Source organism: Colletes gigas, unplaced genomic scaffold (assembly GCF_013123115.1).
Source record: "Colletes gigas isolate AHSC1104 unplaced genomic scaffold, ASM1312311v1 Colletes_gigas_Sc00008, whole genome shotgun sequence".
In the NCBI taxonomy this organism is placed as follows: Eukaryota; Metazoa; Arthropoda; class Insecta; order Hymenoptera; family Colletidae; genus Colletes; species Colletes gigas.
The window spans coordinates 5,053,365-5,106,531 of NW_025106637.1; the positions used below are offsets into that span (position 1 = coordinate 5,053,365).

The following is a 53,167-nucleotide window of genomic DNA, read 5'->3' on the forward strand; positions in this document are numbered from 1 at the left end:
CTGTAAACTTTTACCAAAACAAAACCCGAGGTTCAGAAAATGTAAACAAACCGGGCATCGTTGCCACGAGCTACTCGCTTGGAATCTTCCCATGTTCATCCGAGTCACCGATTCAAGTGACTGGACTGTCTTCCATGTTCGTCGGTTCCAATGAGCATAGAAGAATAACAGACGTCTAAGGAACAGCGTCGATAGAAGCCAGGGAAAGGTTCATAAATGCAAAGGAAGTGAGGCCTCTCCGTCGGAGAGACAGTTAATCATCAAGTTGGTACCAAACATGGTCTTGGAACCAGGAGGCGGTCTGTCCTATCCACTGCCTCCTGGTAGCGGTTCCACTGGTTCCGGTGGTTCTCTCCTGACGCCGGCCAGGCTGTTCCAGAGGGCGCCACCTGTGTTTCCGTTTCATCTAACAGGATGGCCACCGCATCATCCTGTCCTCGGACAGGACCAAAGTCAGGTTCAGCAGACTATGCAGGCTCAGCATCAGGTGGTCGCAGCCACTGTCAGGTTACTCAGTCATTATCATCCTCATCATCCACATCCGGCACTGGGGAACCACCCCCTGGTGCCAGCGATAACTAACCACCATCCGGCCGCCCATCATCTTCATCATGGTGTCGATCATGCCGATGAGGATGACGAGAGGAAAGGTAAGAGTCTTTTCAGGTTACTTAACCGTTAAGTCTCCGATGACTTTGATAATCAGGGCAGCTGCACGAGTCGCCATATCGCTGAGTGACACTCGCATTTGCGCACTTGTCTTTTAGTTTAATTGGAAACCGAATACGCGTTGACACCTGGACTGGAAATTGAAGGTTGTCGGTTCGTCGTCGAAGAATGGCTTAATGTGTTCTAGATCAGTTGATTTTTATATGGGCTCCAGTTCGAAGTATAGTACCTGTGTTTGTTTTTTAAAAGTACAGTGTTGGAGACGATGTGGATCGTTCGCGGTCTATAAGTTGCGCAAGAGATACAGCAATTTTGTCCGTTATGGTTGTAACTCCTTTCATGGATTGAGCGTAGAAACGATTTCGAAGCGAATCTACAATTGTAATTAAAGTATGAGGTAAAACACTGTTTTGTTATGCAATAGATTAGGTGTAATTGAAGTTTTCGACGTCTGTGTTTACTCACGATCGTACGGGCAGAGAGATATCTCATAGTTTAGGAGAAATATAATAACTTTTCAGAGTAAGGGACGTAATGTTGTTTATGGAAAATTTCACACTCCGAAATACAATAAATATTTACAGAAATTAAGAACTTATTTTTTGATCAGAACGAGAGGCAGTTTCATATTTGTTGTCGCGTTTCTTCCTCCGTTATTTTGCATACTTATCGGTTCACAGCCTGCAATTTTAAGGCACGAACGACATCGAACGTGCTGGTTAATTGCTACTTTGTTCCTTACTTTACAATGCGAATTACATTGTGTGTTATTCGTACAACAATTTGTGTTAACGAGATTAGATTTTTACTTTCGAGCATTGTTGTCGAAAACCGAAAGCGTTTCTGTAAGAAACTACAATCGGTGACGTTTGTTTTTTCAAAAATTATGTGATAAATAATATTCAAGGCCCTTCTTATCTAACGAGGAACTTGGAAATTCCTTCGCGATATTCTGGAGTAGAAATGTTATTTATTTACACCGACGCACAAAATTGTTGTCTTTTCCTGCGTGCTCCTTTAACAATTTTTACAGAAACCTTTGTGGAATCTTTGATAGTCAATGAGAAATACGTAGTTTCACATAATATAATACTCCGTTTGCAAAGTGAGCGATATAATGAAATGTTAATTTGTATTTTTATGCAATCGTACATTTGGAAAACGACAGCAAATAACTAGAATATTCGTAATAACTTAATACCAAGAAGGAGCTCACTCTGACACGATTTACTTATAATTTTAATGGATATTTGCGAAAGGTATTTCCCGATTTATCGGTGAATTACTCCACCGTGATCCATTCGGTCATTCTAACATAAAAATGTCCGAATCGAGATACGGAGTTACAGATCGTTGCGCGATATTCTGTAGCGGTCTTTCTTGTTCGCGCAGCCTCTCGTTCGAATGTATGTATTTTCAAGATACGACCGGAAAATGGTCTACAGGGAGTGCCGTAACACGGTCAATCATAAGATCGTTCTTGACGAGCCCCTGGGATCGCTTACAGGGTTAGCCCCAATCCGTAACGCCCTTTTTCCACCCTTCCTTCGAGCTGACGGACTGAAATCACGTTTCGTGTACGAGATCGAGGGTGGAAATCTGTTTTTTACGTGATCCCATTCATGTCCCTAACGCTTGTTTATGCCTTGAAGGGAGTGCCACTTAACTCCCACAACTTTTTCCTGTTGTTTCGTGAAAGCACGCGGCGATCTTGACCAGTTTCTGCTTGCTCAGGCTTGGGCTCGATTCTTTGTTCTGTCGTTGCTACAAACGATTTCATTATTCGCAAACAGAATCGTAGAAAATGTAATTTAATTCGAGTGTCGATTATATAAAATGAATGCTTATGCAACGACAGACAATGGTTTCTGTCATCATCGATAGCTCTGGTATTCCTTGCGTTAAAAGAATGTCACAAGTATTTTCCCCATTTGTCAGTAATTCTTTGTGTCTAAACACTGCTCGTTGCAGAGGCAAACATTCAAATGCAGCATGCAATATTTTAAAGAAAGCAGTCGCAGTTAAACGATACCCACGATTGTTTCGCTTTCGTTACACGCACCCTTTTAAAATACTCTTCTAATTTCTCTAATGGGACTACTAGCATAACCAACCACATATAACGCGCACTGTAAGCGCGCAACTTAACTAATGAGTTCCACGAGTATTTAACGTAACAGTGTTTAAAATAAACGTGTCACGTCTGACAGATGTGAGAGATCTACCTTGCTAAGTGTCTGCATTTTTTGTTGCTATTCTATGCAGATGACACCTTTAACCAGTTCGATTCTCGTTAAATTCATTGACGGGCGATTAAAGTCACTGTGAGCTTGTCTTTTGGATCCATTTTTCGTTCAAATAAATCCATTCGTAACAAATTGAGTCTCTGAACCCTGGAACATCAACGTGCACCACGCCCAATATATATATTATACATATTATAATTATTTTTTAGTTTGATATTTCTTTCTATTTATGAGTTGCTTCTTTATTTAATTCATCCCAAGTTTAGTACATCTATTAATTGCCAAAAGACTCTCAGCTTATGTCAAGGAATATATAAATGCCTCAACTGCTAGGTGACTTATCAATCAATTCATTAGTTAACAGTGTAATCGCTGCAAAGAGATCTCTAGAAACGCTTAATCATCTGATTGAAACTGAGGCTGTTGACCAACTTCAGTATGGCGACAGAAACGTTCCACCTCGATAGTCTGACATTCAGTATAGGAGCAATTGTTAACGAGCCCACCGGAGCTAATAGACGAGAAAGTGACTGACAAGTATTCATGATTATCAACGGACTCCCGTCGACATTTAATTAGACGCGGGCGTAATTGAAGTTTGTTCATCGATGATCGTGCTCGGTCTTATTATTACGGCACAGTTTTATCGTTCCAGTCAATACCTTTTATCGACGAGTCACGTGAGATTCGCGTAAACGAATTGCTCGACCTTACACGAGCAATTAACTCCGAGGAATTTTTCACAGAGAGTAGTTATTTTAAACTATTCGTCAACCGCGATTAAAGATTATATTAATGGTAACGAGAGTTTATAGAGTTCGAAGGATCCTTATGGTTGATGCGAGTTTGCGTAATTGTTACGGAAATCGTGGAAGAAGATCGTTTCGGAAAAGTTTGATATTGTCATCGACGTCAAAATTTAAATATTTATACGTGAAAGTATTTCTGATTTTTTTTATCGTGAATTTAAACTAGTAATTTATTCAGTTAGATATATTTTTGCAATTCGAAGTATATTCGAAAGTCCTTTCGCCTCTGTATCGTTTCCCTATTTGTGTTTTCGCTTCAGAGACTCGAAAATTGTTGTTTTGATAATTACAGGAATTTTCCTTCTATAATCTTACACTTTGATTGCACTTTTACATTTGTGGGCGTGTTACGTGTATCCGACTTTGATGTTTTAATTTTTATCCGTGGCCATCTTCTCGCCTCACATTTATTTACGAGTATTTCGTCCGTGAATTTTAAAATTCCATACAATTCGAAACTACCTGGTTTCCAGCTCAAATACGATAATGAAGAATAATGAGTGGCTATAATTCATTATTAATTCGACGATTTTGTGTTAGGTTGTGAAACAGCCTTGTTCTCTGAACCTCGCCTTTTCACCTTGCTTGGATATACTTCCTCTATGGAAAACAACTTTGTTTTATTTGCTGAAAAACATAAAAATAAAAATAGTCTTTATTAAAGAAGTAATAATAATTTTTATAAAAATTTAATAATGCGAAAGTGGCAATTTCTTGGTACTCTGTAACATGGAAGCTAATTCTATAGACGCATATTTTATTTAGATCGTATTATCGTCGTTATTAAAAAACGTGATACAGTACGTGTCGAAAATGACGCAAATTGTTTCCAGCTTCCCTGTTTACTTATTCTCGCGACAAGCCTCCGTGCGTAACGTGTATCCGGTGTAATTTTAATTAAGCTCAGCTCATTAAACTCAGTCGTTAATTAAACCGAGCCACTTCTAGACAGTACACAGTTATAACGCGTTTATAAATTAATACATTGTCTCGATGTTTCGACAGCGCTTGTGCCTCGTTATTACCGAAAGATGGATCCTTGAAACCGAGACGAAAGATAAAAATTCGTTCGTTATAACGATCGTCGTTTATTACATTCATCAAAAATAGTGCTACGAAGCATTACGATCGACGCGATGACCAATGAAGCGATCACGAGCGTTTATTTCAATCGGCCAACGGAATCCAATAATTTTCTCTTTATTATCGATACCCTGAGCAGTGGCTAATTACAGCAAATACGTTATAGGAAATTAACGCGCAGAGGAACGACGAAGCATTTGTCAGTGACAGGGGCTAATTAATATTCAGCCCGGGAATGGAACTCAGATAAAACGGCGTGGAAGCGTTCGCTATCGAAAAGCAAAGTAAGGCAGGAAACGAGAGGAGAAATAGTCTGTCCAGAGCAGCCTCGTGCATTTATTTAGCCATGAAACGACTCCGAATAAGACACCATAAAATTGATACGTAATATTAAATCATTCGTCATTCTGAACCTTTCGTCTTTCTTTACATTGATTGACATTTTGTACTTATTTCGTGAAACTTTTACTAGCTACTGTTTTGGGTCCTTCAGACTTTTATATTTTTAAAACTGCAAAGCGTGTTTTGTCTACTAAGTCGATTTATTTATTGACTGTCTTATGACAATCGTTTTCGACCTTCTTTGATCATCGTCAGTTATGAGAAAATATCAGACGTAATATTTTCTTAAATTTACTTTCAATTGAAAACGTTAATTATCGGTATCTAAATTTATATTTCGTTTAAAAGTGTAATATCTTCGCGTATGTTACGCCGGAGCTAAAATACACGGAGTAATTGTTGTGTTTCTGTTAACGATGACACCCCATGCACTCGGAAACGCTAAACTGTCCCGAGTTACCCCGGAAAGCTAAAGTTGCGTCGTTATCGTCACTAAAGTCGCATATACATTGCGTGAAACTCGAGTTTAACACGTTGTACGCAGTCTCGTTTCAGTTTTAATCGAAAGAGTTGTACTTCTCCGCGTAACTCAGAAATTCTTCGGTTTGGCATCCTCTAATTTCAAGTTTTATCGATAGAAATAAATTTCTCGATTCATCGTAAAACCTGTAATTCGCCTGGTTCCATTAATTATAGCTATTAAAGAGGATTTTATTGCAATAGTCGGGGTTTAGCCATTAAAAACAAAATACGAACGTCCCTGGTGAGATCCAAATAGTCGATTTTACAGGATAAATTCGGTTGTGATCTATTTGACGACGTTTACTATCCTACTTTGAACTACCGAAAACTAAAAACGTTCGTAGTTAGAGAAAGTTAGTCAAACTAGACGCATCTTCGGCACCAGAAGACTCGAGACTTGAAATTGGTTTAGGAACGCTCCTGTTTTATTTGGCAAAGATTCAAGATGGTAAACTAGAGTTAGAGAAATTTAGTAGAGTTGGGGCACACTTGACACGTCTGTGTCAAACTGATATATCTAGGTTTAAGAAGGTGAGATACTGTCAAAGTTCAGTCAGTGACAATTCACAACGATTGGTTAGTGTTAAAGAACTTGAATAGTACTAGAAACAATTTTAAGGAAAGCTAAAGACACTTTAAACTTCATTTTGAGCTGTTAGAGTCTAAACGATGCAAGCTAGAATTTTAGAAATTTAATCTAAGGGACAGCTAGAGACTAAAGCTAGACAACATTAGGTAAAATCTGTTAAATACTGCTAACGACATCATCTATCGCAACAGTTTTTCATCGGGTAGATCAGTAGCGACTTCTTCTCACAGAAATCCTTGAACGAGTGTAAATGAAATCTATTTTGCATAATTATATAATCGGTTGACAATTGCCCGGGGAAAAAGTGCATTATGCGTGCACGTTTTGCACGATATCGGAACTTTTTCAACGTCTTTCTATCGTTAGAGCGGCGGACAGAAATCGTTGATCTTTTGCCGTCGGTGCACGCCTATCGGGCGTTCCTGAGCTGCCTTCTAAATCGGTGTGATCCGTCTTGATCGTGCGATTCGAGAGTTCATTCGCGGAAAACTACACGCTGCAGTCGTCTCGGTGCAGATTGCGAAGAAACGCGTGAATGATGACCGGTTCGCGACAAGGAAGCGGCACGCTGAGAGTTGGACAGATAAGAGAGCCTTCAGCGATGAAAGGAGAAGCGTGCGTGGCACGCGGGTGGATTCCGTACGTTCATTTGGAATGTAGTTCACGTTGATTTCTGTCCGAGTCTAGATTCCTCATCGCTGATAGACGAGTAGGCCACTTCCTCTTGCAATTTGTTGCGGAATTCGCGGAATACCAGTGATTTTACTATACCTTAATGCTTATCTTGTATCTCTAGGACTCTGCTCTTGGATGCTTCGATTCGTTTTCGTCGTATTTGGAACACTGTTCCTCAAAAAATCAAACACAGTTTGCATTTGATTTACAATGTTACAAAGTTTTAATACAGAAAGTCCTGATTAAATTTTGGGGCAAGAAGAGCTTGAAGTTGTGTCATAAGTTCCTCGAAGTTGAATCCGTTTGAAAAAATATAGAACATATATACATGTAAGGTTTTTAGATTCGAGGGTCCTCGCTAACCTAAATAGCAGTGGAAGGTCGTTAATTTATAATTTTTTGTTCAATCGATTCATCTTATCCGTTACTGTCAGCTCGCTCGACAAATCGGTGGGTTTTTATCAACCCGTTTAATACCTATTCGTTCGGTCTAATCGGAAAATAATGACAGGATGCCGCGATAACGTGGCCGCTTCTCAAAGAAGCTGAAATCATTCGGTCGCTTCAAAAACTCGTCTCAGAGTATCGGGAACCACGAAGGGACACACTGAAGATTTTTCTTCCTCAACTTGACGATTTTTAAATTAAATTTAGGAAGTTTCAACACGGGTAATTCTAACATAAATCTACCATATCACTGGAATTAAGGAAGATCAACTATTTTCAAGTTTGTTTTTAACTTCATTTTCAAATCAATGTTAAAAGACACAGTTAGTAATACTTTGAGTCATCTTGAATTTGAAGTTCTGTGTTTAAGCCAAGTATGGCTTAAATAAACTCTCGAATCTATGAACGAGCAGGCTAGGAGTGTATTCTGCAGAACCTATCGATTTATTAGAAAATCGTTCGTTCGATGCTTGCCTATTTGGTTGAAATGGGACGATGCATAGTCATGCAGAAATCGCATGTCGCGTACCACATCTAATAGAATTTCTTCCAACGATTCCATCAATTGTTTATTCAAGGTATTGACACAAGATTGATCTGTTAATCCTCCATTCAATAAAACACTGAGTTGTGTATCTAGACAGGATAAATAATAGTGGTAAAAAATTGTTAAGCAAATCCTTGGAATAAAATTGAAAATGTAATGGAACATTACTTCTTAATGACATTACAAGTAAAGGACCATCATGTATTAGTTCTATTTTAATAAAGAATAATTATTTTCTTTCCTCCAAATAATCTGTTTTAGTATCCCTTTTGTCAACACTGTTTCTATCGTCTGGGTTGTTATTGACCCAGGGTCGGCCACCCATGTCGCTGTCAATCGTTCGTCCGTCCGAGGGTTAGTAGTATTCAAAAGATAATAACAGTCTGTCAATGATAGCCAGTTTCCTGGCCGGACTCTGTACACACTGTGTACGTTTCCATGATCGAAGGAACGCGCCGCGTAGCCAACCTTTTAGCTTAGTTCCCGCGATTCCGGAGAGAGTCTCGAACGGAAAAGCGTCGATTCCAGGCAGGCGATGGTGCTCGTAAGGTGGTATCGAGGTAGAAAACGCCGGGAAGAAGCTAGAAACGGTCGGGTTCCGTGAGGGGGCGAGACGGTTCGAAGGGGTCATAGTCGTGTAGAAAAGGGACAAACAAACCGGCACGGCTCCGGGTAATAACTTAATTTAAACTAAACTACAGTTTAATAATTCTCGGCCAGGTCGGCTGTAGAAGATGCAGCGGGCAACCAGCAATTTCAGAGCCGTCGTTAACTGCCGGTCGTTAGTCCCTTTTCAAAACTTCTTTCTTTCTCCTGCCTCCCCCCCACCCTCTGCCTTTCGCCGTCCCTTTCGCCCTTTACTCGCTCACTCCCGTTCGGCCGGTATCGCCACGGTGTTACTACTACTAACGCTAACGCTGCCGCTCGGTCACGAGCTAATTTTCGAGCGCGGTTTGCGTGCCGCGCCGTGAATCTCGCCACGGGCCCCCAGAAACGCTAGCACCGAGACCGACAAATTGAATCGTCCTCGGCCTTCGCTCGCTCGGATTCCTCCTTCGATCGCTGGGTTGCGTTTCCAGGTTGTTCCACGCTCAAGAAGAGGCGATCAGTCATAAACAATTTTGTTCTTTCCGCGTTATTCCCTGTTCCGCTTACCCAGGCGAACGCGAGATCACATATTTAATACGTTCTAATTAGAGTAGATGGTCCAATAACTGCCAAATTAACCTTGCATAACTTCATTTAATCACCATAAATACTGTTCAACCCCTTGCTCGTCATCGAGTCTTACATATTTTTACATTCACGAGGTGTTCCTAAAACATATCTATTCTTTCTCGTGGCCATATTCCTATAATAGCCGGTGTTTAAATTAATTGGTCGTATTGATCAGATTTCTATAATCGTGAAACTTGCTGTATAGCTTTGCATATACATTTGTTCTCGGTCGTTAGTACAGTTTAATTTGCGTGTTTGTTTCGTGTTTTTGTTATTCGATTATCGGAGAAGATAATTCTATTGTAATTAGCGTCAATCGCTGCACTTTATCCTTTGTCGTGGCTGGTTTTTAAATACTTCCTCGACGCGTTTAAAAAACTTGGAAAGAAGACGTTTCATAATTCACGACGTTATTCTTTATAAGAATAATTTCTTACCACGGTGTAAATGTCAATTTTATGTTATAGTACTTTGAGTCTTCGAGCTGAATTTAATTGTTTGAAGAGGAATCTGGTCTCGAAACCTGAATATTAATTTGACAAAATAGGCACTGTGTTTCACGATAAGATAAAGATTGAATCGATTAACGATATCAGTATGTTACGAAATATCTTATCACACATCCTAAACCCAATGTCAGCCATATTAACGCTGTGATTCTAATTGAAACGTTCCTTCTAAAATTCAGGGGGAATTCAAATACACTTTATATTTATTTGATGACAATGACTGATACTTTACATTCTTTAGTGAACTATTACTGAACACGATTACTCGCGAAAAATAACTAATTTTATTTGATGTCTCGATCGAAACAAATTCAAAATATTAATCATCCAAGCGTCGAAGCATTCGTTTATCGCGAAACGTCGAACAAAAACTAGGCAAAAAAGACATTAATTAAATAGTTTGAATTATGGACGCTGGGGGGGTAGCAGTTAGGGTAGAAACGAGAGGCAGGGGAACAGTGGGAAAGATACGGCTGACAGACTATAAATACGTCGTGTTTATACGCTCCGCTAATTGTCTTTGACGATAAGGATCTCTCTTTTATTACTTTCCGAGTCGCTTGTCTGCGACTTTAGCTCTCATCCCCCTTCTCGCCGACTCCTGTCCGCGGATTAATGTCTCGTGAAACGATCTTTCCGGCGAGGAAATCTTCTTGGCCCACATTCGTGCCCGCAAGAAACGTCGTTTTCCGCGTAAACGGCGTCTTCGCGAAGAATCGCAAAAAAAGGCAAATTGTCGGCAGCGCGTCGAATCGGTTTCGAAGAAGAACTCGCGATCGACGCCGATATTCGGACAGCCTCCGACCATTGGATCGATTTGGTTCGTTGCATCGATTGCACATTGTTCTTAACGAAACCGGGCAATGATCGCGACGAAACGTGTGATTCCACCGCTCCTTGATTATTGCAGAAACGGGAAGAGATCAATTTTCTCGGGGAAATTGAAGGTTGCTTGTCGCCGCGCGAGGCAGCAATGATCGCTGAATTTCGATTCGTTTTGCCGAAGATTGCCGGACCGATCGAGAAAACGATTTTTGACACGGTACGTTGTAACGTTTTTTGCCAAATAGTATTCAGGTTTTGAGCCTGCAAGGATCAACAGCACGTACAAACATTTTCATCCCTTTAGAAACGTTGAATTGAGTTGAAATCAGCTCAAGTAGTAAGTTAATTGAAAGAAGAAATGATCTTTAGGTGGTTATAACTTTGATTCAATGATCGAGGGAACTGGTCGGTCATTCAGCGAGGTACTACAGTACTCAGATTTTCATTTTGTATTAGTTGGATGATCTCGATTGAATTTTGGGCGAACGATTGTTAATTATGTCTTCTGCACATATTCAGCGAAAAAGGGAACACGTGTTAGCTGTTCTCGTACGTTCGAGACGGAAACGAGAAAACGAATACTTACTTGCCAGTGCTGAGAAAGCCGGAAGAGTAATTATTTATGAATTCTTAGTCGCTAGCAGACTCGCTAAACGGCTGCGAATCTTATGCAGTTTATCATGGCATTCACGAGGTGTCCTGCGGCTGTAAGATCTCAACAGGAAGTCTATTTGTCATAGACCATATTCCATTTGTGTCTTAAGTACTTGTACGAAACTGTCTGTTAATCTTTGAATGATCGTCCAGAATATTACTACTTTAATTGTTTGCCGATATTACGTTCCGCGATGAATATTTTACGTTGAAAACGGGAATGATGAATTTATATCTAACAACATTCTAGAAACGAGTTACCTCCTAACATAACAATATTCTAGCGTATAATCCAGTAATTTTATATTGTTACATATTAGGCGTGGGTGTGGGGAGTAATAAATATTGCTTACGATTTAATAAAAATAACGACGGGTTTCTGGTGTTTTTGAGAAATGTTCTGACAGTTTTAAACGAAGATAAACTTTCTTACGAAACGTCATTACGTCATTTATGATTAATTTCACGGCTCGATTGTTATGCCACGAACGTTTTCATGAACTAGAATTACATCTCCATTAATATAGCCGTAGAAAAAATTTGTACGATCATTTATTTTGCACGCAACGTTGATAACGATATCAGGAACAATAAAAATGCGTTCGAATCGCTTCTGGACTCGTTTCGTGTACGAGCAATTCCTTTCTGATGTGTTACGGGAAAGTCCACGGTTGCTCGAAAGAAGCCTTTAAAGGCTGAAACGTTTCTTGATCGTAATTGTGGTATGACGTTTAAATTGCAGTACAGTGGCAAAATCGTAGTACAGCAGCATGATTGCGGTGCGCTCGCATGCAACTTAATAGCACGAAATTTATGACGGATCTCCTAGCTGTGCTCTACCTTGCTCAACTGCCCCGACTAGGACGTGAATTATTGCCACGACATTTCACGTTTACAATAAATTGAATTAAAGAATTTCGCGACAGAGATTTTTCGACTTCCTTAATCGATAGTACGTGTGAAAACGAATTTTCCATTGGTAGACGTTCAACATTTCGTAATGTAACGTGTGATGAATCAAATGATAATAATCCGTCTTATATAAATAGTGAAATTGGATAAAAGTGTTATGTATGTAGTATGGGAGAAAATAAACAGAACAATTTTTAAACAAGAGATCGAGATTATAAAAGACATTAGTTCCTCCAAGAAACTATTATGTAATTGTATAGAAATTGCTTTAATTCCTTTGACACTCTTTTCTTCTCCCAGCATTGAAGTCTCCTGCGTGCAATCCTATTACATACGTTTAGTATACAATGGATATAATAACTGGTGTATACAGACTTAATCCGTTCAGAAGATCACTAATATGCAACTTATTTTCTGTTTCTTTTTTTAATTAGATCTGTCAAATGGTAAATAAGATAAATACAAACTTGCTGCCTTACATCCCTTCATTGAATTTTCGAATTTCGTTCGACAATGATTCGCAGGTTTCTCAGCGAGTGAAATCGGTTTCTGGGTTCGTCGATATTTATTGCCTCGAATTCAGTGTTCGATGGGAGCCCGTGGCCGCGAGCAGCGAGAAAATGAAGGAACGATCGCGAGAAAATCGCCCGGAGACTCCGATGGCCGGTTCTCGCCGCTTCGGAAATTTTCAGACTCGCACGATTCTGCTCGTAATTTTCGCGTAATTGTGTTGGCTGCATGCGATCTAATAGCGGCGCGTTTATCACGGGTCTCAGCTCTCGGCGCGCGGTACATACCGAACGGATGTGAATCACCCAATCGTTTATCAACCCGCGTCTAAATCGCGCGGCGAGCAAGCGCAACGCTCCAACCCTCGTCGCTCGTATGCGCAATTTGTTATTAAATTCTGATTTCCCGGGATTTATCGTGTCGGTCGGGTCTCGGTTCAGCTGGACGATTCCGCGCTATCGACGCGTCGTCGTCGGGAGAAACAATGTTTTCGAGCTAATTAAATTAAAATGCTCGTGACGATTAGATTGAACGGAGCGCGCGCAGGAGCGAACGTCACGTGAGAATGCGAGAAACGCGTTGCCTTGTCTTATCTTATCTTGTTTTATATTATTTTTATATGAAAAAAAGCGAGTACTCATCCCGTACCTGACACGACCACCGCAGCTTAACTTCGACGAAAAAAATTTTTTCAATTCGTCCTAAAAAAATTATTTTGGTGAATAGACATATCCCCAAAATCCTACGCACTTCCGAGAAAAAAATTCCTTACCGAAAATATAATGTCTGACCAGTAACATTCTACTGACACTTTTCGTCGAAAAAATAGTTTTTCAAATTGTTCTAAAAAAATTATTTTCGGTTGCAGGGGTCAATTACAATCATTTTTGTTCAATAGACACACCCTCGAAATCCTACACACTTTCGAGAAAAAAATTCATATAAAGTTTTTATGAAACGTCGTACAAGTTACAAATTTAAAATTGTTCGGTCCTGATTAAAATGGTCGGTGTTACTCGAAATTTTTAAATCGATCCTCTTCGTTTTCTCCTCACGACTCATTAATCCGCCATTAATTTTCCGTTTGTCATAGATTGTCTAATACATTGCAACGAGCCCCTGAAAACGTTAATTTCTCGAACCAACTGACCCGTAAGAAGGCGAATTTATTGGGTTGTTTGAATTAATCGGAGCCGAGAGCCCAGCCTCGTTCGTGCAACATATTTTATCGGTCATTACGAGTTCCGTCGACCAATGAAATATAATCTGCCAAGAGTTATGCTCTTTGAGTTCCTCGTTGATTTTTCGCCTACATATTTGCTGTTCGCTACTCAGGATTGCACAGAATGTACGGTTTTGCGAACAGAAATTGAAACAATATTTCGCGGTGACGCAAGCAGTAATTATTGAATAATTTTGTAGGATAATCTATTTTCGAAAAAACTTATTTAATATTTTGGACCCTGCCTTCTTTACGTTATAGTAGCAATGAATTTAAGGAAGAAACATTTGTCCAATATTTAAATCTTACGGAGATATTGTTAGAAAGTCTGTAGATTGAAAATTAGGTTCATATTTCAATGCAAAACTTGTAATAAATTCTAAAGTAGCTAATTGAAAGCTGGCGTCTCGTTCCCTGGGCACAACTCCACGGAATATTAAGAAACGATCTCACGAGAGATACTCATTATCTAATAAATAAATCGTTCTTTTGTAAATCCAGCGTGAATAAAATTTATGGATTATAGTATTTGATTAACTAGAATACAGACAACTATCAGATTAAAATTATTTCTGTACGAAAACTCTTCCCTCTATGTGCTGTGTGTATTCTATAGACTTTAAATTACCAATATATAAAAAAAAGTTTAACTTTGTAATCAACGAAAGAACAACTGCCTCCTTAAAAACGATTAAAAATAAAAAATGAACTGTTCTCACAATCAAAGAATCCACTAATTTAATTTGCAACGTATCTATCGAGAATTGAGAACAGAGAAATATCGATTCATGAATTTTACAAAAGTGAATATCGTTATAGCTGAATAAATCGGCTTTGAAAGTTTCACAATTTCCGAGTTTTCCCATTTCCAACAGCCTGCCGATACGGGGCGGGTGAGAATGATTTGCAAACTTTCGAATTGATTACAGACGAGTGACGATCGTTCGCCAAACGATCTTTACGTTTGGTAAAGACGATAAAGAGATTCGACTGCGATCGACACTTTAAAACAATCGACTCCGACGAGCTCGCGGAGATTGCACGCGAAGACGGTGATACGATATTGCCGGGGAAATGACACGCTATGGGGTAACAACCCGTGGTTAGTAATTAGAGTGGTGAGAGAGTGGTGGGAGCTGACGCGGGTCTGCGGCACGCAAATTCTCATTTTTCTGCAAAGGCTTTCGCGAACAAGCATAAGTAGGGATTCCGTGATAAGCCTGCCCGTCGAATTATTAATCTCGGTAAGGGTAATGATAGAATGCTTTCACACGTAATAAACCTGACGACTGCATCGTCGAGCAGGTATTTTGCATCATCGATGACCAATTATAAAATGAGCTATTTTATTTATCCACGACGACGAGGCTTGCAGAGTCGTAATTTGTGTTTTATAAAGATATTTTACCGATTTATAGTGCGACAATTTTAGTCGATTCATTATGTAAAGCTCCTAGAGTTGTTTCATTAACCGATGACACAGAGACCGGTGAATTACTTTATTGGTAAATAACGCGAAAATTTATGGTAAGTTCTGTACGTTGAATAATCATTTACATTTGAAGTTACGATGCAGTGTTCGCTTTTATACTTTCTGGATGTTATAATTCCGCAACATATCATTACCCAGCGTAGAAACCCTAGCTTAAAACTAAATTTGCAAGCAAATTATATCCTTCTACTATATTTTCCTTTTTGTTCTCGGTGGTATTCTTTAGAAATCTTGGTTACATTGTACTCGTATTACGAACACCTCGTAAAAACAGTTTTACTAATTAAAACATTCTCGAATTAATTTCAGATAATTCAGAAATATCCTTGGGGCGACCATTTATGTTTCCATGATCATCGTACCGTATAGAAATTATTTTGCTAATTAATATACGCAAGAATTAATTTCGCATTATAAAATGACATCTTTATTGTTCCTATTTCCATTTCGACGAAATTACTCTCTACAATTATTGTTGGAATATTTGCTTTTCCAATATAATCTAGAAAGTGGTTACTTGTTAAAATTTATCAAAGTTGCTTTTCAATTTCTTAATGATCTTTTCGTTCTCTTTTCATCGATGATGTTCGAAATTTAGTTAAAACTGATTAGTGTGATGTATAGGGTTGTTCGATAAGCTGGTACCCTTTATGTTTCACACATCATCGTTGAGTCTATTTTCATTAAGTAAATGACATTATTTGACAGAAATGATTAATTGAATAAATGTTGAGAAGAGGTTGTGAACTGTGAAAGCAAATATTCAATTGATTAAATTTTATTTACTCTTTTGAAAAGATATTCTTTCAATACTAAAATATGTCACGATCTTGTTTATCAACCCAATATATAAAATGTTCTATGTTGAATCTCTCTCCTTTTACTCTACTTTCACATTTGCTTTCACGAAAACGATCACCGAAATTTAAAAAGTCAGTGTCTTAATTAAGGAAAATTCTGACCAGTTTCTCGTAATTAATAATTCTTAACAATGAAAGTCTCTTAGCATTCTGTCAAAAGTGTCATATATTCGAAATTTTATTCGATACCATAATTCAACGCTTTCTCTTCTCAATGTTTTCCATAAAACTGTACATCAACCATTTATTACAATTTATGGATATTATTAGGTACATTTCGTCCATATTTGGTACATATTAAATAACGAAACAGAATAACCATCAGCTGTTTGTTATCCAGAAGTCACATTTTACGTATCTGTAACATTATTCAAGCGAGTATGCAGATAAAAGTTACATAAACAATTGCTCGACGAAGCGAACGAGTACTCGAACCGCGCGTCTTTGATTGTAACAATCACATTGCTAATTAAAACGCTCCGCAATTAACTCGACGCGGCTCGAAAACAGCGTTCTCTCTGATTGATACCCACAAACGCGTCTCCCATTATCAGACTTTTTCTCTCTCGTTTTCGTTGGTATTACCAGCTTGTAATTATCACCGCGTATGAAACAGATCTGATTACGCGGCGAAACATGTGAACGCTGAATCGTCGCAGTTCCGTGCGATAAATCTGCACTGAACGAATCGCTCGATTCGCGACGGACTTCTCGTTCTCGTTCGAAAGGGGAAAAAGAAGAAAAATCGGCGGACAGAGAATACAGAGTGCTAAGGAGAACGAAGCGCGCCCCCGGTGCCGCGGCGGGGTACGATTTCAATATTAGCGAAAGATCGAGATCTCGATCCTGATAAAGTTAACATGCGCATCGAGCCACTTATCGTGATCTCGAGCGGACGGCGCTGCGGTTTAATTTGTTTACATGGCCGTCACTATCATTATGCGAAACACAACGTTACTCTATCCGTCGCTTATTAAGAATTCATCGGGATATAATTTCGCGGCTTCCTCGTTAGGGATTATCGAACTCTTCGTATCGATCTAGACCGGCGGAAAAAGAGTTTTCGATGTAACTCAACTTTCGATCTTTCGGCAACAGGTTCACGAAGAATTCTTAATAGCATTTACGGAGTCTTTAACAGTGACGATTTCTTGTTCGTTCTCTTTATAGAACACTGAGATAAAGCAAAAATCCAGTCGAGAATTTTTTACAATTTTTTCAAGAAATTACAAATGGGCCATTTCGACCACTTAGATAGTTCTAGTATTAGAATTGAGTATTATGTGCTTTATAAAACTATATTTGTGCTACATTTTTATTTCAAAAATTCGGTAACTCTAACAACTCTAGCTTGATTAATTTTTTCCACGATCCATTTTACAATGCAGTTTGAGAGGAAGACTTTACGATAACTCCCTCAAAGGTGACATACGATTATTTTCTTGAATGAAAAGCATGCCCCTGGCACTCGAAAAGCTCAAGGTACCCAAATGTTTACACAGTGCAATCATCAGAATTAAATTCAACTAAATAGAAAAAAAAAGTAAGATACTTCATGACCCTCTGGGAAGCTTCCATTTCATTAATTCTGTCAATAAAAATATAAATTTAACAATACAACAGGAGAGTAATACACACTAAACATTCACGGTATAAACACAGGACATCCACACAGTACACACGAGGTACAAGTCCGACCGTGCAACCTCCACGTGGTGTACCTTGGTTCATGCGAATGCCGGCGGCACACTTTTCATTCAAGCTGCGATAAAACGGCGGAAAAAAATCGTAAGTAAGTTTTAAGGGGTCATTATAAAGGGGAGGCCTCTCTCCCTCTGCAACCACATTGTAAAATAAATTGCAAAAAAATTGTATATCGTTAGCTCTATATTTATGAAGTCGTTTCTAATTCGACAACCAATGTTCCTTTCTTGAAGTCACTTTTTAACAGTTCGAGAGCTACTCTGTGCCTCGATACAAAGTTTATCCCAGTGTCTTAACTTTCTATGTATAAATTACGCGCGTTTCGCAACGAAGGTTTGCCGAGAAATCCAAGAGGCACCGGTCTAAGGGAAGGATAGCGAGGTCCTCGATTAAACGCGCCCTCCGCCGTGACTATATAATTTTTCAGCTGCGTTAGCCTCGTTTTCAGCGAGCAAAACAATGCCCCCGACGTGACTTCCTCAATTTACGCAACATCGATACGAACGAGCCGCGGTCGTGTATCGATTATGGCCCCATAATCGTCGGACAATTATTGCGCAACAATCCCACCGCAAATTTCCATACTCTTAGAAATTGCGACGAGTAGTTTCAATTAAACGGACGATTTATTCCACGGTACGGGGACCCAGCACACGAATCGCTTATCGATACGCACGTAATTACGCGTTGATGCCCCGAACAGCGTCGGTGGGCCATAATTTACAAAAATTGAGGAACCAGGAGATCGACGAGCCGCGGCTGCCGTCGTTCCGGGCGAAAAAAAACCGACGTAGATCGCCGGCTCGCAATAAATCAATAACCGAGAAGCGTACGGCTCGTTGAAATTTCGGGAACGGTTACGGCGTCGGTTAATTAAAATATTTTTGCTCGATTCGCGACGCTTTGCCGGCAAACTGTAACGGTTCCCCGTCAATTAAATTGCACGGCTGCGATCGTAGATCACCGCCCCGATACGGGAAACGCCAGCTTGGCCGAGTGATCTTCGAGTGTCCGGGGGCCCGGAAGCTTCCGGCGCGACGCGAAAGAATTACCGCCTCGATCCTCGTGGCGATTTTCTCGCGTCTCGCGAGCGACGAATACCGTTGTGGAAATTGCTTTCGAAACGGTACTAGGTGTAAATTGCAGTGCTGGCTCGATATTAAAATACCCTAACGGGTTTTGTCATAGTAGACCACTTTATTTTAGTTCAAGGTTTCGCGTTACGGTATTTTAATCGCGTAAGCGTTGTTGCAACCAAGAAATCGTGGAATGCTTGATCATTTTTTTAATTTATATAGTAATATGTTGCATTCGCTGAGTTTACGAATAATATTCAATATAGTGGAGTTAGGTTCTTGCTTCGAAAGAAATCCTCGTTTGCCTCGTTAGGTCGTGTTTTAAAGAATTTGAATTTAAGAATGAAGAAAGTTTTGCAATAGCTAGACGTTTGTTAGTTAGTCTGAGAACCGTATGGTTGGTTGAAATTGGACGGTGCGTCGTCGTCCATAAATCACTTGCGATGTGGAATATCTAATGCAACATGTTCCAATAATTCATGCAATTGATCGCTTAAAAATTGACACGAATAAAGTTGTATTGCACAGGAGGGACGAACGAAAACGAAGAAATTCATATTTCATAAACACCTTCATTCGTAATTGACTTTTGTTGTTTTTATCCCTTCGCTCATTTCAACTTACAAGATCGCGTGATACTTGTCAGCTTCTTAAAAGATGCGTGTCATCGGTTAGTCGGTAACATGCTTAAACAATTAAATTCTAATTGCACCGTGCATTTAATTGGCGTATCCTTAATTCCGCGCGTTTCGACATTCGAGAAATTATCGCGCGGCCTAATCGTACTGGAGATACTCGTTCTGTAGAAAAATATAACAATTATTCGCGGCGGAATGGACGTCCGGACATCAACGCGGGCAAGAATGAAACGCGATAATTCTACTTTCATTAAATTACACAACCCTATGATTAAAATGATCACACGAGCACGTCGATCTATCGCGAAATCTCGGACGGACTCGCCTGAAGAATTTATCGAACATGCCAATTATAAATTTTAAATCATCACTTTGTGTATTCAGGGTAACTAACCTATGGCTCTATCGTGACGCATCTTGACGCGTTCTTTTAATTTTCGTGGAGTTAAACCACGATCAACATGATTTTGGTCTCTAATCCACTGTTCATCGAAAAATTTAATTTTCACACAAAGTTTTTGCCTTATTTATTTAGTAAAATAAAAATATGCTTCTGCAAAGCAGAAATGAGTCTTAGAAGAAAATTATGTTATCTTGGTTGGGTATAAATAAGAATACTCGTAACATGCCACGAGCTAAGCAGGATAATCAACACTTAGCTGACAATCAGTCCATAACATCGACAATTTCTTCGAACTTGATACCCCTCGCAAATCGTTTCATCGGAGAGCATAATTTCATAGATAACAATAGGTTTCCTCGATCCATCGAAGACAGAAGTATAGTTGCGAGACGCTTCGTTAGCTTTCTTATCTAGATGCCTTCTTCTCGATGCAAATAGCTTCAAATTACAATTCGTTTCAAAGTCCGCGTCAAACTTGATCCCACTGCAATCCTCGGTTTCATCGGTGAGCATAATTCCATACATAACGAGCTCTCATCGATCCGTTAAACAAAAAACCTCGCTCTAAGACTCTCCGACAGTCCCCTTATCTAACTACTTCCTGATACTAGTGATTTAACTCGTCTTAAAATCACCAGCTCGCGTTGAACTCGATCCCATCGTAGACTAATTCTGAGTTTCGTCGGCAAGCATAATTTTATACGCGACTGTAGCTTTTCCCGGTCCGTTCAAAAAGAAAGCATCGGTTTAAAATAGTTTGATGTTCTCCGTATCGAGTTACATCTTTCCTGGTACGAATGGATCGACTCGAAACCTTCAAAATCACGTAAAAATTCGATTCAAAATTATTAGCGCGTATCGGACTCGATTCCGTTGCAAGCATATTTTCACACATAACGATAGCATTTCTACATTTTTCTCTACAAATATAAGTTGACTCAAAATGATCACTTTTTATAGAACTTGATTATCATACTTTTCTAAATAACAATAGCTTTCATTAAGTCATTCAGCTTCCTTTCGACGCATCAGTGGTTAATGCGACTCGAAATTGTCAGCTCGAGTCGGGTTCCATTGCAAAGCGATCGTTAGGTTCGTCGGGTAGCATAATTTCCTATATAACAATAGCTTTGTTGGACTGGTGGTAGGAAAATCATCTCCGTAAGAGCCTTCGACAGTCCCCTTGTATAGCTATTTAGCTTTTTCTCGCCAGCGTCTTGGAAGAGTGGCTTTCTCTTCTCATGCATTACGCGGCGCAGCCACCCCCTGAGGGGTCTCTGGTTTCTTAATGCCGGCTATACGCAGCCAAGGATTGCACGCGAAGGTATTAATATATAATTAACCGGCCTGGTTGTAGATCGTATCTGAAAACCTCCTTATCGACCAGCAGGCCGCCGATACTGGGGCTACCCATATTATGCGAAGACCCTTTACGTGGCTTCGTACCTCGTTCGACGAGCTGCTGCACCGCCGCCGGCATTTATTTTTCTTGTTTCTCCTCCTTCTCTTCCCTCTCGTTCTTCCTTTCGTGCCTTTTCTTAATTTGCTCCTTTTTTTTCGTCTCTTAATTTTTTGCCCCCTCCCATTTTTGGTCGAACACGGCGCGAACGTCTGGTCCGAAAATCGCGGAAAATTGCTCGGTGCGTCGTTGTCGCGACTGTTCGCAGTGGTCAACACGCGACAGAAGTTTAAGAATTAATACGTACCTTCGCGTGTTCGGTCCTCGATTCTTCTTTTTTAAACGAGAGACGGTGACAGGATACTTTGGATCGGTATTTCTCTTTTTCAAGTCGCTACTATCTTCTTCTGTCGCGAAACTTTTAAAGCGTCGATGTTCTATTTGGCCCTAATTGCACGCAACAGGTTGCAGAATATTATTAAAAGTTTCGTAGAGATTCGAAGATTGATACACTTTAAATGTACCCTGGGATTTGCATAAGCTATTATTATTTCCTCCACTCGCAACACAGAGAACTATTTTGACGGATACAATCTGCGTCAAAACAAGAGTATCGTTCCCGCATAGTCTGATCCTAAAAACGTTTGCGAGATCGTTACTTGAACCTCGACGAATTAACAAATATTTCAGTTAGCAAATGCCTAGCGAACGTTGCTGCAGGGTGGAATTAAAATAACGAAAACCGTGTTTGTTGGTATTCAACGGTCGATCCAAGGTAGCCATTAGGGCAAAAATTAAAGTGGGCCGACCGACGCGACGGTTCGTACGACCGACTCGCACCTGTCGATGGTGCATAGTTTTGTCTCTCGTACGGAGTGTCGAATGTGCCGTTTCATTAATTAACTCCTTTTAATTCGCGAAATTTTGCCGACGTCTTACAAGGTGCTGCGTGTCGCGGTATACCCCACATCCGGATTAGTCGTCGTTCGATCACCGATAAGATTTTCATCGGGACCCGGTTGCTTTAAATCACACTGTTCGCCACGGTAAAATTGGAATTCACGTATTTCGAGGCAATAAATTTCCCTCTGGCGACTGTTCCTCTTAAACAGCCATACGGACCTCCCTATAATTCAATTAGCACCATATACGTTCCGTGTACTCGATTCCTAACTAGCACGTTAATATAAAAATATTCATTTCTCCTTTACGAAATGAGATATTGTTTATTAAGGGCACGCAGGGCCACGCTTCGGGTCATTTAAAGCCAAGAGATACTGTTACGTACGTAATCTCGTGGCATCGTTCGAATTACAAGAACTCTTGACGCTCACTGGTCATGGTAGGTTGGACCGGCTTTCTTATTACTCTCGATATTTAATTCAAGATCGCCCGGCCAAAGGCGCGGAGGCTCGAGCAGAGAAAAGGGCGAAGGGAAGGCTTGGAAGGGTTGCTCGGAGGGTTGGAGGGGCTAGGAGGGGGGCAGTGTAACCGGGCGTCAGGAGGATTGATGGCGTCTAGATGCAAATGCAGTCAGTCTGGCACGCAAGCAACGTATCCACCTACCGACGCCTTATGCCAGTTAACGCCTTACAACTTAATAATCTTGTTCGTTCTTCTATCTCTCTCGCTCTCGTTCTGCTTGTTCCGCTCCTTCTCGCCGTCTCTATCAACCCTTTAGATATCGTTCCCTATTTCTGTCCTTCGCGCTCTGAATTTCTATTATTAGCGTGTCCCGGGGAATAATGTGCGGTTTTAATCACTTCGAGACTTCTGACTGTTTCGAAATGGTCTACGAAGCGCTCAGATTTATTAAAATCACGTCTATTTGTTACTATCGCTGGAGAAAATGCGAGAAAAATTTTGGTACCCGCCATAATATTCGTCCCTTCCAAACAAATAATATATTTTCTCTGATACGACTCTAGATATTAGAGGCTGCAATAATGTTGGCAATTAAAATCTGCTATGCATTTAAATATTTTCTCGTCTAATCGTCCGTTACTTCAAATCTAACATTCCAGTCTCAGTCTCTCTGGCTGAAACATGTTCTCGTTCCTTCCGTGCACGATGCACTTTATCACACTCATGCGCCTGGTTAAATTACTTTATTAACCCTCTTTTCTCGGTGGTACCCTCTCGGTGGTCCTCTCGGAAACTAGAACGGTTCCGGTGATCGAGCCCGACGGGAAGGTGGAGAAATGATCTAATGGGCGCGGATCCTTCTGTTCGTTAAACACCGCGGTAATTAAGTTTATATTAATGTTTCGGTAGATTCGAGATATTGCGACCCGTTTGTATATACGAGCGTGTAAGATGACCGTTGTAGGAAATTAATTGTCTGCCGCTAGGCGAACGAGGTCCCAACGAGTTGCGCGGAGTGGCTTGTAATTAAGATGTTCCTCGTAAACGTTGCACCGGGGGAAGCTGTTTAGCTTCTAGGCGTCGTGATATTTTTTAACGATTTAAATTGATTCTCCGTTCGGATCGATCTTGCTCCTTACTGTCTGTTTATCCACTTTGCTGTTTATAGGTGGACGTTTCTTACGTACCAATTGTCTCGGCTGTATTATCTTGAAAGGGTACAAGTTTGAAACGAGAAGACGAAGAAAGTAGTTGCTTAATTAGAAACGCGATGAAACGTTTAGAATGTTAAAAATGAACATTTTTTTAACGATGGGTAACCGTTCGAAGAATGAAATTATTAGAAATTTCTTTCGTTTTAAGATTATTGATGTGATTTAGAAATTTTGTTGATGGTGTGTGAAACTTGAATTTTACCGAGATTTTTCAATGCGTAAGTTAATTCAGTTTCCAGAAACGAGAGTATTCTTTTGTAGCTTTGATATGTATCAACGGATAATGTATCAAAAAAAGGTTTAATTAGATTATCCCGAGCTTGTTTCATTCATCTGATATTATATAATCGAGCATTACACATTTTCTTGGAAAGATAGCCAAGTTTTATTAGCAACGTGAGATTTACATTTTTGATGAGGTTATTTATGAAACAAACGCACTTATCATCGTACTATGTTTTCTCTCTTTATGGATTGACTTAATTTGTATCTGATTAGTATGATTCATTATACTTACTAGACATATTCTGAGTTTCATCTCATTTACACTTCTGAAGAAAAAGAAGACGAGCCGAAACGACGAGGTTATTGTATGCTATCAGACGAATAAAATCAGCTCTAGATAGTAGTTTTCAGATAATTATGGAACATTTTAATTCAGAGATGTTGGAGTTAAGAAATACATTGTACAAGACTGAAGACTTTAGTAAGTCTTACAGATATTAATAAGTGAATTCTTAAAAAGTATTCACAATGTAAATTATCTTTTCTTGTACGACCTATACAAATTTATATCCCCTCTATTTTTATTTCTCAAACATTTAACGTCGTTCTAAGAAAGGTTACCGTGTTAGAAATTTTTTTTAAAGTCATTTTAATATGAGAATCATTTGGTGTCTAAAAATGTTGGAAGTTCCGAGAAACTCTCAACACAGATGTCACTGTTGAATACTCAACGTCGTTGAAACGTTCGAAATAACACGGTGGAATGTTCACGAACCTGTAATTTATCATTATAAATCAAGCGTTCGTCGAGTTTCGACCGAACTGGCCGCGGACACGAGAAAGAAGTTCGTGCACGGTCACCGTGGAAATTCGTGTTGCATCCCTTTCTGGGTAGAAAGTGCCAGTCTCGGGGGTGCCAGAATGTCGTTTCTAACGTTAATGACGTCGTTGACTCTCACTTAACAAGAGACTACCCTCTAAATGGAGGGTTGCGTCCTGCAGCCAACCGGACCGGCGGTGCTTGCCAACCTAGTGATTACGAAACTCGAATTCACTTCTAAATTACATCCGTCGTAAATGCTGTTAAAGCACGTGCAACCGTCCACCTTGTGGGACGTTGTCCGAACCTGGCCGCGAATTTTCGTCGAATCGATTTATTCGATTTAACTTCCGTGCAACTAAACGTGCATACTTAATATTTCAACCTCGTACGAAAAATAATTTTCATCGCATTAGAGATAAAACTTGAAAACAAATTTTCTTTGCTGACTAGTACTTATGCAAACGTCCTATATACAAATTTCAATTTATTTTCATTTAAATAAAGAATTTATAAGAATGTGTAATCAAAAGGAACTGTTGAAATTTCTGTGGGTGCATAGAGTCAAAATAAACCTCAAAATAAACATAGAAAACAGCATAAATTATAGTAGCTGGTATCGTCATTGAATAGGGGATGAAATGCCCTTTAAAATGAGCGTTTGTACGAGTCGATAGCGTTATTAGTTCCAGAGATATAGCGATTTTAATTTCAAGTCGATGCGGTGACTAGTTTGTTTACATTTCATAGTTGCGCTCGCGCGAGTCCATTGATCTCGCGCACGTGAATAGTAAACAGTGCGTAGTAAATTCTTGGAAATACTACGACCGAAACTAGGTCACTCGGTCACGACTCACGTGCGACAAAGAGGTACGGCGCGACGCGTCAGACGAAGACAGTGATAGTCGAATTAAGAAAAATTATCCCTTTACATAAATTACGATATCTCGAAAACGGAAAGTCCGATCGACAAAATCCAAAAACCATGTTAAAGGGGAAGCTTCACCGCTGCCAACAGTGGTTCAAAAATTGATAAAACACTAGTTGTTTCGAAACTGCACGTGTCTAAAGTTTAACTATTTTTAATACGCGTTTTAGACCGTTGTAAGACACTGGGCTCTGAAGATCCTCTCATTTCATCTTTGCTATATCTTTCCTATTTACACCGGAAGCTAACCAGAATTTGACACCAAATTTTGGCCGGTTTTTTTACAAAAAAATCATTGACGCGATAGGTTTAGTGTTAAAAATTGACTGTCCACAAAATATTCTTATGAACGTCACAAGGTTTCTCACCAAATGCTGATTTATACAGTATATATAGGCCCTATGATTAACCGTACGTTCATTAAGACTCTCATTTTGCGTAACTATAGTCTTTAGATGCCGTGTATAATTTTCCCATTAACAGCGTCTCTAGCGATCAGCATCCACTTCTGTATTCGTTCGAAACGAAAATCGACGACAGAAACTATCCTAAGGGATAAGTATTCTATGAAGGAGCTTAGAATTGAGGTTCGATTAAAATGTTTAATTAAGAATCGTCACGTTTGACGATTGAAGCTCTCATTAGAACCTGTACATTGTACGGTGTTTGAAAATGGGAGCCGGGCTATTAAGTTTAATGTCATTATGGAGGTGTCAAGGCGCGACTGCGTCGTAAAACACGCCACGTGAAAATATTCCACGCGCGTGTATTCGGCCTCCGATTAATTACTGTTTAATTGCACGTTACGTCGCCAGCAACAGACAGCCGATCGCCTTCTTTCATTAAAAGATAGACCGCGGTGGCTCGCACGCTGCACTTTTACTCGTAATATAAAATCTTAATTTTCTGTCGATCGCGCGACCGCCTGTGCCCCAGTAAGACATTATACTATAATATTTATAAGCGAAGAAAGCAATTGTTCGAGGTCCCTGATTAAAGGGTACCCCAAAACTCAATGCTTTAAAAATTCATTGCTGCTATTTGTATGCATGCAAGATAATCGTCCTATAAATCGAACAGGATAAGGAAAAATAAACTGTTTTGTACCCTTTAAAAATTAATTGAAACAGTCGTCTTTATAATTTATCAATCATGGACTCATACTACTTAAAGAAATGAAAATTTTAATTCACCTTCTTTAATCTAAGAAACAATACAACTATGACTGATACAAACTTTTCCAAATGTGCTCAAAAGTGTTAAACATGATATTCCAAATAATATAATGAACGAGATTGTTTATAACGAGCTGCTTGACAGTTTTTCAGGCTAAAAGGTATTCGCCTTCTCGCATTACGTAATTTGACTGTCGTTTTATTGAAATAATATTAAATTTAAGATTTAAATTAAGACCCTAAATTCCATTTTGTGTTGGGCTCCATAAAAGGATAATGCGCTACTGCTTGGTCTCGAGGATCATGCTGAACGTGGGCTCGTTTTCGAGACCACGCGTGACGCTTCTGGTCAGTTTCGCGAAGATTTACTGCGGACGAGCCCGCATGACGTTGTTCGCGAAACGAACGACCTAATCGTCTTCGATGTAAAAGGAAATCGCTCGTTTTCGCGTTCTGCGAATGGCCTGTAACGACGTCACTGACAGACACCAAAAATTTATCAATATTATATTTATTCAAAATTCGTATTATAGAAGTAATAATATCATAATGCAAAACTGAAGGAAAACAAACTCAACTGAAGCACCATATATTTTTTATTGCTCTCATTTCAGATTCTATATGTAACAGAAAAGTATCACAGGGAAACAGACACTCGAATATCCGATACAATAATTATTTTAATAATTTTAAGTACGTCAACGTCTCGTGGGGAATGTCAGCTTGAAACGTTACTCTTGGAGAATTCATGTGAAACGCGCAAAGCCACGTTCAAATAAATAATTTCGAGCCTCGAAACACCGTGTAATTGGCAGACGCGCGTGGAAATATAATAAAAGGCGAGAACGGAATTCAAAGGCACGACTCTTTTAACAATTGCAGAAGCAATTTCCTTTTTATAATTGCAAAATTAATGTTATGTTGACGCTTTTAAATGACAGCCCGCACACATAGACACATAAATACTGAACTTATTACGATTAATGTTACTGCGCGAATATGAGATAATCGGTATAATTTTCTCGTACCCTCATTTTTGAATGCATTATTATTTCTTTCGAATTCGGTGCGACAATACCCGACACTCGCAGTCCTTCCAACTATTGTATATTAAAAATGGAGGAAACGCAAATTAATCAGTAATAATTTATTAATACCTTGTTTCACGTGTCGTTTATCAATCTGTTGAGATAAAATACAATACGGATTATCGTCTGAGAAATATTGAAATTTATACATAATCTCACGTTTCTTCGAGAAAACCCTTCAAGAAAATTATGTTCATGAATTTGGCGTCACGGATTCCTATAAGCTCATAATCACACAAATTTTCGATGCATTAAAATCGCCAGCTGTGAGATTCGGGGGACACGATAAGACACGGCGCATAAATACGCAAAATTGTTTTATGTTTGGGGTGGGTACACGGTGTAATTTCGGTTTAATTACAATTCATTCTCGGGCGTTCGTATGCCTGCGAGACATAGGTTATTATTGAATGCCTTCACGTGCCCAGCATATCGTCTGAAAGTTCAGCGATCGTTTACCCTACCTTCTAAAGAAAACAGATTGTGAAAACTGAATTACCTGGATAACAAACCAATGCTTTACGATGGAAGAGTAAAATGAAAGTTCGTCACACTTCATTTTTGAGAATATCATCACCGAACGATTACTTGTGGGATCTTGTATCGAAGAAGTATTTTAAACTATAATCAAAATTATCATTAAATTGTATGGTATTCGAAGGTCTCAACAAATAATTCATTTTCATTCTTTTAAATTTTATTTTATTTATTTCATTACTCCATGACATCTATTTTGTATAAATTCCATTGTTTATATTCCTGTAAACGGAATGATAATTTTTTATAGTGCCAGAAATTTGTGAACGTACACCTGTAGTGAGGTAATTGGATTTGTTGAAAAAAATTCCATCGGAATTTAACATTTCTGCAGCAGATGTTAAGAATATAGTGAATCGATTAGAGATAATTGGAAGTATAGAAAGTATGCGATGATCAAGACGATCGCGAAATACTACAGTACGACAGGATCATATTATACGTAGAGGAGGCATTGAAAAATCGTTTAATTATCTCGACTCAATTAAAGCCAAAATTGCAACTTTCTATTCAGGAAACTTAAATTCGTTTGAGAATAAAAGAATTAGGATTTCATGGTTGGGTAGTCAGAGAGTAGCAAAATTAATGCAAGCAGATCGTTTGGAATTTGCGAAAGAGCGTATAAATAATTAATAAAACTTTTGGAGAAATGTTAAATACAGTAACGTAACACATATTTCTTATTTTCAAAAAATATCATAACTGGTCAAAATTCGAAATGTTTTTTTTATATTTTCCAAAGAAAAATGCTAAATCGAGGATGTCAAAGGTCGTATAAGACATGTGCACATATTCTGAATAATTTTATAATGTACATATTTACGTTTATTATTTTTAAATTTGATGAATAACACGTGTGATGAACGGTCGATTTACAGTTCGCCGATTTGCGTTTCGCACGTGGATAATAGTAGTTATTTATTATATTTTGTAACTCATCAATCACGCTCTGTTAAGTTTCGTAAAATATATGATTTATTATATGCTACTAATCAATATATGCCAGTCGTTAATCACTGTTTTGCTATACTCCAATATTTAGCAACGAAAGATACGTTTTTCAGGCTTGGGAACATATTTTCCGTGTACTTTAATTAATTAAAATTAAAATATCGTTATTCCTATAGTGCAATGTTGAGAAGTAAACCGCTCTTATTCATCCATTCATCGATCTATGGTTGGGAAAATTCACTGTACCTTGCGTGTAAATGAAAACCAAGAAATGACACGTGGCCTTAACGTCTGCCATAATCTTTTCACTCCGTTGCGACGTGCGTACAATACACAGATCCACAAACACTCGTTAACGATCGTCGGTTTGCTGTGTACCTGTACTTATATCCTGTACTTTATGGTTCAATGTTTGCTGTCAGAAGATGGTGTATTATATATCATCCGTGCTCATTTTTTACATCCTTTCTATAAAAAAAAAACCCGATAGCGACTACATGAAATCCAAGTAATATTGGCGTTAAAGCAATCATCGTTTACTGTCGTTTCGTCTTAATGCTGGCTGCAACATCGTATTAGAAAATACATATAATAACGCAAAAAAGTCAACGAATTAACCTTTAAGACAACCTTGATGAGTCTTTCTTTTATAGTCATCAAATGTACACCTCGAAACCATTTAAAGCCCTCATAATTATTTCTGTCTACCTTCGTTAATATCGGAAATAATTTCAATCTTCTATTTAAGTCAGACATTTGGAACACCTCACTTAATTAAATTCAGGATTAAATTTTATGATATAGAATTTTTTTTTGTACTTTATTGTATATTACATTTTTTTATGTTAAAATTTGCGAGAGCAAGGCTAACGAGAACCAACGATATCTAAACTGTAATTGATTCAAATACAATTCAACTCGACATGGACTCCGAATTTAATTTGTAAAATAGAATTGCTTTGAGATAGTGCCAAGTTAAATATGACTTTCAGCCAAAAGATGCCTAACTGGATCGTGGTTCGAGTCGAACACAGTGAAAGTTAATTCGACTTACCTTATGTTTACCTTCATAGTCTATTGTTTAGTTATACTAGTCACTTCCTCGTTTCACCTCATCAATTGCCTTTTGTTTAAAAATGTTTCGTAAAATAATACATTTCATATAATCATCATCGAAGGTAGTCTCTGACGTCCCACGTTATCGATATCTTTCAGTTATTAAACTTAGTTGAAGTATATCTCAGGATAATTCGTCATTACGCTCTAATTTTCTAATTTGTCGAAAGCGTGCCCTTTCGTTCGATTGAATTTTCAAATCCATGGGAAATCATGTTCGTGAAATCGTCCTTTTAAAAATACTAAATTTCGATGTTCCGGAAGGCAGAAACTGACCTTTATTGGTAAGGGGAAGATAATCCTTCAACCTGCCACCGTGTACAGCTGGATCGGTTGTATATTATGGAGTATAGATTATCAATAATGAGCGGACCGATCGATATCCATCGTGGTCTCGATTGGTCAACTCACGGCGAGCGAGGGAGAGAGAGACGGAGGTAACTGCCGGATAAATAGCGTCTAATTACGCTGATTAATGCGCGGTCGGATGATTTCTTTCCTACCTCCTCGACCACGTCAACGACGACACGGTCGATTCTCAAACATTATCGTCGATTGGTACATTTTAATTGGACAAAAAGGCTCCGATGAGAATACCTGCAGGGTCACGACACGGACGTGCAAATCAGATGACCCGACGCAATAAATGGCGGCTGGCACCGAATCGTGTTTGGGCCGAAAGTAATTTGTATTCGCCGCGATTTGTTAGCTAAATATACATCTCGCGAACGTTAGTTTCCAGATTCGATCAATTTTCAATATCCCGTTACTAAAATTAACTTTGAAATCGGTTTGGTAGATAAATTTTATTTTCAATATGTACATTTCACATTAATTTGATAGTTTGAAAATTTCCTGATATGTACCCACGACTATAAAAATATCTAGCCTGCTTTAAGGGTTGGAAGATGTAACCAATCATTCACACCTTAGGGTGTGTTTAAAGTCACTATCACGTTAGAAAATTTAATAAGGCGGCATATTTCTCTTTAATCGAGAAACGTATCTCTTCCACTATATTTTTATGGTCAGCACTTTTTACGACCTCGTCAAATAGAAATAAAGGTCATATAATGTTAGCTCCGTCGCATTTAATTGCTGGAATTTAATACCTAATTTTGTATCCAATCCCATTAGATCGTTTGAAAAATTCTTTTTCATAACTGTGAATTTTAATGGCCAACATTTTTACAACCCTGGTTTCAATTAAAGTTATTTTCTTCTGCATCCAGTATAAAAAAAAAATATAGATTCCGATACAATATAGTTAGTAGTCGTGTTTTTATTTAAATTTTTATTTTGGCCCTCAAACTAGTTTTCTCACGATATTCGTTTCAGTGTTAGAATTTGCATACCGCGTCAACTGGTTTCGGCAATAAGTTCACAATAACGACTGTCAATGTAACTATTTAACTAATCCGGTTTATTTTCCAGGGGAAAGCTTGTTCTAGAAATAGAAGTGAAAGATAAGTCGACTGATTATTCCAGAGGAAAACAAATTATAAATAACTGACTCGAAGGCTCGTTAAAGGCTATAGCCAATCTTTTGGTCAACGAGTGTATCGGATAAACATTTCTTTTTTCTTCTTCTTCTATAATCTGTATCTGAATACAAATTTTACACATCTCTATAAGCTGATATATCTATCATTACCATAAATTAATTGCATTGCCTCATTTAATAAATATGAATGGATATAACAATTGAGGATCAAAGTGACCTCAAAAAAACTATTGTAGAACTTCTTTTTACGAAGTTACAATCGTCCAAAGAATTGATAACGTGTCAAGAAAATTTTCCAAATTTGTTTCGATCACAATGGCTTCCTTCCTCGCGGATCGGGATGCAAAAATGTTGGCAACCGATGGGTTTGCACGCCATTGCGTGTTCCTCGACTATTAACACTCCGATCGTTGTATCCGTTGCCGACAATTTGGGATCAAACGGCAATAACAACATAGTCGCGCTTTTCGCGTACGATCAGTCCGGCAAGGCGTAATTTCTCGGGGGAACGAAAAGCCGCGGAACTACGGATAAAGATAAGGCACGGAAGAAGATCCTGCTAGGCGTAAAAATCCCGTAGGAACCGTAATGCGTATGTTTGTCACAGGAAACTTCGTAAGCGGCCGGCTGGTTTCCGTAATGACGACTTTGCTCGCCTCGTGACGGATTCTGAATACAAATTACCCTCGGCGCCAACATAATTTTAATACGCGGGTAATTTATCACGATAGGAGGGCCGCTGTTCGCTCGAATTCATCTTTTCCATCGGTACCGGCGAAGAACTACGTCGGAGGTGGTGTTTAAACTAATTGTCCCTGCACTGTGAGAAGCAATTTCCAACCACGGCCGCGTCGGTTGTTCAAAATGTCTTCGTTCGGGTTGCGCGAAACGTCAGAAAAACCGGCTGATTCAATGTGAATAAATCTACGAGTACAAATCGCCGTGTAACGCGGCGTCTTTTTCAGACTCCTGATACGTAGAATCACAAAATGGCGCAAAAACCGCGACACACTCGATCAAGGACGCTCCGACCGATGTATACGCTTCCTTAATAAACCCTCGACATTTACAATTACCTCGATCGGCCCGCCAGACAACGATCTTTCGCGTTTCATAGTAATTTACGGCCTCGTTGAGACACACCTTTCCTTCCAGGACTAATAAACCGAATTATAGCAAAGTTATCCAAAATGTTCGCAAATTACAGCATGTGTCAGGGTGTAATTACGGATCACAAAACGGAGTTTGACCGCGTTCGACGCGGTTTTGCGAACCTTTTCGATAGACCTCCGGTTGGTATCAATTTTAACAATGCACGTGTAACTTGTCAATGTTTTGACATTTGGTTTAGGTTCTAATTGGAAAATCTTGTAAATAAAACTGCCACTCAAAAGTTTAGAGCTCCCTTCAGTTTTAAAGTGTAAAGTATATCGAATTAAAAAATTCCTTCGAAATTCGAAACTAAAATGTTAGCGTGACTTATCTTTTCGAACGAATCGTTTGTCCAGTTTTTGCTGCTTCTGTTCACTTACGTTTAGATAATTAATTCTATTCTAAGATATCGCTTCTACTGATTAGTTTCAGTATTGCATGTCATACTAATTTATCGCGTCAAAGGCGATAAAGAAAATTTTATGAGTCATCTGACACAGAAACTAAGTTGTGTCTTTGGACTCGACATTAATGTTTCGAAGCATTAAGAAAGAAGCTATGCTTATTGCTGATCGTGAAGGTAACACGAGAAAATAGAGGCTCGTGAAAACTGTTGCTCGGATATGATAACGAAATTAATTAAAATATAATTTAACGCATTGAAAGATTCTGTTCTGTTCTTAGATAACGCGATGAATGCAAATGGAATCTATATTGTTGTTTTGTATTATAGACGAAATTTATAAAACTTAATATTTACATAAAACATAAACGCAAAACTGTTGAACGGTACGAAACAACTGGAATGGATTACCTTCACAATTTACGAAAGTTCAAAGAGCTTGAAACAAGTTTCATTAGTCATGGAAGCAGGAATCTCTAACAGCACACGCGAGAATAAATTTTCTCTCCTATTATGCGTCCACGGCGATGAACCGAGTAGCTATTTTCTTTCGATAATCGATCAATAAACCGTCGCGTGTTCTCGGTATTAGATAAACAGAGAGATAGTTTTACGGAAAGTCGGGGATCATTGTGTCCGATGGTATCACGCTTCAACCGCGGAATTAAGCGAATCATTATCATCATGTCAGGTTCATTATGCGGTGGCTGCATTATCGGGACAAGATTGACTTCCTCCGCGAAAACGTTTATTCCGCGGGGAAAATAGATTGAGTTGGTCGTCGATCATGCCGGACGTGAAAATTGTTTAACTCGTTCCCTCATAAATTATTTAACATGCTACCTGTATCATCTATCAGATTTGATAGTCGTTTCCTGTGATAATAACGCGCCGCGATCGGGAACGGGGAAAAATTCACCGCGTCAAGGTGCTCGATCTGCCAGGAAATGCGTTAATACCTTCCGTCAACTCAGGGTGAATGTTTTGAGTGCCATTATGTCGATCTACGATGGATCCTAGTCACGTGTCTTCCGGAAAAGTTTAATCGTTTCACCAGTAAATGGACAATTAACAGTTAATAGACACGTATGTATTCTAAGCCAAGAAAGAATAATTTAAAAAAATTCCTCGCCATTGGATTCATGTGAGATCCATATTTTACAATCTGTATGCATATTAAGCATCGTACTTACATGCATTTAAATATTATATGCAATATATATATAAAGTTGTATAGCAACGGAATGCAATTGGAGAGGAAAATTAAATCTTCGTTTAGAAGTCAACAATCTGTTCTTTTTCCACAATCTCGACTACGGGGAATGTTTCATATTGTGCTATTTCATGCCAAGATTCGGGCAACGGCTGCCTCTATTGCAGGGTCAATCATAATTGCCGATCTTTTTTCAATTCCGCCGGCCTGTATTAGCATACTTATCTGCGTGTATTCCGTGAACGAGTCTGCCAAAACAATCGTGGATCCGCAGATTCTTGCTTCAGATACCAAAGAGGGTAGACGACCGCCCTCGTAAAATCACTGAAATTCCATGTTTATTCAATATGCCGGGATTCAGTTTCCTAGCCTTATCTACGATGAGGCGATTGGGGTGAATGATACCGTGGATCGAACAATTTTTGCTGCGATAAGCTTTCGATCTTCGCGTGCTTCTGCCTTCATGCATGATCAGATCCAGTTTCAAAGGGGTTGGTAAACTGAATTCATTAATCACGTATCAGTTTATGGGAATTTAACCAACATTTTATTAGGTCGACGAATCGTTACTCGTTTGCAACAATTTATTCTCTTAGGTCGTTCATTCGAAACACAGGTAAATAATACACGAGAGTATTCTAAAGTATAATAAAATTTGAGATTACTGAATTATCAGAAAGGGTTAAAACAGACTTTAGATTTTAGCAATTAACAGTCCAGGAGGTTACTCTTTCTATCCTGTGATATTTCTTCCATTGGATATAAAATTCTTTGGTTTCGTTAACAAATTTTCTGTATATTCTTATTAAGAAGAGACATCGCAGTAATTACTGCTAAAATGAACTTGCTTTTGAAATTATAAATAATTAGTTTGAATTTGTATGCGATGGAAAGAAGTTTGAAGAAATAATTGAATCTTTCGCGAAACCGGCGCAGGTTTTTTAAGATTAAAACGTCTTTATTATTGCAGGTTGCGACGGGGAATCCGACGAAGGTGGAAGCAAGAGGCGAAGGAGCAGGACCAACTTTAATAGTTGGCAATTGGAGGAATTGGAACGGGCATTTCTCACGAATCATTATCCCGACGTCTTTATGCGAGATTCTCTGGCTGTGAGACTCGAGCTGAAAGAGAGCCGCGTCGCCGTGAGTACATTATTTTCACATCTTTATAAACCTTTAATCGCAAATATATGAAGATAATCCTCTGGTGACGTCTAGCGAATGGCAGAACGTTAACGCTCATGACGAAAAAGAAAATTAAACTGCTAAATGAGACACTGAAGATTCTTATTTAGCAGAACTTTATATTTTTTTTTCTCTGTGAAAATGCAAAACTGTAAAGCTCGTTGGAAATGTTGCCTGACGAGTGGCACAAGATCATTGTCAGCAATGATGTTAGCTTCTTCGAAGAAAATAATGTAATTTAAATTATAAGTGTATACACTGACTTTCAAACAAATATTACAGAAAATGTAGTGTATTTATTTACCCTTATTTTGGGCCTTCTTTCGTATACAAAATATGATTATTACAGAATACAAATTTAATATCAAAGAAATAATCCCTTAAGTTTACTTCTATTAAGATCTAACAGTATATTTCGAGGCCAGAGACTTTAATAACTGCGTTTAATATAGCAGAACTTTTTTTATGTTTTTCCAGAAAATAAAACACACTGATTCGTACGGGTCATTAAGAAAGAAAAAAAAATAGAAACCCCGTAGACCGTGCAATCGTATTCAATCAACGCGTCGCGACACCGTGTAATTATCGGTCCTCGTTCCACAATCTCGCCCCGAATAGAGATGCAAACGCAAAAAATGCAGTTTTATTGCTACCTGATTTCACGTACCGTGTAGTTTTATCTGACATCCCAGATCGGTCGTTCCGATAGGCGGGAATTTATAGCGACTTCGTCGTCATTTTTCGAGGGTTGATGCCCGACAGACGTCGGGGGTGGTTCGGTCTCGGGCCTTCGGCTCTCGGGCTACTCTCACGGGGGTAGTTAGTCCATCTGCTCCGTTTTGAATGCGGTTAACTTAGGAGAAGCCGAACCTGCCCCGTTCGAATGTGTTCGAGAGTAATAAACCGAGGAAGATCTATCTCGAGACCGGTACCTTCGACTCATCGACCGTACCCATTTGAATAATGAAGGGCATTTTATTTGGACATCGTTCCCTCGCTGTGTTTCCTTTTCTGGGGAAGGGAGTGGAAGAGCTTGTAATGAAACGCAGAAAACCCAGCGTTTTCTGCGACCGACGGATTAGATGGCGTGGAATTTTAAAGCACAAGAGCGAGAAATGTAGAAAAGAAATTGTTGAATTTCGCATTTGTAAATGGTAGCGGAAAATATAATTTTCTTAGCAATTTTGGATTGCCATGCTTGACCCTTAATCTCTACTTTGTAAACTTCGTAAACTTTCACCATTATGCAATCTCGAAAGTAAATATTTGACGTTCGTTTAAAAATCTCCGATCGTTTTTTAGGTTGTTTTTCGAATTATTGACCGTGGCGTAGGCAAAGGTACACAATTCCGTGAGCAGGAGTAATTTGTCACTTGCAGGAAATCGATTCCGCGGGAAAACGTTTCAATGTTATCACGGCAAGACCTTTTTCTTTAACACGTACCGCGCACGTCTCATATTTCACGGAATAAAATAAAATTAAGTGATATTACTCTGAATTTATTCTTCCGGAAGCCCTACCGACTGATATATCAACGAACCACGCGAATGGTTTTTCGTGAAACTCGTGTGCAGTTGCATGCAACTTCGAAAGATCATGTTTTAATATCGTTTCCACGACTGGCGCTCGTTTCTTAAATAAACAGCAACGCCTCTGTTCTTAATTGACAGGTTGTATTTTTTAAACTCGTACACGGCGATTTCTTACAGTATTATTAAACCCTCGATCGTTTGATTCTTGTGTGTTTAACCGCAAACGTAGCACCGAAGCGAATACATCGTGAAATTAAATCTATTTGTTACAACACGTAGCTTATTTCCAGTAGATATGTGAAAGGATAAAGTTTGGGATTTATTGCTTGCTTCCTGAAATTTAAAAACTTCAAAGGCTAGATGCTAGTAAGATAATAGATTAGCGAAACGATAAATCTTAAACATTACGAAGGGTTATAAATTTCATTTGAGCAATAAATCATACCTTTTCAATTAAACTCGTTGTATAATATGTTAACGCACACAGTAAATTATAACTCGGTCGAAAATGTAGAGAAATTTAATTTCTACGAAGGAGTATACAAATAATACTGTGTTAATATAAATTATAAGAATTGTAATTTTTATGAAGGAGAGATCATAAATGATACTTCGTTTCTAGTATCAGAATTTTATTTCTGGTAAATTTTCCTTCTGTTGACGATTTGAAGCAATTTGGTCTCCACGAAGATCACAAGGAACATCCACTTTTTAATATTGAATAGATACAGACTTGTAACTATAAATACGTGAAATATCTACCCTTTCCGGTCTCTCGAAACCCTACAATGGACACGGAAACATGACATGATGGTGTCCTTCTATAGGTCCAACGAATGGTGGACCCTCAATTTCACGGCAGATCGAACACGAGGCCACCCTCATATTCTCTCCTTGCGATAAGATATTTATATTTATGTGCTTAGACACGCTTCAGGTGCCATGTGTCGGGGTATATTGCTCACTTTCCACAGATACAATCTCAAAATGAGCGTTTCTACGTACGAATATTATTTTAAATATAATTTACTTCATTGCAATGGAGATGTTCCAGTTATCTTGGCACTTGAGTCGTTAGGAACGTTCGTTACGAATTAAATAATTAAGGGGTAGTGCTTCGGTATCACAGAGATAAGCAATGCATGAGCAGCAGGGTACAGAGTTCAGGGATATTATTTAATAAATTATTCAAGCCCTTTGTATAAACATATTCTAAACATTAGATTGATTCATTAACATAACGATATTAAATGTATGCAAAATGATAGAAATATTAGGTTCTGCACTGATTTGGCTAAAATTTCGATTGCATCTTGTTCAATTCGTTTAGAACACGACTTAAAATTATTTCCTCGATAAAGTAAGAAACAAATAGAATAAAAATTATAAAATGAAACAAGTTTCGATCACGAAAATACAAATTTAACGAAAAGAGGGCAAAATTGTTATTTCTGGAAGATGATCTATATGGTAAAAGATGTTTACAATTTTTAGAGACCTAAAATGACACACAAAATTGTAATTGATAAAATGTTAGATTATGAAAGCTTCGAAACGCTGTTTGAAATGTGCCTAAGCAAACGACGCGAGGATCGTAGGAGGAGACGCGACACGCGAAACCAGGCGTTGAAATCACCGCGCGAGGCCGAGACAATACGCGTTTCCCAGATCGGGAGAGTCCGTACGAGCGAACGGGCACCAATCCCCTTTGTGCGACCGAAATGCGAGTGACCTTGGTGACAGGACCGATTCGGAGATAACCCGAGCTGGTGGTGACACGATGTCACGCAGCCGGTGCGTCTTCTCGAAGGGTCGGGGACGGGAATAGCCCTCAGATTAGATAGTTGATCCCCGCGTCAGATAACCTCTGCGACACACGGTTGCTAGCGGCGGCGGCTTTTAAAAAATATTGTCACGCCGAGATAAACCGATGACACGGTTCGGCACGGGTAACTGGAAGCCAAAGGAGCCCGAGACAGAAAGAGCAGATCGTCGATCGCGGAGGATTCGTCATTTTCCGTGATCGTACAATTGTAGTTTCCGTCGCGACGCAAACGCGAAAATATGTAAGTATTTTCATGTTTGATCAGTCACTTGCCAACGAAATACAGTGAAAATTGTACTATAGTTTCGATCATGGAGGTTGGGTTCTTAATTACACTAATTTTGTATAATTTTAACTGATCATGGTCTTTCCTTTTGAAGTAATTGTATAATTCGTTGTTTACTATAGTAGCTGTATTTTTAAAAATAGTAATGGAAATAAATTAAATTAAATTTTAGGAGGTATCTCAATGTTATTAATAAGCAATGTACGAGCATTAATTTCACGATCGAGAGTCTATTTATATTTTTCGATATCACAGAGAAATCTAGAATCAATTAATTTTTATTTTAATCGTCACCTAATACAAAAATGAGAGTACGTTCGCCCATACTAATTCTATTTTACGATAATTACAACTGATCTTCGTGACTCGTACGGGAAACCAATTCAACTCATATTTCAATGCGCTAAATGCATCCTGCGTGTTCCACGAGCGCCATTTTCCCGTCCACCATGGTTCCGTTTATATTCAAATGAACCGCCATGTTCAGTGCTTGTTAATCGTCGATCGTTGCACGCGTCGTTCGTGGATCTTGCGTGTCATTAACATATTTACTGAAAACCTCTGAACAACCTGTCTCCTTGTACCCGTCGCATCCTTGACGCAAGAACGAAGACGAAAACGATACACGCGAGTAATACGTAGAGGCGACAGGGGAAATGAGAGCGGAAGGACCAGGGATGCTTCTTAAAAATCAATTGATCACTATCCTAACGACGTCACTTCGAAACTGGTCCTTTTGGACCAGTCTACAAAAGTTATTAGCGATTCGTTGTGTCTTCAACACGTTGTCTGTCAAATCATTTCATAAAACATCCCATGGAAAACGTTCTAAGCTTTCTCAAAATTTATACTTTTAAAATAAGGATCGAAAGAATTAATAATCATATAAACACTGTAGTGGGAAAAGTTGGATTTTAAAATCCTAAAAATCACGAAAAAACAGTTGTCCCATATTTCCTTTCTGTCTATACATACATTATACAGATACTTTCCTTGAAAAAACAGCTTGCTCGCAACCTAACGAGTAGAAAAAAGTTGTTACACGTTCGGTGAGGGTTCATAGTAATCGGTGGAATAGCTTGTTCGTTATCAGTCGACGATAATTCCTGACGAATAGTGGTAATAATACTGAAGTTACGTTCCCCGGTCGTCAACTTAATCTATTGCAGCTGTTAACCGTTCTAACTGCTCACTCTTTCTCAGCTCTGTCAGAAATTAATATAACTATGTGTACATACCATTCGTCGGAAATTAGAATATCGCGAGTGTGAGATAATTTGTTTCTTAAAACTTATATTATTTCGACTGTGAAATCGTAGCCATTAGAAATATTACGAACGAACGTTCTGTTTGTCCGTGCGATGCGTCATATCTAAATTTATCGCTGTTCGGGATGAAAAATATGTTTAGTTTATGAACAACACTTTATCTCGAGCGGTATGTCCGAATAAAATTGAATAATGAATGCGTCACGTCTAATTACCACTGTTTGTTATTCCTAGCAATGACATTTAATCGACGATAAACTCGCGACTGTGACTTATTGCAATCATACAATGTTTTATCGATGCAGTTCCATCAAGTAGCCTGATCCAATTTCATTTACTTGCAAAAATCAAATGTTTAATCACAATAATCGTCTTATATCTAGGAAAATACAGTTGCACGACGAATCAGACTCGTTGCTAGTTGCACAATGACAGATTACGAAGCAAAAATTTGTTTATATTACACGAATCCTTTCCACGTTTCTTTTCTTTAACATCGTGGGAATTAATTTCTCCAGTTCCACAGCGATAGATTATATCGTTCGTGCGTGAGTTACGCGGTAGTTAACGTGGTAAAAAAAGGAGTGAGATTCGCGATAAAGTAACGTGCATGTTCTATTAAGCTTCGTGCGGAGTTTCATCAAACTTGGCCAGTTTCACTGAAAAATGCCCGGCTCCGCGCCCGTCAATTTGATGTTTTTCCGATTCAATCACATTACGCCTTGGAAGCAATAAGTAAAGAAGAGAAGAAAATGAAGAAATCGCACGGGCACGTGACGCGACGACGGTGTTACAAGGGTTGGAGTGGGTCTATTGATCTGTAGCTCGCGTGTGAACAGCGCCGCATACCGGCTTCCAGCCACAACTAATGTCTTCATCCTTTTCAACCACCTTTTCAACCCCTTTTGGCTCTTTCCTTCTTTCTTTCGCTGCCGGTCGCGTGGTGAAATTCACGCCAGCACTAAATCGTGCTTCACGCCACGAGCGTTCACGCGAGCGCAGGGTAAAGTGTTGAAACTCTCCATGAATCAAGACACTCCAGGGGGTCGTTGGTCCTTCCGCGTGGGGTAGGCACCTTCGTGTAATTTCGATATTTAACTGTTGCGATCGTACCACCCTTGGAAGCGGTTTCGATTATTCAAAACAAAAAGTAATTTCGCAACTATTATTTTTTAAACCAACGCATGCATCTGTCTTCAGCCAGCGATACTTGAAACACTCGCAGAAGAATAATTATAAATTTTTAACAATTTTAGAAAGTATTTAGTCTTTAAAGATAAAGCTATTCTTAAAGAAATTTATTTGTATAGAGGGTGTTCAGCCACCCCTGGGAAAAATTTTAATGGGAGACTCTAAAGACCAAAATAAGACGAGAATTAAGAATACCAATTTGTTGATTGAGGTTTCGTTACAAAGTTATTAACGTGATAAGTGATAAAAATGAATATGATTATAAAATTTTTTTAAAAATAATTTTTTTAGGACGATTTGAACACTACAGTTTTCTTGATTTCCCGATAAACCATTCCTGGGATATAAAGCGGTACAAAGGTTTGTATTTGCTTGGTTCCAGGTGTGGTTTCAGAACCGAAGGGCGAAGTGGAGGAAAAAGGAGCACACGAAGAAGGGTCCGGGCAGGCCGGCGCACAACGCTCATCCGCAGAGCTGCAGCGGAGAACCAATTCCACCGGAAGAACTAAGAAGAAAGGAGCGAGAAAGGCGGCAGAAGAAACTGCTGAAAGCTCTTGAGCGACAGCAGAGGAAATTAGCCGCAAAGGTAAGGACCCGGAGTCGTTTTTCGTAAAAGTGTCGACCATCGGGATACCGGTAACGATTATACAAAGAAAAAAAGCTACTTCAAGATATTCCCAGTAACGTTCTATTAAACTTTACGTATTAAATTACAGCTGATTGATAATAATTCAACGGTTCTAATAATATTCGTAATCAACGGCCTCAGAAATCTTATTGCTATTTAATATTTTAAGTAAACGAATGACAGTTTTTCAAGATGTACCTATCGATAGGGGTTATGAAAGGCGGAGAAATTGATTGTAACGCATGGTAAATATAAATCCACTGGATTCGACGTTATCGTCGTTCGAAAAACGTGGACCAAAGATCGCGACGTTCTGATTTTAGGGCATCACCGTCGATCTGTCGACGCTTCGAGCCGAGTGGGAGTCGCGAAGCGCCGCAGCGTCCGGCGGAAGCGCCTTGAACGGCACCCTGGGAGGTTCCTTCAGCCATTTGAGCAACAACAACGAGAGCAGCAGCGTTTCAGGGTCCGGGAACGACGCCAACGAGGAGATCGACGTCGTGGGCGGGCTAGACTCCTGCAGCGAGAGCGGCAGCGAAAGGGTGGACTCGGCCGCGGACGGTTCCATAGACGGGGAATGCTACCCCAGGCTAGCCAACAACTCCAGCGAGCAAAACGATCCGCGAAGAAGCGCGAACCAGGTCGCCGGGAACCTCCAGAATCCTAACTCGAGCCTGAGTCTGGATCACCTGAACCACCAGCAAGGGATCCATCACTACAGCCTGAGTCTTCTGGAGATCAGAAAGGAGCTGGTGAACATGAACAACGCGGGTGGAACGCATCAGACAACGAACAACGGTAGCAGCTTCGAGAGAACGTCGGTCAGGCAACAGATCAGCGAGGAGGAGGTTCAGAGCAGTAGCATAGATCTGTCCGTGAAGGGCAGGGAGGAGAGAAAGAGACTAAACCCATTCTCCATCGACAGTCTGTTGGGCAATAACAGAACCAGCACACCGGGCATCCACAACGAATGCAGAGCCTCGGCGCCCACGTTGACGAACGGAAGGGAGTCCAGCAGCCCCACGTCGCCGATCTCTGTGCCCACTTCGCCCTCCACGACGTAGTAATCCAAGGGATCGTTTTCTACGACGAAGCCTGACGATGGACGACAACGAAGTGATTGGCCAGTCACGAACACTATCGAGAACAACGAGACGGTCGTCGAGGACGAGGAGACACTTTAGAGTAGCGTAGTATTGCGGTTTCGATTGGGGGAACGAGAGTCTCTTTTGATAGTTTGCCCCGACAGACTTGGTGAATCCGGGATTCTTGATTTTTCACGAGGGGGCTCCGATTTAAGGGCAAAGTGACGCTCGAATGGTTCGATTACGGTTAGCTGATAGGCGTTTAATTGTTCCGCGTAAGATGATGATCGTTTCTTCGACGAGGAGATGGACGCGTATTTCTTGGATTTTCGAGTTCGAGGTTGCGTTTATTAACCGATGCGGCTAGTTTTCTTGGGGAGGAGCGTGTCGATGTAGCTCCCATTCAAGAGAGAGGCGATGAACTCGCTGACTGAGTAAAGGAAGGCTTATATCAGTTTCGACATATCTGCATCGAGTGCGTGAGCGATGACGAGTCTGTCCTTGCGTGTTCGATTCCCTTCTTTATCCTGATAGAAACGAGAAATGTGCAATAAACACGGACGGTTTTTTTTGTTCGTCGTACGCAACGTATGTAGTATCCGGCGATCGGATCTGGAACGTTTCGTTAGATAAGGGGAACGGTGAGACAGTTTGAACGTGCGCGTGAATGATAATGACTGCGAGAACGACAGACTGCGTGTGTATTTAATGTAAATAGCTCCGAAGTATAGACGATACGTTTTATTTAATTCACGTAGCCGATACCCCAGTGTTCGTCGAGTCGCGGATAATTAATTTAAAGCAATAGAGATTTCGTCTGGCGCACGTGTATATAGAAATAAAGATCTGGCCGAGAAGCCGAGAATAAAGACGGTTGGATCTCTTCTTTTCGCGATCGTGCATTCGCGAGGAACGTGATCGACGAGGGAATGAGAGAAAAAGAGAGGGGGGGATGTTACGAGATGCCATAAAATCTGGGATGCGAGACAGTATCTACCGTATATTCATTTCAAATATATTAATTTATTCTCAAGACTACTTGGTGGCGAACGATCAATTTCTTCCATCGCTCCATCCTTTTCCTCTTTGCGTTTACGTTAAACGATGTGGAACGCGAGTAAATTCATTAAACAATTTTTGCTCGTTTTCACTGATGATTCGTTCGATTACGTGGGAAAGTTTAATTTCATTTGCTGTCGATTATTACCCACCTAATATATGCTTAGTTTCTTTCTCTTTTTTTCTTTTTTTTATCCGATTTTTGTCCTTCTAGGTGATAGTCTGCAAAGGTGGGGTAAGTACTTATTGACGCGTCATACTGGTAGAAATTAATTAGTTCGTTTCTTATATCTCTGGATAGTAGGTTTACATCATCACAGTTGACCTATCCGCGAGTAGTTACGATTTCTTTTAATTTGATGAAATTTTATCTAAGGTTCCCTTTTTTAGGTACGTGCTTGTTAAATGATTAAAAATAATACGATTTATAGAAGTAAAAATTTCTCCTACGCCCACTTAATAGTTCACTATGATAAAAATTAATTGCAATAATAGTAAACTTTTCTATAAAATCATTATACAAGTTTTAGAAAAATTCTATTGAAAGTGTAAAAGTTTTAAAAGAGGAGATACGAATATATCATTGATTTTCAGTATTCTTCACGAATGCTTGTAAAGGGCTTCCTTGGTTCGGGTATCCTCGTCCTGTAAATATACAAAAACAGGCAATTCCTGGAATTACCGAGCAGGAATTCCAAATACTAGGCTCGCCCCGTCGAGTTTCCTGTTTCCATTGACGAAAACAATGTTCGAGGTCGCGCTGGTTTATCGAAATCGGTTCGACCTTCTAAATTCAGTCGCGCGGTGACTACGGTTAACATTACATCGAGTCGTGTTCTAACGTCGTCGTAGAGGAAACGGAAATTCAGCCGGTTATTATTTGCAATTGAAATATAGTGCGTCGTTCTAATTAACCAGAAAGTTAATGTGGCGTGTAATATTGATTGAACGTAGATATAACCCCGAAAGTCGACGAGTTGTTTATATTTGCAATAGAGTATAAAATAGTTGAAAAGTCTTCGGTTGGATAGACTTTTTATTTTCTTTTCCGGAAACGATAATTCTCTTAGAAACACAATTTTAAGTAGGTAATCGCCTTCTCCCCCACCCTAATTTAATTATTAGTATTATTAATATTCGATGAGAGATGTTTTGAAAATATTTCGACGCTGGAGAATTTTCTCTAGCATTTCAAGGCTATTCGCTTTGTAAACGATCTTTCATATCGTGTCCTACACAATATTTCGCAATTAGATCATTTACTGTGGGTTTCCCGATTGATTTAACACGGCAGCAATTTCACGAGAAAGTTTTACATTCGTCGACAACAGTATCAGTATATTGCACGCTTTATCAGATGTATATCGAGCTGTGTTATCGTGTAATTAACCGATTCTAGTTATTCTGTTCGACATTTCCGATACGTGAACATTCAACCTTGCATAAATCACGATACTGAAACGACTGGAAGCTGTAGAAAATAGGCTAGTTTATTTATTATAACATACTACTTTACAAGAAATATTAGATCAAACTTGACCAGTTATAGTTTTCGAAACACGTATGAAAAATCTCTTACACTCTGCTGTAGGTACGTTCCTTCAACATAAAAGAGTAATTCATTTTATTTGTAATTGAATATAGCTTCGTTGCCTCGGCGAAAGAAATTAATAATACCTTTAATCGCGATGTAATTGCCGATAGGTTGTTCCAATAAAAATAATCAACGCTGTTTATATTTGCGATGGAATGCAACTGCTTTGATCTAACTGTAAAGGAAATTGAAACGTGACGTTTAATCGTGTTCGAATGGCGGTGACTTGCTCTAAATCGGTGCATATAACGGAATCGCGAGGTTAATTTGCTGATTTTCTTTTGCACTTTCCTCGCCTGTCAATTTTTTCCCGTTCTTGCTCGTGCGATTTTCTCGAGCAATAGTGACGTTGGTTGAAACTCGCGAGGAAATTGTGACGAAACAGTGATGGGGAAACTGTGACTCGAAAGTTTGGTGTTCTTAAAACGAACCGAAGTCCAAGGAAGATGGCGGAGCCGATCGTTTCGGAGGACGATGATTCCGTAAGTGCAAATTACATATTTCTTTATTCTCGATAGACTTTGTGCAAAATCTACAATATTCCTAGTTTTAACGTCTGTGTTTTTAAATCTACTCAATTTCTGACTGCATACGTTACTCTATCTATTATAACTGTATCTACAATGTTGATAACATATCAGGAAACAGTTTTGCAAAGGAAATTCAGTATTTTTTATTTATAGCAAACTAGGATACAAATAAAAGCTCGTGAGTCAGACACGAAGAAAATGAAAATGAACTATCGTGCTTTGGAAAGTAGTCACGTACGTTTGCTACGCGTTTAATTGCGAGATCTATGACTAGCCTGTTGTTTCTAGAATGCTCTCAGCTTGACAGAAATTGCTAGATCTCCGTAAACTCTAACAAGGAAGTAAATCTGTCGCTCTTGACCGCACCATTGATTATGTTGTAACTCATTACAATTGATCGGATGAACGCGAGGGCATCGAACGCACCGCGGCAAACATTTACGCCGGTCGAGATCAAACGGTACGTTCGATCGGCGTTTCTATCCCTGCAAAGATTTAAATAGTCCGTGACACGCGCGTTTAATTACGCATTTATCGCCTTCAACGCGCAACGCGGCCGTAATTTATGGCGCCACGATTGCGACCGCGGTTTGTCTTTGCCGCGTCGCCATGACTGATCTAGCCAAGTTTCACCCACGAATTCGTTAAGCTCGCCATCTTAAAATCCACCCACGATTCCGTCGATCCAAAGCCTTTGTTCGTTTCATCGCGTAGGAATTAATCGGTTCGAAAGTGGTACTTTGCACCGTCGATCGTTTTGTCATACACGAATCTAGAATTTGAACTAAAATTTTTGTGAATTTTCTACTCCCCTACGTCTACAAAATTAATTAATGATACAATCCAAAAATGAAAATTAAAAGTAACATATTATAAAATTGTTCCTCATATAAAAAGCTTTTGGAATCAGCAAACTATACATATAGAAAATTGTTACTTATTTTCTGTAACTCTTACGTATAAAATCACGATTGAAAACAGCTGGTTGGCCCATTGTATTTTTATTTTATTTCTGTAACAAGAAGTCTATGGAGTAAAGTCATTATTGATTTCGTAGATGTTCTATGTCTGCTGAACAAACGGAACTACAAAGCATGGAAAATATCTAATGTAATTATATACTATAAATATAATTAGTTTATAGTTGTATAATAAATAATGTAATTTCTTGTTATTTAGCATGGATTTACAATTATTTCGGGATCCTATCCGATGCAATGAAAATGCGTGCAATAAGTGGAACTGATTAAATTGATCGCCGGCAAGCAAAAATTCATAAAGCGATGCACTATTACTTTGTTCGTTAATAAACTGCCACGAACTTTGAAATTTATTAAAATATGTAATTTTAGTTGTAATTTAAAATTCATTAGTTCGAAAACAACTCTGTAATACTGTTAACCTAAAAAGGAGAAATTAATTGGGATGAAACTGAATGGATCGTAACAGCTTAATTAGTGTAACTTCAGTTGAAGTATGATACATGAATTATACAATTTTTCAATCTTTACGGAGAACAAGAGAAATGAAAAATGATCGAGAACCGAGAAAGCTGAATAGAAAGCTGTGCTTGGTATAAATCACTTCTCTGTGTCTCATTATGTACCGCAACGGAAAACGTTACTTTTCGAAACACTAGAAATTTGATTTCATTCTTGTTACTGTGTCGCTTTTAATTATCACCGTCGATAAATCAATCGTGCAACGTTCGCGGAATAAATGAGTCTAAAAAATTTCTGAAATATTTCAAAATCCACCAAAACGAAGACAAAAGGAATAGAAAGTCACGGTGCGTGATAAAACGAGCCTGAACCGAGCGGAGAGTTTTGAACGTTTATAAATTCGCAAAATAGGAAGAGTAACGGAGTCGCGGGTGCCCTCATAAAACAAATACTCGGGACACGTATGAATTCGCGTATGAATATGCATAGAAAATGATATATCAGCTTCCCGTCGTCATATATCAAATTTACATAGAAAGCGCGATCTGTTAATTTTATATATGGCACTCTACTTTAGATTACTTTCGGGCATATTTTTATCGGGGATTTTGTTTTGCATACAACGGCGCCGAAAATCTGTATAAAAATTTCATGGCGCGCGGCACCATTATTGCCAGCGAGAAAACGGATATTTATTTAACGTCGTGGCGTCGATTATAACGGGGCAGATTTTTTTATGAATATTTATGAATTTAATTTGCAGTTCTCGATTGAAGCAATTGCAAACGCTTGCCGCGTTGTCGCGTTCTACGCGGAGAAATTAAATTGATAATGCATTTCCATTAAAAAAGAAAGCGATGGATGACGATTGCAATGTTTGGAAATTAACGACCGTTGAATTTTAAAGGGTTAAATTTCAAACGACGGTGAATGTTTGCAGAAAATTTTTGATATCTTTAATTATTCTATGCTACGAGAGATGATTTTATACGTCGATGCAATAATCAATTTGAAAGAGCTGATACATAATTTAATATATTAAATGTATTTTACTACGCTTCTATAACTTTCTAATTCTAGAAATTGCTACGTTTCAATGAGTTTTGTATAACGATAATAGCGGTTCGTGTCGATGGAATATTTTTCTGGGTTAAATATATAATCAGTCATGTTCTCAACGTATACAAAATTGTAATTACTTTCATACTACGAAGTAGAAGAGTATCCATCATGCTCAAAGAATGCGCAAAAAGAAATAATTTTCTTCATTTTCCGCTTTTTAACTGCGTGGCAAAAAAGTATCAATTATGGTTGATGATGCACAGATTGCACAGATTTATACATTGTTGCACGAATCGTATTTTATTTAAAGCCGTACACGATTGCGAGAATAATCTAAGTCCAACCAACAAGTGTAATAAGTCTTGCACTGTTTCATAATCAGCGAATGGAAACAAATAAAGTTTCTTTGAAAATTTGCATGGTTGGCGCCCATTACATTATTTTATGGCTGCACTCTGCAGTCATTGAATTAATTCTTTCATAGTGCATGAGAAACAGCAATCGTATATTTGCTTTACCCTTTGAAATATGCAAATTGTAAAATTTGCACTATAGCAATTGTTTCTCTAATTATTTCGTAATTGGTTAACGGATAGTATAATTTATTCCAATGGTTGATCTGTACACTCTTTGTTATATTAATTTATTTGTTATTATTTTATGTTTCAGTCGTAATTTCTCTTAAAATTCTCTAATTTAACATTGCTTTTCAGTCCAGTCAATAATATATAGTTTTCTCAAATAGTGTATACGTCATTATAGAGTTAAACTGCAAGTACTGGGTGACTCTAGAAACACTATACCTCGTTCATTCATTAATTTATTATTCTAATGGTTAATCAAGTGCACCGATAATTATGAAACATTTTCTGATACGTTGAGTCATCGAGAGTTGACGTCGAATCTTCGACTTATTATACTATAGTCAATGCAAAAACACACTTTGTTAAATTTGCAAGATCATATCCTCCGCTCAATCAACTCCGCCAGTGACAATTGTTTCCTTAATTGTTTCGCGGTCGACGGGTTCATCATCTTTGTTTGTCGGGATTTCATGAATTACAATGATACTATTATCATCGTCGGAGGCGGAGACGCGAAGGGTTAACTCGTTTCATTAACGCCGCACAATGGATAAGAGGTGCGTGCAACGGAAACGCGATCGAACGAGAAGGAAAGAGCAACATGCGCGAGTTATCTTTCGCGCAGACAGCAAATTGTGCTCGTCGAATGGAGTTAATTTATGGACAAGGTTTCGTTTTATCTCTCGTACGGTCGATCGTGAACTTTTCTTTTCTGTAACAACATATAAATCGCGGAAGCGCCGTCGTTAAAACGGTGTGTCGGAGTCGCGCGCCGCTTCCACATCGGACAATGAGACGACCATAAATCACGCACGGCGCGCGATTACGCGCTTCTGTAAATTTCTGTCGGTGGAAAACTATATTTATATTTATGAAACGTATTCTTAATTCCCTTGAAATGGTAGGGTAGTCGGTTACGCGTAATACGGTGGATAGGTAATTACGATCAAACAAGATTGCAATGAGCAGTTCCAACAAAATTAGAATTCTATTTTGCGAGTCAGAGCATGGAAAAAATTTAATTTATATAATAGATGACTAATACGACCGACGAGTAGGAATTTATCTCTGACGTTCCTCTGTCGAACAGTTTAACTTTTATTTCACCATTTTAACATATTTTATTATTGAAATTTTTATTTCGATCTAACGAATATCTTTCGTAATAGTTCTTTTCATATTTTTTTTCAAAATTAAAGTGCACAGGAATTAATTTCATATAAAATACAATTCTAGAAATTGGGAGTTTTCTTTGTCGTTCCAGGCAATAAACAGTTTAAAGTAACGAGAAGAAAATGGCGACTTTAAACACGGTTCGCGGAAACGTGGACACTTGTTGAAGCCAGGATTCGTTCTTTGTTAATATTTCAGGCGACAGAGCGGTAGAATAATAATGATATAGTCTTGACACACGCACTGTCGTCGTCGCGTGGCGAACAATGACTGGCGTATAAATCATAGACGAGGTTCGCCATTGCGTGTATTATTATCATTCAGGAACAATTTGTACACAACGGTGTGCTCGGAACGTCGCAAAAATGCGCTCGTTGAAAGCTCCGTTCTCATAAAATAAATACGATCTCATTAATTTCGAGCGCACGAGGGTGGTGAAGCGGAGAACATGTTCTTACGCTTGCATCTCGTACGTGAAAATAGCGAAAAATAGAATGGCTTCCAATAGATAATAATTCTTTAAGTACATTTTCAACAAAATTGTATTCCACACTTGACACATTCTTTATCAGTGGGTTATTAGACGTAATCAAAATGTTAGTTTCTGAAACGAAGAAAACGGTCATAGGGTAAATAAATTCATACGTTCTTCAGAGAAAAGTTAGATTTTATGAGTTTATTCATATTCAATTGGTTATTTCCAAAACATTAATTTTTATATGATTTCTGATTTTCTAGTATATTTCGTAGACGATAAGATAGGCGAAACGACCCAAAACGTGGTGGGATAAGTCCGTCCAATAATTCGTGTACGCGATATTGTTCACTCACACGTGTGTACACGTCCATGCAGTACATTGAACCAAACAACAAAGGACTATTGTACGCAACGCCGGGACATGGTTAATGGCTCAAACCCTCAGCTGGTTAAGGACTCAATTACTGGCCAATCCTCGAATCTGCTACCTCCTCTTTCTCAGTCTTTTTCTACCTCAGCGTCCTAATTTTCTTCTTGTTTCCTGTTGCGTGCAACATGGACCTTCCATAAACTTTACAACATTGTATTGGATATCATGGATCACGAGTTCGGGGTACTTTGCATTTCGCTACGGCATTTTGTGGATGAAAGACTGGTTTGTAGAAATTACTGGGTAGAAGAGTGTTTTGGATACCACGTCGGCGGTAGTGACTCTCAATTTTTGGAGTAGTTAGGGCATTTGACGATGGGAAAAAGATTTTTGCCTTTTGAAGCGTTTCTGCCGTCCTATGACAAAATTCTGTATAGTTTGTGTACGTTCACTTCATTAAACGTCTTTTATGACGAAGATAAAAATATGCATAGTAAAAGAAAGTAATCACCTTTATTTAATTTGTATTTTGAAAAAAAAAATGCAGAGTTCTATATGAATTTATTAGTTTCGTGATGTGTGTAGTTTCTTGTCAATTACACGTGGTATGTAATGCTGGAATTTTAATTGTCTTTGTTAAATTGTACTTGGCGAAAGATTAATCTGATTTGAGATTTGTACTTTTAATGAAGCATGTGGAAACCGTTGATTATAATTAGCATCGCTTGGATTCTTTGATTTGTAAAAGCATTTTTGAGCAAATTGGAATGTAAATTCAAAGATTTTGTTGAAAGATGTAAGGTCTTGTCCTTGGTTTCAACGACTTGTACTA

At 38.8% G+C, this 53,167-nt stretch overlaps 1 protein-coding gene across 1 annotated transcript; it reads left to right on the forward strand.

The window, feature by feature from the left end:
* Window positions 1-277: 277 nt before the first annotated feature.
* Window positions 278-44,264, forward strand: LOC122396764 (protein zerknuellt 1-like). The gene is made up of 4 exons (XM_043395419.1): window positions 278-650; window positions 36,013-36,185; window positions 42,713-42,916; window positions 43,282-44,264. The coding sequence occupies exons 1-4, from the start codon at window positions 278-280 to the stop codon at window positions 44,020-44,022; spliced, it is 1,491 nt and encodes a 496-aa protein (XP_043251354.1). The 3' UTR covers window positions 44,023-44,264.
* The last annotated feature ends 8,903 nt before the right edge of the window (window positions 44,265-53,167 follow it).

What these genes read in the sequence shown, in the direction of transcription:
- LOC122396764 (XM_043395419.1), top strand. Translation starts at nt 278, where the DNA reads ATGGTCTTGGAACCAGGAGGCGGTCTGTCCTATCCACTGCCTCCTGGT. An exon ending in TGAGGATGACGAGAGGAAAG is followed by an intron (nt 651 to 36,012) that starts GTAAGAGTCTTT and finishes TTATTATTGCAG; the next exon opens with GTTGCGACGGGGAATCCGAC. An exon ending in AGAGGAAATTAGCCGCAAAG is followed by an intron (nt 42,917 to 43,281) that starts GTAAGGACCCGG and finishes TTCTGATTTTAG; the next exon opens with GGCATCACCGTCGATCTGTC.